Below are 71,453 nucleotides of genomic sequence, written 5' to 3'. Positions count from 1 at the left end.
CCAATAACTCTACTTAGCTCTTGCCAAGCCTGTGTATCAGCAAGGTGATCAATAAATAAAGTAAAGGGTCAAGCAATTACAATCAGTAACATTACACTGTCTTACTCAGACAGGGAAGTTCAATGAGGAGATTTACAAGCAGAGGTCATATACACTAAATAGTTAAATGGAGTTAGCAGTTCACAAGTTGTTTATTGTAGTATGATAGCAATTTCCTAGAAAAACCACAGGATTGGCTTAAGCCAGCCCTGCACGACATATGGCCCGTGGGCCACTTGAGGCCTACCAAAGGATTTCAGGCGGCTGTTACGTGACCTGTGGCAACAACCACCATCAGTCTGTCTCTAGTCTAACCTATCTGCAGCCTGCAGTTTAGCCTATTTTAATTTTGGCCCTTACCTACTACCAAGTTGTACAGGTCTGGTTTAAGCACTTCTAGCCTAGCAGGAGGATCATACCCCAAGTTAGGGTCTGCAGAGTCATCAGAATAGCCAAACTGCAGGAAGGGAGGGACTGTGGAAGTGTCCTCGGAACACTCTGGGAACAGGAGCAGTTAGAAACTGTTGCCAAGCAGAGATTCCCAGGAGTTTACCTTGAGGGTAGGTGATGATCAGAAATTGCTAGTCAGAACAGGGTAGGGGTCCCAGAGTTTCCCGAGGATTGACACTCCCCCCCCTTTTAGTCAGAGGGGACCAAGGGTCCCCCCTAGAACAACATTAGGCTTTGGGTCAGTTCTAAGTGCTAAAGACCATGACAGTGTCAGTAACCCCAATACGAGAAGGGACATATAGGTGATACCTAATTCCCCAAAAGAGAAGTAAGGTACATACAGTTATCCTTTCCACATCATGGGGTTTAGGGGTATAGCACCCTGTAATCTGGAAAATCCACATAAAATTTTTTGGCTCTCCCTTCATACCAGAGAAGAAGTCCAAACTGAGTCAAATTTATAAGAATATAAGTCATTCCCCAATTGATAAATGGTCGAAGGACATGAACAGGCAGTTTTCAGATGAAGAAATCAAAGCTACCTCTAGTCATGTGAAAAAATGCTCTAAATTACTATTGATTAGAGAAATAAAAATTAAAATGACTCTGAGGTATCACTTCACAGCTATCAGATTGGCTAACATGACAGAAAAGGAAAATGATAAATGTTGGAAGAGATGTGAGAAAATTAGGACACTAACGCAGTGTTGGTGGAATTGTGAACTGATCCAATCATTCTAGAGAGCAATTTTGAATTATGCCCAAAGGGCTAGAAAAGTCTGTATACCCTTTGATCCAGCAATACCTCTACTAGGTTTGTATCCCATAGAGATTTTCAAAGTGTGTGTGTGTGTGTGTGTGTGTGTGTGTGTGTGAAGGACCTATTTGCACAAAAATACTTCTAGAGCCTCTTTTTGAGGTGGTAAAGAATTGGAAATTGAGGGAATGCCCATCAATTGGAGAATGACTAAACAAGATGTGGTATATGATTGAAATGGAATACTATTGTGCTACAAGAAATGATGAGCAGGATGATTTCAGAAAAACTTGGGAAGACTTATATGAACTAATGCAAAGTGAAGTGAGTAGAACCAGGAATATGTTGTGCATAACAACAACAACATTATGCAATGATCAACTATGAATCACTTAGTTATTCTCAGCAATATATGATCTAAGACAATTTCAAAGGATTTATGATGAAAAATTCTATCCATTTCCAGAGAAAGAACTGACAGAGTCTGAATGAAGATTAAAGCATAATATTTTTCACTTTTGTGTGTGTTTTTATTTTTTTGGCCTGTGTCTTTCACAACATGGCTAATATGGAAATATGTTTTGCATGATTTTACATTTATAACCTACATCAAATTGCTACCATCTCAGGGAGGAAGAGAAGAAAGGAGGGGGAGAATTTGGAACTCAAAATTTTAAAAAATGAATGTTAAAAATTGCTTTTATATGCAGTTGGGAAAAATAAAATATTTGAACCAAACAAAATAGAAGTTTCTGATTTAGTCTTTTTTTTTTTAAGGCAATCAGGGTCCCACAGGGTCACACAGCTAATATGTGTCTGAGGTCAGATTTGAACTCAGGTCCTCCTGACTCTAGAGCCAGTACTCTATCCACTGTGCCACCTAGCTGTCCCTTTTAGTCTTTTTTTGTTTCTGATTTAGTCTTAATAATTACTAGCATAACAGCTTGGTTCCATAAACTGTTGCATTGATACCCAATTATTTTCATATCTCTTTGAAATATTTAAAGACTTTATTTTATATACAAATATATAACTATAAACAGACAGATGACAAGGCCAAATACTCATCTAGTTAGTTGTTTAGGATATAGAAAGGACCATAATTTCAATTTGAATAGCTTAGATCTTCCACACCTGCATCTTATTATAGTAGCTCAGATGTGTTCCAGTCTTATTCTATGAGATAAACATTTATAACATTGTGTTTGTATCATTTGCTGACCACCTGGCATAATTACAGAAATTTGTCATAAAAGGAAAAGAGAGACATAGCTATAGTAAGAGGAAAATGTTCCCCTAACTTGATGTCAGTTCTAGGTAAGAGCCAGATAGGTAGCTAATGGTATTGAGAATGTCATAGCTAGGGGCAGCTAGGTGGTGCAGTGGATAGAGCACTGGCCCTGAAGTCAGGAGGACCTGAGCTCAGATCTGGCCTCAGACCAAACACTTGACACTTAACTAGCTATATGACCCTGGGCAAGTCACTTAACCCCAATTGCGTTAAAAAAAAAAGAAAAAAGAAAAAAGAGAATGTCATAGCTATACTTAGAGTCAGTTTGGTGGGAAAATGTTCCATTCAAGAAGAAAGTTCATACTGGGGAAATAGAGGCAAAAGAGTCCTACTTCAGCCCATGTCAAAAGTTGCTCTCCTAGCTTTACTTATGAGACAGAATGCAGTTCACAGATGTCAGCCCCATAAGGCTGCTAGCATTATGAATCATTGACTCAATAGTATTTTCTGATGATCATACCTGGAATCAGTCTCAGAATAATGTCACTTATAGTCCCATGAATTCCACCTTAAACAAGTTTCACTAATTATGCTTAGGGCTTGACATAAATTACTCTCTTGTTGTTAAAATAAATCAGCTTATCAACAAAATACCAGGCTTTTAAACTTTCCCAGGCTATAAGCAAATTCCTAATTATTTCTTATTATTCTCCCCTCTCATCAGCAAGTATTTGAAATGGGGGAAGGGACAGGAATTTCATACAGGAAGCTTTTGCACAGGATTGATAGATAAGAGTTTATGGCTCTGCCTAAGCAGATGTTCTCAAGCAAACAAGGAGATATCACAAGGTCCTTTTCTTCATACTTTTTCCCCACACAGTAATTATCAATATTCCCTTTTAAAATATACCATAAATACTTGACAGAATTTATATCATTATAATAATAATGATTAGCAATCTCATAATTTTCATAAATGATAGCCAAATAAAGTTAGCTGAAACTTCCTTTTAATTATAAGCAAATATGGGAGTTTCCAGTTTCTTAAATTTCAGTATTTCAGAATATTAAAAAATATGGCTAGCAGGGCTGATAAAATAGCATAACAGTTTTGAAACAATTTTTCCCACCTTCTTTTAACAGTTCAAATAATCTAATATCTGATCTAATAACTTCCAGATTATAAGAGAAGTTGCTTTCCTAGCAATATTTCTTATACAGTTGTTTTTCAGAATTTACACTACAAGGAAATCTAGAATACATTATCATAGAACAAGAATTATTATAAATCAGATAGCATTAATTTAGACAAATGTGCTTTTTTTTTTAAAGGCAATTGGGGTTAAGTGACTTGCCCAGGGTCACATAGCTAGTAAGTGTCAAGTGCTTGATCTGAGGCCGAATTTGAGCTCAGGTCCTCCTGACTTCAGGGCCAGTGCTCTATCCACTGCGCCACCTAGCTGCTCCAAGACAAATGCATTTTCAAATTACCTTTATATAGAAAAACATTCATACCACTAAATATATTTAATACAGCTAAATATATTTAGGTAGAACTTATTTCCTTAACATAAGCTGAAACTTTTTTATTCTAGGGAGGTGTGAGGATGGCTCTTTCACTTCTAAGTCTCATAGTTCTCAGGTTTTAAGCATTACAGGACCTTATACCGTATCACCTGAAGAGTTGAAGTCACATCAACTAGAAAGTCCTGAGCATCTTACCAAACTGAACAATGAAGTTTTTGAAACTATTGAAATATAATTAATTGTTGTCCTTCATTCTCAAAGACGAACAAAACGACTTCACTGTGTTGGAGTCAGGGTATAGTGTGTCTGACTGTGGCTGATCAGACCAATATGAGCTTGGAATACTTTACCACAGATTGGGCACAAATACTCCATATGAACCGATGGTAAAATGTTATGGGTGATGTCTTTTGATTCATATATAAATTGGACTTCAGTGAGACAGAGCTGCATGAAGTTGATGGCCTGACTTTCTCTTCCAGAGTCATCACAGTCTAGTAGCAAGACAAAGTCAAAGTGACTGGCGATGGCTCAGAATGCAGTGAATGACCTTGGTGTCTTTGATGTCTAACCAAGCTCTAAGCGCTCCACAGCGCCTGCTTTAGCCACCTTCATGACCCACTGGAACAATTGTTCTCATCTGCCCATTCTACCGGGGGAAGTTTTCACACACTTGAGGTAGACACCCCCTAACTCTCTGAACGGCTTGAGACTCCTTGGTTACCCTCAACCTGGTTTAGCCCATCTTCTGGAATGATATATCACGGTGTGGCATGCTCCAGCTTCTTGGAGCCGTAGGTAAGAGTTGAATGTATCAGGTAGGCACCCAAGGTGGAAAGCAGCCCTGAAAAAGGCTCAGCAATCCTCACACCAGAGGCACTAGTCTTTCTGGAATACAACCTATGCCCCAGTGAAATAAAACACACTTAATAAAAATAGCAGCTTTCTGACAACTCTTTATCAACTGAGTTTATAACTATGCTAGTGTTATCAAGTTCCACAATATAAATATGTATTTAATTTTGCATTGGCAGTACTAGCAAATACATATAAAGCTTTAACAAATTAAATTCAAAATTATATTTGTTAGGTTAGCTCTGTTTGGATAGAAATTTACAAAAAAAGAAAAATAAACTGAGGCAGATCTTCTAGATAGACATTCTTTATTATGGTGTAATGGCTCTCCCTCTGGCCAAGAGACCCTGCATTGAAGTACAACACATTTTTATAAGGATGGAACAAAGAATAGAACAGAAATGATCTAGTTGGCCAGCATCACAGAGACAAAAGATCATTAACATCTGCTTCAAGGAAAGCTGGATATAGCTACCATATGCCTTAAGGATGACCTCTCACTATCTCTAAGAAATGCTTTTGTAAGTTTAGGGTTACAGCTACTCTCTGAGGTCCCTTATAGAATCAGACTTACTGGTGATTGATAAATTCATCTTGGTATCTCTCATCAGAGAGAGAGAAATTTGAACTTTGGCACACCTAAGCTTCTCCACCCAAACTTCAGTGAAGTGGCTTCAGGTTCTGTACAAAATCTGTTGTTATAAGCTATTGCTTTTAAAACTTTGAGAACTTCTCACTCTAAGATTCTAGATGACTAATTTTCATGCTGGCAGGGTGTGGCCCACTTTTCCTCAGGCACAAATCTCTGTACAATGATTGTTGATTTATACAATATAAGAACTAAACAGAATGCCAACATTCACAGTAAAAAAAAAATTATAAATATCTCTTGAATTTCTAAATGAATAGCTTCAAATATTTAACATCAGTCTTTTAATAATCGAATCTATAATGCAAAACAATATTAATCTAAAAGGAATTGACCATTTAACCAAGTCTTAATACAATCAATTATTAAATCAATTATCTTTCTCTACATTACAGATTGGTAAACTGAAGTAACTTGTCTTAAGATGACCCAGGTAACAAATTTTCAGAACAGTGCATTTTCCCAATTTGTCTTAATGCCAAATAGTATAATAAATTCTGACTTATCATCTTATTAGGAGAAACACGTTTCACTTAAAATGAGACCAGAATAAATTCAATTACACCTGGATCTATTTTCCAAATGGTATCATACAGAATCTCAGTTTACAATTTTAATTATTTAGTTTTATATTTTACACAAGGGCTATTTATTCTAAGCATTTCATATTATGGAGTCCACTGTTTCTAGCTAATTCACTGCCAAAGATTTTAAAAGTGGTAGTTTGATACTAGGTTTAACTCTACCCCAATTATCACACTTAAGAGCACATTGCAATTTAGTTCAAATCTGGGTTCTATAATCTCAGAAAGAACCCATTGCTTATCAATTTACTCCTTGCCTTCTATAACTTTTTAGAAATTGATTTTCAAATCAAATTGCAATTCTTTATTACTATAGTTTCCAATAAAATAAACACATAAAGGTTCACAAAACCTTTCCATTTAAACAAAACCAAAACTTTCCTCAAACGTCAATATGCTTAAACCTTCTTTTCATTTTTATACATTTATTTTGTGGTTTAAAAACCCAAACCCTCCTTATTACCTTCCATGAACACACACACACACACACACACACATACACATCCCTCCAGTGGCTTTAAAAACCATACTTTTCTTGTTTTTCTCTTTCCAGATCTCCAAAATCCTTTACTCAGAATACACAACTTTCCTTTGCTTGTTCAAATCCTACATTTCAACCATAACCCAGACTATATTCAATCCACTGAATATTCCCTTTATAATTTTAGCACATATTGTTTCTAAACAAACCCACTGGCTTATTAAAAACCTTGCTTTCCTAGTTGTATAGGTAATTTCAATTCAGGTGGCCTTTTTCACTTATTTACCTATCACACTATAATTTTTTTTAGTATTTTTTTTATTTTTCCCCAGTTACATGTAAAAACAATTTTCAACATTCGTTTTTAAAACTTTGGGCTCCAAAATATCTCCCTCCCTCTCCTCCCATGCCACCTCCACTAATCCCCCCATTGAGAAGGCAAGCAGATTGATATAGGTTATACATGTGCAGTTATGCAAAACATATCCATAATAGTCATACTGTGAAAGAAAACACAGACAAAAACAAAACCCTTAAGAAAAATAAAAAGTTAAAAAAAAGAATGCTTCAACCTGTATTCAGCTACCATCAGTTCTTTCTCTAAAGATGGATAGCATTTTTCATCATAAGTCCTTCAGAGCTGTCTTGGATCGTATTGCTGAGAATAGCAGTCATTCACAGCTGATCATCTTGGAATATTGCTGTTACTTTGTACACAGTACATTTCACATTGCATCAGCCCATGCAAGTCTTTCCAGGTTGTTCTGAGAGCAACCTGTTCATCATTTCTTGAAGTGCAGTAGTATTCCATCATAATCACATACCAAAACTTGTTCAGCCATTCCCCAATTAATGGGCACACCCTCAATTTCTAATTCTTTGCCTCCAGAAATTAGCAACTATAAATATCTTTGTAGATATAGGTTGTTGTTTTTTCTTTCTTTTTTTTCTCTCTCATTTTTATCTCTTTGGGGATACACACCTAGGAGTGGTATTGCTAGATCAAATGGTATGCATGATTTTATAGCCCTTTGGGCATAGTTCCAAATTGCTCTACAGAATGGTTGAATCAGTTCACAATTCTACCAACAGTGCATTAATGTCTCATTTTCCCCACATCCTCTCCAACATTTGGCATTTACGTTTTCTGTCCTATTAGCCAGTCTAATACATATGAGGTAGTAACTCAGAATTGTTTTAATTTGCATTTCTCCAATCAATAATGAGTTGGAGCATTCTTTTCATATGGCTTTGATTATTTGATTGATAGCTTTGATTACTTCATCTAAAAACTGATCATATCTTTTGATCATTTGTCAATTGAGGAATGGCTTTTATTTTTATAAATCTGACTCAGTTTTCTATATGTTTGAGAAATGAGGCCTTGATCGGAGAAACTTGCCTCAAAATTTTTTCCATAGTTTCTGCTAACTGTATTTCCTTCCATCCTATCCCTCTTCCCCTGTTTATTCTATTCTCTCTCTCCTTTCACCCTGTCCCTCTTTAAGAGGATTTTGTTTCTGACTGCCCTGTCCCCCAGTCTGCCCTCCCTTCTATCACACATACATCCTTCTCTTATCCCCTTCCCCTCCTACTTTCCTATAGAGTAAGATAGATTTATATACCCAATCAAGTGTGTATGTTATTCCCTCTTTGAGTCAATTGTGGTAAGAGCAAGGTTCACTCACTCCCCTCACATTCCCCCTCTACTCCTCCACTGTAAAAGCTTTTTCTTGCCTCTGTTATGTGAAATAATTTACCCTCTTCTGCCTTTCCCTTTGCCTTTCTCCTACTACATTTCTCTCACCCCTTAACTTTATTTTTTTTAGATAGCATCCCTTCATATTCAACTCATACCTGTGTACCCTCTGTCTACATATGCTCCTAACTACCCTAATAATGAGAAGTCTTATGAGTTACAAATATCATTTTCCCTCATAGGAATGTAAACAGCTTAAGCTTCCTAAGTCCCTTGTGATTTCCCTTTTTATGTTTCTCCTGAGTCTTGTATTTAAAGGTCAAAGTTTCTATTCAGTTCTGGTCTTTTCATCAAGAATACTTGAAAGTCCTCTATCTCATTCCATATCCCTTTTCCCTTTGAAGGGTTACACTCAGTTTTGCTGGGTAGGTGATTCTTGGTTGTAATCCTAGCTCCTTTGCCTTCTGGAATATGATATTCCAAACCCTCTGATCCTTTAATATAGAAGCTGCTAAATCTTGTATTATCCTGACTGTGGCTCCCCCATACTTGAATTGTTTCCTTCTGGCTGCTTGCAATATTTTCTCCTTGACCTGGCAACTCTGAAATTTGGCTATAATATTCCTGGCAGTTTTCATTTGGGGATCTCTTTCAGGAAGTGATCAGTGGATTCTTTTAATTTCTATTTTACCATCTGGTTCTAGAATATCAAGGCAGTTTTCCTTGATAATTTCTTAAAAGATGATGTCTAGGCTCTGTTTTTGATCATGGCTTTCAGGTAGTCCAATAATTTTTAAATGATCTCTCCCAGATCTGTTTTCTGGGTCAGTTGTTTTTCCAATGAGATAGTTCACATTGTCTTCTATTTTTCATTCTTTTGGTTTTGTTTTATTATTTCTTGATTTCTTGCAAAGGCATTAGCTTCCATTTGCTCCATTCTAATTTTTAAGGAATTATTTTTTTCAGTGAGCTTTTGGACCTCCTTTTCCATTTGGCCAATTTTACTTTTTAAGGCATTCTTCTCCTCATTGGCTTTTTGGATCTCTTTTACCAATTGGCCTAGTCTGTTTTTTGAGCTGTTATTTTCTTCAGTATTTTCTTGCATCTCCTTTACCAAGCTGTTGACTCGTTTTTCATGATTTTCTTGCATCACTCTCTTTTCCCTTTCCAATTTTTCCTCTTCCTCTCTTACTTGATTTTCAAAATCTGTTTTGAGCTCTTCCATGGCCTGAGATCAATTCAAATTTTTCTTGGAGGCTTTGGATGTAGGAGCTTTGACTTTGCTGTCTTCTTTTGTGTGTGTGTTTTGATCTTCCTTGTCACCATAATAACTTCTTACAGTCAGAGTTTTTTCCATTGTTTACTAATTTCCCAGCCTATTTCTTGATTTTTAAACTCTTTGTTAAAGTAGGGCTCTGGTTCCAGGGTGGAAGGAACACTGTACCAAGCTTTAGTGATTTTGTGCAGTTGTTTTCAGAGATACTTCTAGGGACCTACAAATTTTCAGTTCTTCCAAGGTGGTATGATCTAAGGAGAGGTGTTTACTACTCTCCTGGTCTGTGCTCTGGTCTGTGAGTGACCATAAGCACTCTTTTCTGTCCTGCACCTGTGAGAAGGGTCCCTGCTTCACTGTGGTCACAAGCTTTGGCAATGCTAGTTCTCCTCCTGACCTTGGGACTGCCACCCAGGACTGGAACCTGGATCAGAGCATGGGAAAAGCAACAGAGTTCTGCCTCAGTGCTAGCAAAACAAACTGTAATCCCCTTCTGACCAGTTGGTCAACCCCCTTACTATCTGTGGGTTGAGAGCTCTAGAAGTAGATGCTGCTGCTGCTGCTAATTCAGTCACTTCTAAGGCCTGCTCCCGGTTTGCTAAGGCTGTGTGCTGTCATGCCCTGCACTGGACTGCCCTCCACTCTCACCCAGGTCTGACAGACCTTTCCTGCCTACCTTTCAAGTTGTTTTTGGTATCTGTGGGCTGAGAGGTCTGGAAAGTGCCGCTGCTGCCAGTGATTCAGTCTTGATGGGGCCTGCTCTGGGTTTGCTGAGGCCCAGTCTGTGCTGGCAGCCTGATCTGAACTGTGCTCCATTCTTACCCAGATGCAATAGACCTTTACTGTAGAACTTCCAAATTGTTTCTGTCTGGGAATTTGTTTCACTCCATCTTTTTGTGGGTTCTGCTACTCTAGAATTTGTTTAGAGGCATTTTTTAAAAGGTATTTGGAGGAGTTTGGGGGAGAGCTCAGGCAAATCTCTGCCTTTACTCTGCCATCTTGGCTCCGCCTCCTACATTATAATTCTTTCTCTTGATTTGTTACAATTCAGGTATTCCTTAAAAGATGGAGCCACCAAAAACCCATTAAGAGGTTCTTAGCAATTATAAAAACTTAAACAGCTTACAAAAATTTGGTCTATTCAAATAACAATTAGGTATATTCTTCACAGAAGTAACACAAAGCATTTTCAAGTTGCTTTCTTAAACAAGCTTCTCTTGTATTAGTGAGAAACAAGACAATTCTTAAGATTCAAATAAATAATCTATTATAAAAATGGGTAGGAGTCATATAATTTACAGGAAAATTTCCAGGTTCAAAACACATACCAATTCAAAAGTTATTACTAAATTGATTCCTACTTCACTTTAATTTGTAAAACTCCCAAGTATCCAATTAGATTTTCTAAAACTTTTTACAAGTCTCTTACTTGTCTCTTAATAAGATTAAGACAAATTCTAAAGAATGTTAATTCAACCCTTACTTCCCAACCTGGCCACAGTTCAGGAAAGTAAAGGGAAAAGAAAGATCTTTTTGAAAACTTAGTGAGCTTTCCAGAGTGTTCAAGACACAGAGAAATAGATTTGCCAGCAAAATTTTTTCTTTCTAAGCTTTGTGCACACAATTGTATTCACACAGATTCTGAGAGATGCACAAATACGGGCACAGAAAAACACACAAACATGCAAACAGCTGTGAGACAATGAACAAACAGGAAACATACAAACATGTGATATTGGCTTCAAGAAAAAGCTAGTTTAATTTTAAACACAGATAATATGACAAAAAAGACACAGAAATACTTACTAGCAAAGTTGTCCTCCTTACCCCTACCTACAGCATTAAGTCTCTAATGGCTGGTCAACTAGGTTTTTAACCTCCATCCTGCCAGGCTCTCTGTTTAAGTATATATTTGTAAGCACATTAGAAGCACATGACAACAAACATAGGGCTGGACAAAAGGCTGCAGCTTTCGTAGGCTGACATAAATTCAGATTCTCACTCGCATTTTTAGATACTAAAGAAAGTGTTCCATTAGGGGTTTTTGATGGAGAGCCTCACTTTGTCTATACATGATCTCACATGCAAGATTTTGTTATTCTGTGCCTTTCTTGCAGCTGCAACCAAATAACCAATGGTACCATATAACGAGTAGTCACCAAAGACCCTTGAATAAATCCTCAGAGAACTCAACCAAGCTCCAAAGATTTTTCCTCTCTAAGTAATGATTTCTCTTTTGGAAGCAGCTAGATGGTATAGTGGATAGAGTTCTGGGCCTGGAGTCAGGAAGACCTGAATTAAAATTCAGCCTCACATACTTACTAGCTGGGAGACACTGGGCGAGTCACTTAGCCTCTGTGTGCCTTAATTTCCTCAAGTGAAAAATGGGAATCAGAGTAGCACCTTCCTCCTAGGCTTGATGTGAGGATCAAATGATATTTGTGTAAAGCATAGTGCCTGGCACATAGTAGATGCCTGATAAATGTTTATTCCCTTCCCTTGTTCTCTTCTCCCCTTTTAATCTTAGCTTTATTGGATTTTTAATTTTATGTCATAAAATTATCTATTTTATCTTCTATGATCCTTTCTATCCCTTGTTTGGACATGAACTTTCTCCTATCCATAAATCTGATAGGCATTTTTTACCTTATTTCTCCAATTTGTTTATTTTGTGACCTTCCACACCTAGGTAACATATCCATTTGGAATTTTAGGTATAAGATTTTGGCCTAAATTTAATTTCTTCCATTTTGCTGACCAATTTTCCTGGAAGTATATATTATCAAATAGGGATTTCTTATCCCAGTAGGCAGGGTCTTTGTATCTATCAAACACTAGGCTACCAGGCTCATTTTGCATTTGTGTGTTGTGTACCTAACCTGTTTCATTCATTGATCTTTCTATTTTTTTAACCAGAACCAAATTGTTTTTAATAATTGCTGCTTTGTAGTAATGATTTGCATTACAATTTGAGGTCTGGAACTGTTAGATCCCCTTCCTTCTCACTATTTTTTTTCATTATTTCCCATAAGATTCTCAACCCTTTTTGTCTCCATATGAATTTCATTACTATTTTTTTCTAGTTCTGTAAAGTAGTGAAGTGACTTACTCATGACTTACTCACATCACTAGTTAATATCAGAGCCGAGATTTAAACTCATATCCACTGTGTCCCTAGTGATAAAGCTTGTCAATGACAACAGTATTTGATTCTATGGCTTTAGATTCTAAGTCTGGTCTTCTTTTCATCCTGCAAAATGACCTCCTCAGTCTCTAGGGGAGAAAAGGAAAAGGAAGATCAGAGACCAGAATTAGGTTCCAGTTATTGTGATGGTGGCAAAAATGAGAGAAAGGTGAATCAATGATAAAACCAACATCTGAACAATTATAAGATGCCATCTGTGTGATTTGGTCCAATCTGGCCAGTCTCTGAATCAATACTGAGAGGATTCAGGACACCCCCAGAGGCCAACTAGGAGTTGGGAGACATATATTTGAGCCACAGGAATCAGGAAAAATTTAAAAGCATGAAAAGAGGAAAACCATGAAGCTACAGATGAAAGTCTTTTGGGTCAAAAAGCGAGCCTGAGAAGCTGATTTTGTTCATCATTTGTTTCCTAGGGGCAAGCTATGTGATGTAGTAGATAGCACACTGCATTCAGAAGTTGTTTTTGAGTTGTATCCTACTCTTCATGACCCTGTGGACCATACTGTGTATGGATTTTCTTGGCAGAAATACTAAAAGGTTTAGGTCAAATGACTTTCCCAGGGTCACACAGCTAGAATGCTGGATTTGACTCCGATAATTTCTATCCAATAAGCCATCTATCTGCCTTCTAAGCAAACAGGGGCTAAGTGACTTGCCCCAAAACAAAAAGAAAATAAGTGTCTGAGGTTAGGTTTTTTACCTCCTGATCTTCCTGATTCCATATCTAGTGCTCTCTCCACTGAGCCATCTAGCTGCCCCATCTAGTTGGAGTTAGGAAGACCTGAGTTCAAATCTTGACAGAGTCACTTACTAGCTGTGTGACCCTGGGAAAGTAACTGAATTAGGCCGCCTCAGTTTTCCTCTTCGTAAAATCAGGACAATAGCACTTACTTCACAAGGTTGCTGTGAAGATCAAATGAGATAATATGGGGAAATTACTTTGAAAACCTTAAAGCCCTATTTAAAAGCTAGCTTTCATTATTATTCACCAAGACTCCTTATACTCCCCTATCCTTGTGAGGCAGTGTGGTTCAGTGGGAAAAGAATTGAATTTGGAGGAAAGGCCCTGAGTTTGAGTTCTGATTTTGATTACAATTTATCTGTTCTTGAGTAATTCACTTAACTCACTGGGTTTTAGTTTCCTTATCTGTCAATTGAGGAGATTGGACTGGATACTAGCTAAGGTTCGTTCCAACTCTAAATTCTATGAACTTTTATAGAACATTTATAGCCATGGGGATCTAGTACTTTGTCCCTCTTTAGTTTGATTACATCCTCTTTGAGAAATTACCAGGATTGAAGATGGCATTCCAGGTATAGAAATGATGAAGATGGGATCTAGACTCCAAAAAGGAAAAACCCTATATTTTCCCACATGTCCAAATCTCTGGCTGTCCCCTGAGGCTATAATGCCATCAACTGGTCTTTCATTGTGAACCTCCCTATGGCCCCAGGCCACTTCCGACCCTTAATCCTATGTAGGCTCCATTGTCCCTTGGCCTTGTGATCCAAGGTCCCTGGAATTCTATTACCTTATAGACTACTTGGCCACTCCTAGATCCCTCCCATGGTCTTAATGTATATAAGAGCCATCTTGTCTCCATTAAGGTGCTTAGATTCTTATAATCTAGCCACTGCTCAGATTCTTACAATCTAGCCAATAGCTCACTAATGTTCAAACTCCTTAAGAGTCTGCCCAGTATGATGGATGTTCTAATAAACCTTGTCTTTGGCTGAAAGAAGGCCTGGGTCAAATTCCTTTAGGCAGGACTCGCATGTTCTGATATTGGGGTCCCAGTAACCCTAAACCTCAATAGAAAGACCACATTGAGAGAAATTATTATTTCTTTCTTGCATTAATAACTAATTATTGTATTAGGACCAATATTTTTCCCCTTTTCTAATTCCTCATCCAGAAATCAACCAGTGTGGGAAATCATTCTAAATTCTTACCTAGCCAGAATGGCTGAGATCTAATCAAAGACAGTAAAAGAAATTCTAAGTTTAGGCTAATGGGTACATTCCTGCTCATTGTGTTTGCTTCCACACTCTGGGAAAATGTGGGTCCTCCCTTTTGTCAGATAGGTAATATGGAAATATGGAAATTGATCAGTCCCTGACCAAGATTTGGGTGATCCAAGTTAAGTACTCCAAGACCTTCATTGTAATATAACCCAGACTCTCATTGTAACTTTTATATTGTAAAATTGTAAAAATTGTAATATGCATTTTCTCATTAATTGTTAACCATCAGAGTTGATTGCCATCCTCAGTTACACTTCTTTTCCAAGGGCATATAAATTGTGAGCCCACTACCATGAGGGGTCTTTGGTCTAAGAAGAGATGACCAAATGACCATCCTGTTATTAATAAACATGCTTGCATTATTAATAAAATAATTAAATTACCCAGAAATTATGTTTCTCAAACCAATTTAAATGCTACAGTACCATAGGATCATCTCTGCTTTGCTTCAAATGTTTCCCACCAGGCTGAACTCCTCTATATGGTATCCCCAGGCACCTCTTTATCCTAGAAAATCACTTGGGTCCTAGAACTCACACTTTGGAAGCACCCTCTGGAGGGCTCCTCCCAGAACCTCCACTTAAGGAGAGTGCCCAGGACAACCATCTCTTCATTTCCCACCATGCTCCTGTGTCAGGTCCTTTCTTTTCCCACTCTCTTTTCAGTTTCTTTTTAGATGCCATCTTCCCAGTTGAGGGCAGGGACTGTTTTTGTTTTTGTGTATATTTGTATCGTAGCTTCTTAGAACAGTGCCTGGAACGTAGTAAGAGGTTAATAAATACTTGTTGACTTGACTTGTCAACCAACCGATCACCTAATATTTATTAAACTTATACCATGTGCCTGTCAAATAGTGCTGGGGGCTGGGAACAAAAAGACAAAAATGAAATAAAGAGCTTTCGTTCTGTTGGGTGTGTGTGTGTGTGTAGGAGAGAGACAGGAACCCACATAAGTATAAACATATGAAATTACTTAAAGGTTATTTCTGGAAGGGGTTGAGGAGAGGCTCCAGTGGCTAGGAGAAACAGGAAAAACCTAATGTAGAAGTTGGTACTTGGGCAGAAATTTGAAAGAAAATAGAGATTCTAAGAAGTGGAGGTGAGGAGGGAATAGGTCAAATCTAGGTCAAGTCAAGGAAATGGGAGATGGAATGTCACGGGTGAAGAAGAGCAAAAATGCGAGTTTGGCTGGATCATAGATTGCATGGAGGGGAGTAATATGTGATAAAACTTGAAAGATAAGTTGGAGCCAGGTTATGAAAGGCTTCTAATGACAAAGGAGTTTTCATATGATCCTAAGGGCAATAAGGGAAGAGAGGGGAAGGAAGATAGATAGATAGATATAGGTACATTTATAAATTACCTACAATGTTCCAGGTGCTGTGCTAAGAGCTTATTGAGTAGTGTAGTGACTTGCTGTCTTGTGCTTTAGGAAAATTACTTTGGCAGTTGTATGGAGGATGGACTGGAGGGGGAAAGACTTCTGGCAGGAAGACCAATACTGTAATAGTCTAAGTAAGAGGTGATGAGGGCCTGAACTGCGCTGGTGGCTGTGTGAATAGAGAAGGTGGGTGGATAAAAATGCTGATGTGCCTAAAGAATCCACAAAGCTTGGAAACTGATTAGAAAAGTGTGGAGGAGCAGCTAGGTGTCACAGTGGATAAAGCACTGGCCCTGAAGTCAGGAGGACCTGAGTTCAAATCCAGCCTCAAGACCAAACACTTGATGCTAGCTGTGTGACCTTGGGCAAGTCATTTAACCCCAATTGCCAAAAAAAGAAAGAAAAAGAAAAGTGTGAAGGAGACTGGGTAATAGAGGATGACTATAAGACTGTGAACCTGGATGACTAGAAGAATGATGGCGCCCTTAACAGAAACAGGAAGATTCAGATGAAATGCAGCTTTCCAAAATCCTTGACAGCACAACACAGAACCATAGAACATCAGAACTGGCAAGGACTTCAGAGAGAAGTTAAGCTAATATTTTACAGATGGTGAAACTGAGGCCTAAAGAGTGGAAAAGATTTCTCCAAGGCCACACTGCTGAATGAAGCCCTTATAGCTAATGTCCAGTACTCTTTTAATTTTCATCACTTTCAAACTTGCCTTTGAGAGTGACTTCTCCCTCAAAAAATCATCTCTGAAAGACACTTTCCTGTCTCCCTCTCTTGGGCTCTCCTTCCCGCACTAGACCATTGTCTTGTTCCCTCTATAGACTCCATAGTAACAGTCACATTGGCACCCTTCCTTTCTGGTAGCTACGGACACAGGACAGTGGAAAGAGGACCAGATAGATACAAGTCTCATCCTTTTATCCCCTTTTCCAACCTGCTTAGCTCTGGCTAGAGAACCAGGAATGAAACAGCCTGACTGTTCATTGCAATTGGATTTAAAAATAAAAATCTTCTTGCCTGAAAGGGGACAAGAACTCTTTGTACAAAAATAGTTTTTGTGGAGGCAAAGAACTGGAAATTGAGGGGATGTCCATCAATTAGGAAATGACTGAACATACAGTAGTTATATGATTGTGGTGGAATTACTATCATGCTATGAGAAATGCCTGAGGGAATGGTTTCAGAAAACCTGGGAAGACTTATATGAACTGATGCAAAGTGAAGTGAGCAGAACCAGAACATTGCACACAGTAATAGCAATATTGTAACGATGATCAACTGTGAATAACTTATCTATTCTCAGCAATACAATGATCCAAGATGATCTGAAGGATTCATGACGAAAAATGCTATACGCCTCCAGAAAGAAAACTAATGAACTCTGAGGGCAGATTCAAGCTTATTTTTTTCACGTTATTCTTGAGTGTGTGTGTATGTGTGTGCGTGAGTGTTTTCTTTTGCAATGTGACTGATGTAGGAATGTTTTGCATTACTTCATATGTAAAAAAAATTCTTCTTGCCTGGCACACTTAAGTGGCATCCACACAATTTGCTGTGCACTCCCTCCTCCAGACCATTAAAAAATTCACCAACTCCTGGGGAGTCTGGGTTCTTGGCACTCTGTCATCTATCTAAGTGCCAGCTTAAACCTGCTACCCTCTATTTCATTGCATTCAATTTAACAAATATTGTTTTAAGCACCTATTATATGTTTGATGCTGGGGAAACAGAGATAGCCATGACAAAGACCCTTTCAGTGATGGTATCTGGACAGTGCTTAGCACATTGCCTGGCACACAGTAGGCAATTAATAAATGTTTATTCCCCTCCCCTTTCTTTATCCTTCCTCTGTTTCATAGGATCATAGATTAAGAGCTGGAAGAGGCTTCAGAAGCATCTTGTCCAATCCCTCCATTTTGTAGTTGAGGAAGCTGAGGCCCAGAGAACTTAAGTCATTTACCGTAAGTCACACAGATAATTAGTAGCAGAGATAGCATTTGAACCCAGGTCCTCTGTCTCCAGAGCCAGGGCTCTTCCCATTCTACAGGCCCTACTCTGAAAGAGCTTACAGAGGTAGTGGAGTGGAAGGACAAATATGCAAATAACTGTATGATATCAAGGATAAAGTGATATATGTAAAGAAGCTATCCAGGAAAAGTATTATGAGAAACCTAAGGAGGTTGTCCACTCCAGGATGGGAGTGAGGATCAAGGAATGCTTCATGGAGGAAGCAGCTTGAATCCAGCCTCAAAGAAAGGGATTTGGCTTTAATAGATGGAGATGGGGAAGCTGTCCCTTCCTGGCAAAAGCATTGAGATGGGAAAGAGGGGGGAGAAAGAGAGAGATAGAGAACTCCAGTTGGGCTCTACCACAGACTATGTGAATTGGAGTAGTGTGAGATAATACCTGGAAAAGCAGGTTGGAGCTACATTGCCAAGAAGCTTGTACATTAGGTTAAGGTGTTTATACTGTATAAAATAGGTTATAGGTGTGTAAAGCTTTTGAGCAAAGGAATGACATCAGACCTGTCCATTAAAAGGATTATTTTAGCAGTTTTATGGAGGGTTTGTTAGAGAGGACAGTGAGTGGGAAACCAGTTAGGAAACTATCACAATAGACTAGCTTAGAGACAATGAGGGCCTGAAGCACTGTGGCAGCCAGTCACAGAATCTGAGAGGTATTCTAGCATAATCCACAAACAAAAGGAATACTTCATTATAACATACATATGTTGTCATCCAATCTCTGTATAAAGATGTCCAAGGAATGGAAACCAACTACCTCTCTAGGCAGCCCATTCCACTTTGGGGCAGCTCTAATTGGTTGGAAGTTTTTCTTGACATCAGACCTAAATTAGCTTCTTTTCCACTTCAACCCATTGTTTCTGGTTCTAACCTCTGGGGTCAAACAGCAAGTTCAATTCCTCCTCTGTGTGAATATTGGGAAGAGAACCATCATGCCCCATCTGAGGTCTCTCTTCTCTAGGCTGAACATGCCCAGTTTCTTCAACCAATCCTCATATGACATGGATTCAAGACCATTCACCACTCTGGTTGCCCTGCTCTGGATATACTCCAGATAATCAATATTGTTTTTAACCCTGGCACCCAGAACTGAATACAGATGAGGTCTGATGAAGGCAGAGTACAGTGGGACCATCATCTCCCTATTCCTCTCTTAATGCAACACAAGATCACATTAGATTTTTTTGTCTGCTACATCACACTGCTGACTCATGCTGAACTTGCAGTCCACTGAAACCCCCAGATCCTTTTCAGAAGTGCTTTCTAACCATACCTTCCCCATCTTGTACTCATGAAGTCAATTTTTTGGTAACCAAATGTAAGACTCTACATCTTTGCCTGGTTGAAATTGACAGCCTTAAATGACAAGGTGGATCAGATGTCTGTGTGCAGACAATTAACCAGAGAATTAGAGAAAAAGTCGAAATCAACTTCAAATTAGCCGAAAAGATCATGGAATCACAGAATTTGAGATTTGGAAGCAATCTTAACAGATATCTATTCTGACACACAAATAAAAAGAATCACCACCATAACAGAAACAACAAATGGCAAAATAAAAACTTAAAGAAAGCATTACTTGGATAAGAGGCAGCTATATAGCATAACTAGATAGAATCCTGGACTTGGAGTCAGGAAGAACTGAATTCAAATTTGGCTTCAGTTACTCACTAGCTATGTGACTTTGGGCAAGTAGTTACTTAAACCTCTGTTAACCTCAGTCTCCCCATCTGTGAAATATGGACAATATTAGCATTTCTAGGAGTTTTTGTGAAATATTTGTAAAGCACTTTGCAAACCTCAAAGTGCTATATGAATGTTAGCTAGTATTATTATTAATTACAATAGTACAAATTATTAATTACAACAGTTTCTATTCAAACAAGCTACTAATAATGAAAAATAGGAAATGGATAAAAATAAGTATTGATTATAATGTTGCAAAGGGGTAGCCTCAGGAGATAGGAATCATATCTTACTTTAGGGAATTACATTCCCTGAAAACCTGTGTGCTAGCTGAGCAGCTCTAGTAGGCCTAGTTATCAAAAGTTAATAGAAATCTCACTGGGAAGAGTGAAATATGGATGAAGCAATTGGAAACCGAGACAAGAATGATAAACCAGAAATGTGGATCAGTGAGACCTGACACAGTGATAGGAGGGGAAGCCACTGAAGGACTAAGAGAGAGCCAAGTACCCAATGGGAAGTGTGCACATGGGGTGACCTGGCTAGACTTGCCAATACTGACTTTCAAGCATTATCACCCTCCAGCTGTGCTGAGGAGACTGGAGAGCTAATTGTGAGTATGATTATTGATCCCTTAAGAGATACTTATGGAGGAATGGACCACAGCCATTTGGGAATGACTGCTGAGGAGTTTAATATCTGATTTAATTCCATGCTGTTGCTGTTTCATTAAATGCCTTTGCTTTGAATCTGCAGTCATAAGATTTGGTTTAGTTAAAAAATAAACTATCACTGGGGGCCTTTTAGCTTTGGGTTTAAATAGACTATAACCTTAACAAGGCTTGTTATGATTACAAAAATTATATCATAGGACTGGGGAGTGGGTGGAGGGAAGTGGAGAAGGGGCCACACTAAGAAAAAAGATCCCAGGGATTTGAATTTATGGGGGATGATCTCATATAGATTTGAGGTGCTGTACCATTATAAGGATAAACTAAAGATTTTCCTTTTTTTGTAATTCCTTTCCTCCTTCCCCATGCTGTGAATGGACAACAGTGTTTTTCTGATGTGACTTTTCTAAGCCAAATCATCGATTTAAAATAATATTATATTGCTATATCAAAATTGTGATTTGCTGGAGGAATGTTATTGAATTGTTATTGTTGGAAGAAATTAGGTTTAGACCAATGCATTACACCATATACTGTAATAAGCTCAAAATGGATGTATGACATGAATATTAAAGGTTGCAACACAAAAAAAATAGAAGAGAATGAGATCAGATACCTTTTATAGCTATGACTGGGAAAGAGCTCTTAACTAAACAAAAAGATAAAATACATAATTTTAATTACATGAAGTTGAAAAGCTCTTTATGAGCAAAATCAACATAACTAGGACAAAGATTGAGGCTGTCAATTGAGGAAAAGTCTTTGCATCAAATATCTAATGCAGATTTGATATCCAAAATATGTACAGAACTAATATGTAAAGCCAAGAGTCATTCCTCAATGGATATGTAATCAGAGGATTTTAACAAACAATTCTCAGGAGAATTGCAGAATATTAACAACTATATGAAAGATTGCTCTGAATCACCTGTAGTAACTGAAATGCAAATCAAAACAATTGAGGCTTTATCCAGAGTTTGCTGGATTTACACTGACCAAATTAGCCAAAGTGACAAAAAAAATGTGAATATCTAATGTGAGAAGGACTATGGAAAGGCAAGCACACTGATACATTGTTGGAGCTGTGAATTGGTTCAACTACTCTGGAAAGCAGTTGGGAATTATAATAATAAAATAATAATGATGATAATGATAAATAGCTAACATTTCTATAGCATTTACTATATATGTCAGGTACTATGCTAAGTACTTTACAATTATTATCTCATTTGAACCTCACAACAACCCTGGAGGTAGGTGCTATTATTATCCCCATTTTACAAATGAGGAAACTAAGACAAACAGACGTTAAGTGACTTGCCCAGGGCCACACAGTTTGTTAAATATCTGAGGCTTCCTGACTCCAGGTCCAGTGGTCTATCCACTTCTCCATTCAGCTACTCCAACTAGGGGCAATTATGCAAGAAAAAAAAAAAGTGACTAGAATGTCTTTTGACCCAGAGATCTTCTGCTAGGTGTATACCCTAAGGAGGTCAAGTATTGACAGAAAGGTACCACATACACCAAAATATTGAGAGCAGCATTGTGTGTGTGTGTGTGTGTGTGTGTGTGTGTGTGTGTGTGTGTGTAGCAAAGGACTAGAACAAAATGGATAGCCATCCATTAAGGAACAGCTGAACATACTGTGGTACATAAATGTCATGGAATAATCCTATGCTAAAAGAAATAATAATATGAAGAATTCAGAAAAGCAAGGGAAGATATCAATTGATGCAAAGTGAAATAAGCAGATCCAGGAAGACAATATGCCAATGAACATAAACACGGAAATGGAAATAATTGTTATATTGTGCCTTGCACATCAGGGCATTGGGCTAAGTCGGCATCGTGGCTAATTGGTTTATTGGAAAATTGATGTACAATAGCAGCTCTGGACCTTGAATGGAGACTGTTGATTGGAGGAAGCACTTCCTAACTGTGACAATAATGCAAATGATGTGGCTTTACACATGCTATGGGCACTTGGGAGGAAGCTCAGGGAAAACCAGATATGCGACAAAGGAGCTGTAGCAGCATTATATAAACTGCTTGATATCATCAATCATCCCAGTATCCCAAAAGACATAACTATGATGGGGCTGTTCAGAAACTACTATTACATTTATTTACTGCTGACCATAAGCTAATGATTACTCAAAGCTTCCTGGTGAGAGACCAAGAGAGACTATGAGTGGATATGAGAGGATGACTGGCAGAAGCAACACCATCCTCAGCAGTTCATGATTCCAAGGCACCGCTTTCCTCAGCAGTCAGTCAACTAGAATTTCTTAAACATCTACTGTGTGTCAGGCAGTGTGCTGCCCACACTTCTACCAGGAACTTTCATCTTTGGTTTAATGTATACAGAAGACACCTGCTGATGAAGTATATGTCACATGCAATTTGTATATAGCCTTACTATTTGATATTATATGCTACGGGAGGTACAACGCATTATGTTTCTGCATGTAAATTATATGGCTAGACCACGCTATGCAATTCCAAAATGGATGCTGCATACTATGTACCCACATACATCCTGTATATTTGGGATGATTACCTGTGGCTGTGTTATTTACCAATTAATTAATACTTATGATATATACTCAGATGGACCCATGTATCTGGTGTGATTTTTTTTGAGAGGGGGGCTAGGAAAGGAATGTAAAGGATTGGGCCCATGGGATAGATGCCTTGCTTTACTTTTGGGAACCGTATCTCCCAGAAGCCTATGTGCTATCTGGGTGGCTTTTAGCAAGCCTCGTTTGTAATGGAAGATGTAAAACTCTGGATAGGGAAAGACAGTGGATTGACTTGAGACCAGGCCAAGACTCAGTCAGCGACTGGAGACCAGGAAAAGAGTCACCCGAGGCTTGGCTAGGAGCGAATGATGAGCATCCAAGGGAGGTATGACTTGAGACTTGGCCAGGAATAGCAAAACTAAAAACGCAGAGCAATGTGATTGGAAACCAGGGGCAGGAATGGATGCCATGAGAGGTAGCACCTGAGAATGGCTTAATAATCTACGTTGGCAAAATGAAAACGAGATGAATGAATGAACCAATTAACAAGTATTGAAATACACGCACACGCATACACACACACACACACACACACACACACACACACACACACAGTAGGTTAATACATGGCAGTTTGAGAGAAAGGACACTAGGAGTTGGGAGGATCCAGAAAGACTTCATTTAGAAGATAGTGCCTGACCTGCATCTTAAAGGAAGAAAGAGACCCTGTGAGACAGAGATAAAGGAGAAGTGGATATTGAGGAATGCCCGTTCTCCAGATTATGACATATAATTGAATGAGAAATCCATTGAGTTAGTCCATAAGTACCTATATCTTTTATAGACATTGTAAATGAATGAAGTCAGTCCAGAATTGAATAGGAGGAAGAGAGCAGGCTGGATTATATTTGGATAGAATAGTATGTTCAGTGATCCCAAGCTGATCCTTGACACAGCAGAAAAGACACCTACTTTGTAGTCAGGGCCTCTTAATGCTTACTACCTGTGTGACCTTCAGTGAGTTCCTTAACCATTCTAGGTCTCAATTTACCCATTTAGAAAATGGGAGGGTTGGATTAGATGACCTCTTGAGATCCCTTTCAGTTCTAATTTAATGATCCTATGAAGCTGAGGACCCCCACCCCCCTTTTTTAGCATTAATATTCTCTAGGCAGAGGAAATATGGCAAGTGGATAGAGAGAAGATCTGGGGTTCAATCCTGGTTCTGATACATGCAGACCACGTGACTAGTCACTCAGCTTCTCAGTGTCCCTAAGTAACACTCTAAGACTAAAAGTTTCAGAGAAAATGTTGATCACATTGTACAGGAAGTTCCTCATGGAGAGGTCCATATACCTGTATAGTTATAGACCCATTAAAAAAAATTCCCACAGGAGCAGCTAGGTGGCACAGTGGATAGAGCACTGGCCCTGAAGTCAGGAGGACCTGAGTTCAAATCCAGCCTCAGACCAAACACTTGACACTTACTAGCTGTGTGACCCTGGGCAAGTCACTTAACCCCAATTGCCTTAAAAAACCCCAAAAAACCAAAAAATTCCCCAGTTAATGCTAAATGGCTATGAAGCTTAGAATTCCACAATCCCTAACAAATCTAAATTATGGGTGATTTAATGGACAATGGAGAGATATAATAGATTAATAGGTTATGATATTTTACTATTGATGACATATGTGTAGGAAGTGGCATACAGAAAAGGATAGGCATAGGGACTGATTTCATTGGCATAAGGAACTTCCAGATAAGGAAACTGCCAGTCCCAGTTTAGGTTGGCACTTTCTCTTGAAAGTCTTAGAGAGCTGCCTATAGTATTGAAAGGCTTAATGGCTTGCCTGAGGGTAAAAACTAGTATTTGTCAGAGGCAGGATTTAAATCCCAGTCTTCAGGGCTCCAAATCCAGCTGTCTATGCACTATATTATACTATATAGAGAATATCATTTGGGAAATATATGATTTCAAAGGAGGTGGGCAATTTATAGAGGCAGCATAGTATAGTGGAAAGCACCCTGAATTTGGTGCTTCAGAAGACCTGAATTCAAATGTTAGCTGTCACTTATTATTCCCTGTAAGTCACTTGACTTCATGGACTTCAGTTTCCTTGACTGGAAAATGAACAGGTTAGATTAAATGGTCTCTTAGGTCCCTTCTAGAGTCCCTAGCCTGAGTGCTGGACTGTTCAGGTAGTTAATTAGCCTTTATTAAGCACCCAAGAAATGTTAAAGTACCAGGAGGTAGGCCCTGCACAGACTGAGTCTTCAATGGAGGATCTATGGGAGGTATGATCAGGATGAGGCCAACATGTGTTACTTTACTGCTGGAGAGAGTACTCACATGGATCCACTGAAGACATTTTTAAGAAAAATTGGAGGACATATACCTCTAGAGTTCGAAACATTATAAAGTGGTCCTTATAAAAACTGTCTAGTACTGGAAGGAAAAAGATGGTAGATCAGACAGCACATGCAACCTAATATCACCCCAGCAGCATTCTCCACCGTCTTCCTTTGCCCCAGTCTGAGGATAAAGTAGTCTTTTCCCTTGTCAATTCCAATCTCTTCATTTGTGTTTCTGATCCCATGGTCTAGCCCCTCCTCAGGGAGCTTACCCCTTCCATCAATCTGTCTCTTTCCTTAACTTTTAACCTCTCCTTTTCCTATGGTTTTTTCCCTGTTTTCTTCAAACATTCCCAGAATTCTCCTTTCCTTCGGGGAAAAAAACCAAACAACCTTCACTTGACTTTATCATCTCATCATGTTATCTTCCTAATATGTTTCCTTCCTCTTACATCCAAATTCCTAGAAAAAGCTTTCTTCACTCATTTTTCTTCATATTTCTTCATACACTTCTTCACTCCCATGTACTTCTCAACGTCTTACAGCTTGGCTACCATGCTTACCATTTGGCTGACAGTCTTCCTGTAAGGTCCCCAGTGATCTTTTTATTGCTCAATTCATTGGTCTTTCATCAGTTCTCATCCTTCTAGACCTCTCTGCAGGGTTTCATACTTGTTCACTTCCTCTTTCTCCTCTCTTGCTGGGTTTTCATGTCACCTTTTTCTCTTTGGTTATCTTCTTACCTGGTGGACTAACCCTTTTAACTCACCTTTGTGGGATATGGAAGCATATTAAAAGCCTCTTGTTCAGTAAAAACTAAACATATTAAGAAATATTTTCCCCTAAATTCCTTTCTAGATTCCTGAGAAAAAACCCTTGGAAAAGTGGGTGACAAGTCAATGATAAAAAGGCAAATGGATTAAGTTACTTAAATCTTGTCTGGTTTTAGTTATTGCCTCCCTGCCTACCTGAAGTGATTGGTTCTAGACTTGTCCTCCATTCTGAAAGGATTAAGATATCTTGGAAGATAAAAAATCCTTTTATTTAAGTCTAAGAGAAGGGAGTGGTCTCAGAGGGAATGGAATGTCAGTTTGGTTACTTTACAATTCTTGAATATTAAACTAAACTATATTTTTACATGTATCTTTTCCTTGCTTGTGATCTTGGGGCATGTTGCAAGGCATGAGGAAATGCCAGTTTGAACATCTCTTTCCAAGTTAGAAATGCTTGAATATTAGATTAATGCTAACTTAAATTAAATTATTTCTGGAAGGCTTGAGCCTAAATTTTCTTTCACAAGAGTCATCATGTACCATTGATCTGTATATGGGTGTATCACAAAGCTCTGTCCTGAGGCCTTTCTCTCTCTCTGTCTTTCTCTCTCTCATCATAATCATCCTTGTCATCAATAGCAACAGCTGCTGAAGCAACAGCAGCTCCCTTGGATTCAACTTTCATCTTGATGCAGGTGACTCTAAAAATATATCCTGCCGTTACTTCTCTCCTGAGCTCCAGTCCTGTAACTCCAGCTGCCTATGGACATTTTTCCCTGGATGATCCATAGGCAACATGTCCAAAATGGAACTTATCTTTCCCCTAGAGTCCTTATCTCCCCCTTACCCTTTTCCTCCTCCTCCTCTTCCTCTCTTCTCTATTTTTGTTCAAGGAACCACCATTCTTCAATTCATCCAGGTTTAGAACTAGGGAGTCATCCCTGATTTTTTATTTTTGCTTACATCCCTTAACCCAGGGATGGGGAACCTGAGGCCTTCAGGCCACATATGGCCCTCTAGGTCTTCAACTATAGCCCTTTGACTGAGTCCAAAGGATTTGTTCTGTGAAACTTTTTTTTTGCACATTCGTATACTGGAATGTTAAAATGCAACCAAGATTTGTAAGAAATAAGGACGGCCCTTCATGAAACAATGGAAAGCAAGGCGGTGGGGGTGGAAGGGAAAGAGGAGACCAGGAAGAAAAGAGTACACACTAAACATGCCCACATTAAAGCAGAAGTAATGAACAGATAAAGAAAATCGATGGAAATTTACAGGGACTTTACTGGAAACGTATGACATTACATATTCAGATTCCTTTGTTTAAATATAAATAAGTGCAAAGAAGCACGACTGATTGTATTGACACAAAATGCTCTGTTTGGCATTCAAAGTCCTTCATAACCTAGCCCCCTCCTACCTTTCCAATCTTCTTACACCTTATTCCTGACACCTTACACCTTACTCTTTGATCCAGTGCTACTGATCTCCTGGCTGTTCCACAAACAAGACGCTCCATCTCTAGGCCCCTGGCATTTTCTCTGCTTGTCCTTCATGCCTGGAATGCTCTCCCTCCTCAATTTCACATTCTAACTTCCCTTACTTATTTTAAATCCCAACTAAAATCCCATCTTTTACAGGAAGCCTTCTCAACCTAACTTAATTCTAATACCTTCCCTTTGTTTTTCCCCCCATTTATTCTGTATGTAACCTCAGTCCCAAAGACCATTGCTTCTCCTCATTGATAGAGATGAATGCCCTACTGTGAGTGAGGGGTGAGATGGAGTCAACAAGAGAGAGAAAGAGAAGAATTTCTCTAGGCTTTTTGAGTTCTCTTCAAACTTTGAGTCTCTTCTGGCCCTGCATTTCCTTCAAGCACTTCTGGCTTCTAGCTACCAGAGGGAAGATGGATGAGACTGAGCTCTCTTTAGGTTCCTGAAGGAAAAGACACTGGGAATGATGGGGGCGGGGCCCAAGCCAAGATCTTCGCCCTTTGTCCCAAAGGGAATCTGACTCACAGGCCCCAGACCCTCATCTCCCTTCGAAAGACTTAGGCTCCCTTTTGTCTATAGGCCCCAGAAAGGCCTTCTCTGGTCTCAAACTGTTCCTTATTGACTTCCTTTATCTCCTTTTGAAAGTCCTAGCCCCACCTTGATTTTGTGCAGATGCCTTTCAAACTTCTGCCTTCCTGTTCCCTCCATCATCTATTCCCATTGTCTATTCAATCTCTCTGACCTCCCCAATTGGAATTCTTACCTAGACCCATTTCCCAACCCCCTTCTCTGGCCACCCAAAGTTACTTTAGTATTTATTTAAGATCCACCTTGGCCCTCATTCAGATGCCGAGAATCTCAGGCCCACAAGGCTGAGAACCTCTCATGCCCGCTGGTCTTTACAGGCGTCACCTGGTCAATGTGATTTATCACTAATAAACTTTTCCTCTGGCTGAAGAAGATTTGAGTTGATTCATTCAGCAGGGCCCGGTACTGTGATCTTGGGGTCCCAGAACCCCAAAACCCCTAGACCTCTTCAGGAAGACACAAGAGGAGCTGACAGTCTCCATTATGTCCCCATCCCCAACTACATTAGAGACTAAGGAACTTCCCCTTTATGTGAGATCTGGGACTCTGTCTCTTGGCTGAGTTGAGTTACCTTGTACCCAATGGGCAAGTATTGTCTATTACCTATTCTCCTGTATATAACTTATCTGATTCCTATTTTGCTATGATTGGGATAAATGGGTTTCTTTACTATTTGCTGTGTTTCTTCATTGCGGAACTGATATTTGGGGGAGAAGTAGTCAAGCCTTGTATATAAAGCTTGAGGTCTCACTTCCCCCAATAATGAAAACATCAATCAGAAGTTAGATTGAACTGAAAAATCACATCCCCTAGATCTACAATATTTAAGGAAGCAAATAAATATAATTCTTGCCTGATGTCCCCTCTCTCTGAGGAGAGTAGAGTGGCCAGTCTTTTGTTCCAAACTTCTTGCTTCCTTGGCAGAAATCAGTCTCCCTTAGTGAAGAGTGGGGTGAGAAGAGGCTAGAGAGGCTGCTCTGCCTCCCTTTGAGCTACCCCTCCCCCATGTTACATACACATGGGGCCTCTCCACAAGTACATACCAAAAAATATAGAGTAATGGAGCTCTCCCCAAACTCTGCAACTTTGTAATCTTTATAGAGTTGTCCAGAGCAGAGAGACTTGTCTAGTCACATAGCAGCATTATGTCAGAAGCAGACTCCAACATAGGCTTTCCTGACTCTGTCGCTGACTTTCTACTATACTATGTGTATACTATATCATGTGTACCATCTCTGCTCTCTCAAGTTTAGTTAAATCATTTTAAAATGAAACATCAACAATAAAAACAAATCTTAAAAAACAAACAAAAGAATACTTGTTTCACTTTTTTGGAGAAGGAAATGGGAAACCACTCCACTATCCTTGCCAAGAAAATCCTAAATGGGGTCACAAAGAGTTAGACACGACTGGAAAACAACTGAAGAGCAAAATACTTGTATATCACGAGAGACTTTAAAAAATTTGTTGCCGAAATGTGTGTGTATGTGCACGTATATGTGTATCTGCGTGTGTATATGCCATGTCTATGACACTCTCCTGGTCTTAGCAGCCCTATCAGAACTGGCAGTCAAGTAGGTCTGGTATAACTTTTTCTTGATGACTATATTGGCATGTTAATGTTATACAGGAACCATTCCTTTAATATGTTCAAATTTTATCAGGAGGCTTCTTGTTTGCTTAAAAAGGAGACAATGAATGTAAAATGGGAGAGTTAGCTTGATCCATCGTAGAGTACCAAAAAACGATTTGGGTATGTTTGGGGGCAAGGAAAACCTAGGGTTTGGCTTAAGAGCTTAGGTAGTTTAGGATCTAGTCTGGGACTGGGAAGATTTCTTTGTTACAGACTTGTAATTACCTTTCCATACAGTATTATTGGTTTTTTTTTTCCCATGAAGAAAGCTTTTTTCAAAAGTAGCTGGTCATGGCGACTGGAAAGAAGAGGAAAAAAGAAAAATCAGTGATCAGATTGGTCATTGGAAGATGGTGATAGTGGCAGAGAAAGGGAGTATTTATTAGAGAACTTAATGCTTCCAGTCTCTGAGCCCAGAAAGACAGCCCAGAGACCAGGAAGATCTACAATTCCTGTGGGTTGCATTTAAGTAACTATTTAGACATTAGGGAGATTTAGAAGCCAGTGAAAAGTGAGAGCCCTGGAGCCAAAGACAAAGGTTTTCAAGGGATCTTCTGAAGTGTTTCAGCAAGATGTAAGTAAAGCCAGATGTTTCACTATGGATAGATATGGGTGAGGTCTTGGGTGCAGGGCACTGAGTTCCAAGGTGTCAGGATCTCAGAGCCTGGGCGTTGGAGGGGTGATTTTGATGTTGGGGTTTTATAGGGTTTGGAAAAATATGGTGTTGAAAGATGGGGGTTCGAGGGAAGGAGGGCTCAGATAGTAAGCGCTATGGATTCCAGAGTAATAGCAGGTAAAGAATGTGGAGAGAGCTGAGAGAATGACCTAGTGGTTGGAATAAAAAGGGTGATTAGAAACTAATGTGTGTGTGTGTGTGTGTGTGTGTGTGTGTGGTGTGTGTGTGTGTGTGTGTGTGTGTGTGTGTGTGTGTGTTTGAAGGGGGGAAGGGGTGAGGTCCTTGGTGATAGGGGTTAGAGAATGTAGAATAATGCAGGTATACAGAAAGCCATGTTGGGATGTATGAGTAGAAAGGGTCCTGTGTGAGGGAATGGAGGAGGGCCCTGGTGTGGGGGATGAAAGTCATGACCAGAAGGCCTGGATACAGGCGGATTGGAATTCAGATGTTGGGGGTATAGAACCTTAAGTATTGGGGTGTGGAGAACTGGATGTTGGGGGTGGGGTGTCCGATTGTGAGGAACATAGGCTCACAATTGTTGGGGTGTGAGGGAATAGTGCACAGGTGTTGGGTTATGGAGATCTGGATATTGGGGGTATGGATTGTCTGGGTGTGGGGGGGGATAGGATTACAGGTGTAAGGAACTGGAGACCAAATGTTAGGGGACAGGGGTCGGGGTGTGGGGGAATGGAAGATCGGAGGAATCCAGGAGGTGGGAGCCCTGATTAGTTTCACCGTCCCTGCCCCACCCCTACAGCCCCCTGCGGGGGACAATCCACATGCTCGCGCACGGCCCAAAATGGCGCCGCGGAATCCCCCCTCCCCCCTCCAGGCGCGCCCCCGCGGGTCTAGGCGCGGTCCCGCTTCGGGCACGCGCGCTCCTGCGCTGGGGGATGTTGTGATGGAGAAGCGGCCGCTGAGCCCGACCCAGAGTCCGATCTCCAGCCCCGCTGCTGCCGCCGCCGCCGCAGCCGCCTCTGCGTAGAACCACCCCGCAGCCCAAACCCGACCCTGAGCCCGAGCTTTCCGAGCGCCCGCAGCCCAGGCGCCCCTCGCGCTGCAGGTATAGCGGGCTGGGGGCCCTGCCCTCCTCTCCCCCTTCCCATCCCCCTCCATCGCCCTTCCCATCCCCCGCTTCTGCACCGCCCTCCCCTTCCCTCACCCTATCATACGGCCCTCCCCATTCCTGTGCCCCAAACCCCCTTTATACTGCAACGCCCTCCCATCACATTGACTAGATTATCTCTACCTTTGCTTCTAGCTAAAAGTATTGATTGCCCTCCATCTCCTCCCTTGACTGATACCCACCGCTTCCCATTTCCTTCCCCATCTCTCTTGTTTTCCCTACTCCACTCTCTACCCCACCCACAGCCTTCCTCATCCATCCACAGCCTTCCCCATCCATCCACCTTGGCCTGCCCTACTAGATGCACAGTCCTCCGCTTTCTAGTCTAATTTCTGTTTGCTTTCCCTTCCCCCACTTCCCTCCTTGGGGATCTGCCTTTCCTCCTGGGCTCGAACTAGCACTCCATCCTCTGCCGTCCCTTTTTGTTTCTTTAATCTAGTCTTCCCAGGCCCCACTACTCGGCACTCCACCCCCACCCCATTTTTCCTGAATCTTGGCTTGAGGATGGTGAAAGCCAGAGGACGGTGATAGAAGAGGGAGGTATGGGAAGGGGGAGAGGATGGTTGGTAAGGAGAGTGGGAAGATGGATAAGGAGGAAGGTGGGAAGGAAGGGGACTTCAGGAGTACAGGGAAGAAAAGTCAAGGGATGAAAGGATGGGAATTGAGGACAGTTCAGAAGGAGACACTGAACACAGGCTAATGGGTAGGTGAGGGGAGAGGATACCGGATAAGGTGAGGTAGGAGGAGTTCAAGCGAGTGGTTCTGATAAACAGAGGTCAAGGGGAAAAGGGGGGTGTGTGTGTACACATGAGATTTGCTGTGGTGGGTCAGACCTATGAACGTATTGTCTACATTTTGTTGACCTTTTGGGGATATAGCAGGACACTGGGCCTGCATCCTCAGGGATCCATCTTGGGTTGTAACTGACAGATCTGAGGCCTTCAGGTGATTTATGTACTCTGGATAGAGCATATGTAACTCTAAATGTATTTCCCCTTTTAAAACTTAGCTGCCACCCTTTTACAGCCTCTTGTTCAGACCTGTAAGACCTATGGATATAGTCTGTCTATGCATCCCTGGCTTTCCAATAATCAGGAGAGTTTGATGTCATCAGAAAACTTGGAGTTTCACTATGCCCTTCTTCATGATTCTAAGTATGAGATGTAGTCTCATTTCAGTCATTTTTAAGTAGCCCTACTCTTTGTACTCCATAGTAGCTTGCACATAAAAGGCCCTTAATAAATTGAATGAATGGACGAATGATGAAGAATTAATTCATATACACCTGCTTATCCCTATCTTGGCCCTCCCTTGTTTCTTTTCTCTAAACTAGTTCTCTATCCTCAATCTAGCCTTTTAACTTTCTTACCTTTTTTTTTTTAATAGAACCTTGTTAAAGTTTAGGAAATGGTTGATTTAGCTTTTTCATTTTTGTACTCAGTGACCCCTCTTCCCCTTCATTTTGCCTTCCCAGGGGCCATTTTGTCAGTTCCCTTCCTCCCTTCCCTTTGTTTATCTTCCTAAAGGAGTGGTGGTAGAGTGGGCGGGGAGGATAAGTTTCCTTGTATCTAGATGTCTTCATAATTCACGTCCGGGTAACCCAAGTCTCTTACTCCTACTCCTTCCAAATCCATCTCTGTGTCTTCTCATTTCTGTACCCCATCAATGACTTCTCAGAAGGGACAGAAATAAACACAGATACATTCAACCAATATTGGGCGTTCCCAAATTCTTAGTACAGTTTCAAGCTCTAATAGTTATTAATTAATAGTTGGATTTAGTAAGCTCTTACTAAGTGCTAAGCTTTATATAGGAATAGAAAGAAGTTCGGAGGCTGTTAAGTGTCTTGATGACAGGGTTGCTAGTAATGAAATATCTTTAAGTTATTATTGAAATTGAAAATCAGGGGGAAAGTCATCTTATTTGATATTTGTATCTCCTCAGGCCCTAGATCAATGTCTGGATTTGGAGAATCGGATTAAGTTGAGATACGTTCCTGTCCCCAAGGTACTATACTTCCTATACTTTTGTTGGAGAAACTACATAAGAAGAGAGAGCATAATGAAAGGCACAGGATTTGGACTTAGGAATCCTGGTTTCAGGTCCTGACTCTGACACTCTTGACCCTGAACAAATTGCTTACCTCTCTAGGCCTCACTTTTCTCATCTGTAAAATGGAATAGTTGAACTACATGGTCTCCAAGATCCCTTCCATCACTGTCTTAGGTCCTTGATCTTCTGAAGCTAAGTGTCAGATGAATGGAATAAATAATAAACAATGAAATAAGCAAAACTCCTTTTTAGAGAAGGGAGAGGTTTTTGGGTAGATTGGGGTTAGGTGGAGATGGCTTCATGGACTGGGTCTTGAAGGATAAATAGGATTTAGGTAAGTAGAAAAGAAGGGTGTAAGAATGGCATTCTAGGCTAGGGAGAAATGTATCAGTGGCCAAAGGTAGGGAGGTGGTTAGGGAAGAGAAGAGACTCTCCTGGTGGGAGTGGGATGGAGTACCTTAGTAAATGGCAGCAGGAAAAACAAACAACAGACGGGTAGGCTCGAGGCAGATGATGGAAGGGCCTTGAATGCTAGGTTAAGGAGTTTGGACTTTCTCTTGTCGGTAGTTACCAGAAGTTCTTGAGACAAAGTATAACATGATGAAAGTAGGTACCCACTTTAGGAAAATCAGAATGTCAGCCCTTTGGTAGGAAAGATTGGAGGCAGGGAGTGACCAAAAGTAAAGAGACTTTTGCAAGAGGTGCTTGCAAAATGATGTATGAGGTAAGAGTTGGTGAGGATTTGGACAAGGCTGGTGGTAGTAGGGATGGAGAAGAGGGGCCAGAGATGTTAGGATCATGGAATTTAAGACCTTAAGGGGCCTTAGTAATCTCCCAATTTGAGCTCCTCGTTTTGCAATGAGAAAAATGAGACCCAGAGAGGTTAAATAATTTCTCCAAGGTCACATGGGTCAAAGGGGGCATAGTTAGGATTTAGACCTAGGTCCTCTGACTCCAAACCCAGAGCTCTTTCCATTACCACATGATAGCCCTCATTTGAAGGAAACGTTCAGAGGATTTTTGATTGTCCGTGATTGGATGTGAAGGCTGTGGATGGAGCCAGAGCACACACATGCCCATATCCAGTTCCACCTTTTTCAGTGGAAGCTGCCCTGACTTCCCCAGCTCACACTGATTTCTCCTCTGAATTCCTATAACACTTCTTTTCTTTAAGGGATGGCTTAAGTGACTTCCAAAGGTCCCTCCCAACCATCTTAAGTCATTTGGCTTCTAATACATAGTGCCCTGTATTGGTATTTCTCATTTCACATGAATGTCAGAAGATATAAATGTCTGCTTGCTTGCTCCTTGAAATCAGAAACAAGTATAATTCACTTGTACGTCCCCAGCCCAAGGTCAGGGCCCTGCATAGGTTAAGTGATCAGTAAGTATCTGGTGTTGATCCTAGGGAGTCAGACAGATACATACAGACTAATAGATGATCAAAACCTAGGAATGGATGAAGGGGAGAAGCTCTTAGGTCCACAAAAAGGAAGAGGAAGAGGCTAGGAGAAAGGAAACATTTAGGATAGACTATAGGGAGGAGGGCAAGATCCAAGGAAGTGGGGGGCTGGGAATTGAGGGGAAAGCTAGGAGTCTAAGAGAAACTTGGTGGCTTAGTAGATAGGGTCTGGAGTCAGGAAGGCTCATCTTCCTGAGCTCAAATCTGGCCTCAGACACTTACTAGCTGTGTGACCCTAGGCAAGTCACTTAATCCTGTTTGCCTCAGTTTCCTCATCTGTAAAATGAGTGAGAGAAGGAAATGGCAAACCACTCCAGTATCTTTGCCAAGAAAATCCCAAAGGTTCATGAAGAGTTGGACATGACTGAAACAACTGAACAATAACTAAGGGGTGAAGAGATGGTGTTGGGCCCCACAGTCAGGAGGGATTACGTGTAGAAATGATCAGGGCCTTGCTCAGTGCTGGGGGTGGTGGTGGGGAGCCATACTACCTTCCTACCACATTCCCTAAAATGTACATCAAAGTTTTCATGCGTGTTCGCCTCTCCTGCACCCCTAGCACCATCCCTTGTACATTGAGTTCAAGCTGGACAAGGGCTGAGGGTTGATTGTGAAGGATTTGTTAGAGTAACCCAGGCTGTGACAGAGAGGTCATTGTGTGGGTGCTCAGCTGCCTGAAGCTGTGGGTAGGGGATGGGGGGGGGTGCTTCTCCAGAGAAGTCTGTGTCTTAAGAAGGAAATGTCTCTGAGCCTAGGTCTTCCAGAGGGAGCAGCAGCAAGTGTAGGGGTCGGGGACCCGATTTAGGGTGGGTTGATCCAGTGACTCTGTGCCAAGGGGGTAGTGGAGGTGAAGTCCCCTGGAAGGAGGAGACTAGATCTTTAAGGAGATTAAGGGAGGGGGATGAAGACTATTATAACCTTCCCCTCAACCCTCAGAGATGCCCTTTTCCTTTGACACTCGATGGGCTCCTGTAGACAAGTTGCCACAAGTCACCAAGTCTACTGTAGCTCTCTGGTGAGGCCCAGAGAAACCCAGTGTCCTATCTAGAAGGGTGGGGGAGGAGCTTCATCTTCATCATCCTCATTATCATCTTCATGCCCATTTCTAGAAAGCTTAAGGTTTACAGAATATTTTCCTCATAGAAAGCAAGTAAGTGGGCACTTCAAGTATTGTACCCATTTAATGGAAAAAAGTGGAAGCTCAAAGAGAAACTGAGCTTCTCACAGTTACTCAGCTAGTTAATGAGAGGCAAAATGGTGTAAGTGAGGGTAGGCCGGACCTGAGTGTTAGGAAGGAAGGAGCAAGGTGTGTTGGAAGGAGGGCTGGGTTTGGAATTATAGGACCTGGATTCAAATCCACGTTCCATGACCTACTTCCTTTGTGACTCTGAACAGATCATTTAACCTCTCTTGAGCTCAGTTTCCTCATCTGTAAAATGAGAAGGAGGGTTGGACTTAGTGATCTCTAAGGTCCCTTCCAGCTCTTCGTCTGTGTTCTATGATCAAGACTGGGTTCAAGTCTCAGTTCCAAAATTAGCTTTGTGATACGGAGGAGGCTTATAACCCCTCCAAGCTTCAGTTTTCTCCTCTAATTTCACAGAAGTGTTTATGGCATAATAATATTATAATTTTATAGGCTCATTTTAGGGCAGAATACTTGTACTACTTCCCTCATAGGTTTGTTGTTAGAAAAGTGTTATGTAAATAAATATTAAAGTGCAGCGACAGTGCCAGTTATTATTGTTATTATTATTAATGAAGTTATCAGAGCCAGGATTCAGTCTTGGGTTTCTCCTGACTTCAAGCCCATGTTATTTCTATTCTTTTCTACTGTCCCTCAGTTAATGGTGGTCCCTTTCCCCATCTCCTTGCCAGGAAGACCTACCGTGGGCCATGTCTGCATCATTGAGTCCTCAGCCCGATGTGGTGAATGACAACAACCGTGTGGGCCCAGTGCTGAGCCTGGCGCTGCCCCTGCAGGCTGCCCATAATCAGCTCCTGAACGCCAAGCTACAAAGTGTGGCAGCAGCACCCAAGGGCCTCCGCAGCGCCATGGGAGAAGGTGGTGGGGCTGAATCAGGCCCAGCCAATGCGAAGTGGGTGAAGGAGGGTCAGAACCAGCTGCGACGGGCAGCCACAGCCCACCAAGACCAGAACCGGAACATGACCCTGGGTGGAGAACCGGCACCCACTGTAGCCTCCAGCGCCAAAGGCTTACTGCATCTTTACTCAGAATTAGAGATCTCTGCCCGAAATGCTGCCAACTGTGGGCACTTAGGTTCAGGCCTCCTTATTGACCTTGGCCCACCTGAGCCCCAGGCCCTGCCCTGTAGCCAAGAGGAAGAGGAAGGAGAAGAGAAGGCAGCTGGGGAAGAGGAGGAGGAAGAAGAAGAGGAGGAGGAGGAGGAGGAGGAAGAAGACTTGTCCTCCCCCCCTGGGCCTTGTGAACCTCTGGAGTGCAGTGAGGGCAACCCTGCTCAGCGGACCCAACCAGATGGTCCTCGGGATCATAGCAAGAGTGCTAGTCTCCTCTTTGGCATGAGGAACAGTGCAGCCAGTGATGAAGACTCGAGCTGGGCCACCCTATCACAGGGCAGCCCCTCCTATGGCTCCCCAGAGGAAACAGGTAATTCCTGGGCATGGGGAGGGGCAGGGCGATAAGGATCTAAGCAAGAGTGGCCAAGCAGAGATGGCGGGAGAGGTAGTCAGTTATGAGCACTACCTCCTTTGGCCTCATCCAGGCTACCGCCTGGGCTGGGTTCATTTATTACCCAGGGTGGCCAAAACTCTCAAATGGATTCAAGGAGGAAAAAGCAATAAAGAAAGCTTTGGGTAGAGGGCACAGATCCCTAATCTTGGGAGGTCAGTATCAGGAAGAGTCATAGTTGAGAGTGGCTTAGAGACAGAAAACAGAGGTAGTGATAAATGGGTACTTCTTTGAATAGAGAATCATAAGTATTGGGATACCCAGGCATCATCTGTTAATATTCTTATAAGTGATTCAGAAGGCATGCCCACTGACATCTTCTCCAGAGCTGCAGAGCATGCTAACCTCTTGAGGTTAATGAGATACCAAGCCAGTGGGGATACCTAGAAGTAGATCTGCCAAGACTCTGGAGATAGGGAGAAGAGTGGCAGCTAAGTTTGAATGTTGGAAGAGTACAAGGAAATGTATTTCAGTGTGAATTACACAGACCAGTCAGCCAGCCAGCCAGTCAACAAGCGTTAAGCTCACAAACTTATGTGGGGATATAAAGAAAGGGCAAAGTAGCCCCTGCCCTCAAGGAGCTTATATTCTAGTGGAAGGGCCAGTCAATCATCATAAACTACTTAGAAGCCCACTATGTGCTAGCATTGTGGGGGATACAAGAAAAGAAAACCATAAGGTACCTGAGGATCACCTGGGGTCTAGTACAACAGGGTGCTAAATTGTATGGCTATGGCCATAAATGTTCAGAAGTCCAGAGATGGCAGAGCTCAGTGTGGCCCATGTTGGTCAAGAAAAGCCTATTGGGCAAAGTGGCTCATGAGTTGGACCCAAGAAAACAACAGATAAAATCTGGTTAATAATAATAATGATAGTAGTAGTAATAATAGCCAACATTTATATAACCCTTACCACGTGCCAGGCACTGTGCTAAGCACTTGTAATTATTATCTCCCTTAGTGCTCACATCAATGTGTTATTGTCCTCATTTTACAGATGAGGAAACTGAGGCAGACAGAGGTTAAGTGACTTGCCTAGGGTCACACAGCTACAAAGTATCTGAGGCTGGATTTGAATTCAGATCTTACTGACTCTAGGCCTAATGCTGTATTCACTGATCCACTGTAAGGTCACCTAGTTGCCTTACATAAGAAAAAATGGAAGAAAAAGAATACAAACAGGAGGAATAGTATGGCTAATGGTGCAGAGATAGAAGACGGGCATCATATATTGGTGAATTATTAAGAAAGACAGTGAGAAGATATCCCTTGCTATAGGATCTTGGTTGGGGAGTTTTGTGAAGTAAAGCTAAAGAGATATACCAGAAAAAAGCCCAAGGGACATGGTTGGCCATGTTCCCCAAAGACATGGGCCCAGTGTCTTGCTTCAGCCAAAACAAAGCAAAACAAAGCACAGCCCAGGAGGTCAGACATTGTCAGGAAGGAGATTTGAAACAGCAGAAAATATTTTCTTATTTTTCATGCAAATGCTCCTCTTGCCTCGGCCAAAAGTGTGCTGGTTTCAGGACATAGTTCAAGGGTGAGGAAATGGGATTGAAGAAGGTAGAGTTGGACAGCTCTAAAAATGGAGATGGTTAAGAAGATTCAGCAGAAGCCTAGGAACCAAAAAGTCAGTGGGAAGGTGGGGGGATATGGATGTGGTCCCAGATCCCATGTAGCCCTGCTGCCTTCCTCTCAAAAATATGTGTGTGTGTGTGTGTGTGTGTGTGTGTGTGTATGTATGTGTGTGTGTGTTTGTGTTTGTGTGACAGCTTGCTTCATATTTCTAGGACTCATCTTTGGCCACTGGTAATACAGGTTCCAGAAAAGAGTGGGATAGTAGATTCCTTTTGGGGTCTGTCAGTGAACATTGGCAATAAATGGGAGGGTGGGTCTGACTGATGGTCCTTCTTTGCTACTTAAGAATGGGAGGAGGCTTCATGAGCAGCCTTCAGGCTGCACTACTCTTCCTTAGGGAGAGTAGACAGTTGTCACTTCCCTAGCAATGTGACCCAAGCTCAGGGTCTTGGCTTTCTGCTTCCTCCTTATCCCCATCCCATCTCCATCCTGGGTCTGCATGCCCATTGGACAGATATATCTCTCTCCTCCCCAAGGAAATAGTGAAGAGCACAGAGAAGTCTGGAGGGCTGAGTGCCTACCCTAAGGTGACAGCCTTAGGGGAATCTGACAGTAAAAGAGCCCTGGTTCCCCATCCTTAAGCCCTAGACCTCATCTCTCTGTCCTTGCTGTTGTAGGGGAGGGCAAGGTTTGGAGAGTCTCCAGGCCTTGCTCACCTCCTTCCCTCCTTGGGCACACAGCACTGTGTGGTTGCCTAGGAGCCTTGGCTCAGCTCTGGGACCATGCTTGCCCCTCAGCAGTGACTCTCTTGCCTCAGTACCTGCCAGGATTCCCGGTTTCCCCAGCAACCAGAGCTTACGTCACTGGCCTGGGTGTGCCCAGTTGGTCCTGGAGCTCCTGTTGCTGGGGAAACGCAGCAGCCCATCTGGGCTCTGGCAGGTGAGTGTGAGAGGTGGGTGCTTTTGGTGCAGCCTAGACAAATGAGGGGTGAATGATACCCCTTTCTTCTTGGCTTGAACCTTCAGGACAGGCAATGCTCATATGCTAACCCCCTCCCTTCCCCACTTCCCACCCCAAGGGTAAGCTGCGAAGTATTGGGATGGGGAGGGTGTCTCCTGGCTCATGTGTGAGGGAGGGGCCCTGAAATCCTCGTGGTTAATGGGAGCCGTGGAGTCCCTTGAGACTGTAAAGCCATGTCCCATTGCATGCTGGGAGCTGTAGTTTCAGCAGGGCCCCTGAATGGGGAGCGGGGGAGGTGATTTAGGGTATCCTGTCTCCTTGGCTGGGCTTTGAGTGTGTGTGGGGAGCTGTGAATGCTTGACGCAGGGAAATGATGGAAATAGCTCAGGCTAGGGATGGGGAGGGGGGATTCTGGGTGGAGGTGTGAGCCATGAAGGGCTGGAACTGCACTGTAGTGAAAGCAGGGTCCCCACTGCTGCCAGCTAGGCTGCCCCTCCAGCACCAAGTGTTAACCTCTGCTGCCTCCAGCCCCTAGAGGTGAGTGGGGGTGGGATGGGGGAGGTGTGCTGGGTTCCTCCTCCTCTTGGCTTAGAGGGGAGGAAGAAGCCTGGCAGATGGCTCTGCCCTGGTGGGGAGTGGAAAAGGGAGCTGGAGTGGGAGAGGGAGGGGGAGGGGGAGGGGAGCAGCTGTTCTTCGGAGCCCAGTACCAGCACGTAGCACTGTGCTGAAGCCTGGCGGGGCAAGGGAGGAGGACAGTGGGGGCCCCAGGCTGGAGCTGGGGCCTGAGGGTGGGAGGGGCCCCAGCCAAGCAGCATGTTTTCTCAAGACTTCTTCCTGGCCATCATCCTACAGGACAGCAGCCCAGGTGAGGCCAAGGATTGAGCCTGGGAGAGTTCCTAGGCAGACTGGTTAGGGTGGGAGCAGTAGGAGGGGAACTAGGGGTGGGGGAGGCGGGGTAAGTAGGGGCTAAGAGTATCACTTACCTTGTGACATCTGGGTCAGAGGGAATAAAAGGGCGAAGGATATTGTGTGCATTTGCAGTATGTATACATGCATGTATGTGCTTGTGAGCAGTGTATGTGCATGACATATGTGTGCACTGATAGCTGTTGTGGGGGGATTACTTGGTGTGTGGTGGATTTAGAATATGTGTCTGGTGTGTGCACAGCATGGATGAGATGTGTTTGTAATATGTGGGGGGGGTATGGGACATGTAACACTATATGAGGTTTTTTTGGGTGTGTTTGTATATGTGTGGTATTTGCACAATGCACATTGACGTGAGTGTGTACATAGTACAAGTGTTGTCTTGGACACATTTACATGGAGGGTGTTAGTGGGTATGTGGTATGTATAAATGGATATTTGTGTACATATGTGGGTCATGTGTATACATGTGTGTGTATAAGGAAATTTAAGATAGTCATTCCTGAGTTCGATGTGGTACCTGGCTCCCTATCTACTTCATGCCCTATACCTGGGCCCCTTTTTTTTTTTAACATGATTCATTCTTAGTGTGTAGCATATGTGTGTATGTATATATGTGTGTGGTTTAAGCACAAATGATGGTATGAATGTGCGTGTTTAGTAGTGTGGTCTGTGCATGTTCTTATGATTGGAACACTAGTGTACATGCACACATATATGCACACACACATATAGACACATGCTCCCAGAACAGCCCCAAAAGAGTGCTGAGAATATGACCTGGGCACGGTGGAGAATGAGCAGTATAATCCTAGCCTCTCTACGTGCTGTTGCCTAATGCTGTTGGAGAACCTGTTCACTTCAGTATCCCTGTCTCCAAATGAGAGGAAAGGCTAGGCTGCCAGCCTGACTCCCATCTCCTAGCCCATCACCTGTCACTATAGGCTCAGACCTGAAGCCCTAATAGCCCAGATTGGTGCTCCCCCTGGGGACAGGTAGACTAGCTGTGAGGTCTAGGATAGGAATGGATGGGACCACCCTGGCAAGAGGTGGGAGGGCAGCAGTTATCCTGACTGTGGAAGGGGAACTTCTTAATCAGCCCATCTCATGACAGACTCCTTCTGGAACCGGAATTCATTCGAGACGGATTCAGACCTGCCTTCCGGATGGATGAGGGTACAGGACACCTCAGGAACCTATTATTGGCACATCCCAACTGGAACTACCCAGTGGGAGCCCCCTGGCCGGGCCCCACCCTCACAAGGGAGCAGCCCCACTGAAGAGCCTCAGGTGAAGCATCTCTCCCCACTTAGAGCCACCTGCCAGTTTCCTGATGCAAAGGGGAGAACAGCCCCTAAACCTGCTCTCCCATCCCTACATCTTCATAATAACTGGCATTTATATACAAAGCTTTAAGGTTTGCAGAGTTTTTTCCACACATTATTTCAATTTGAACCTCCAAAACCTGTAAGACAGGTATAGTAGTTATTATCCTCATTTTACAGATGAGGAACTAGAAAGGTTAAGTGACTTGTCCATGGTCATGCAAGTGCTATTAAGTATCAGAGATAAGATTTGAATCCAGGTCTTCCTAACTCCAAATCTAGCACTGTCTTCTCCCTCTATCCCTGGGCTAGAGCAGTACCTAACCTGAGCAGCTTTTATAACTCTCTTTGGGTCCAGTTGAGTAGGTGGCTGGGAGCTGGGCCCTTGAATGCATGTTTTAGGACTGGGGTGTCAAGTTAGAGGTATTTACTGTACCCAAGCCCTCTGTGTCTCCTTCCCTCAGCTCACCTGGACCGGTTTTGGCCATGGGGAGACCTTTGAGGATGGCGAGTTCTGGAAGGTGGGTGATAAGACTCCTGCTTGTGGACAGCATGAGCCTCTGGGATGATAGGCAGGGAATCCTGGGAGTACGAGGAGTTAACGTTGGCTCCTTTCCTATCATTGCCATTTCTACATAGGATGTGGCCAGTGAAGAGCCCCCCATGGAGCCAGAAAGGAAGGACTCGGAAGATGGGGCCCTGCCCTTCCAAGCTCTGAACATTGGGTGAGGGGAGGAAAAGGGAAAGAGTCAGAGACTTGAGAGAGTAGGGAATAACTCACTGAAGATGAAGTATGGGGTTTGGGGCCCTTCTGGTGCTGGTGGGGTGAAGCCCTAGGCCCAGCTAAAGTCTAGCTGGGCCTAGGACAGTGGGTTTGTCTCCAGGGGTAGGGGTGGGAGGGGCATCTTCTTTGTCACAGATGGTTGATTCTCTGCTCTGCACCCCTAGCACTGGCTTGACCCAAGAGCAGGAGAAGTTACCTCTTCTGAACACCAACCTGGGGGCCAAGGTTTGTTGGCTGAGTTGACTGGGGATGATCCTATGTGACCGGAGAGAATAGGGAGAAGTCCTTGGGTAGGGGGTGGCTGGAAGCTGGGACCCTGCCCTGGATCCAGTCAGGGTCCTCTTGGTCCTCCACATACTCTGGGGCAGGCCAAAATTGCTCCCATCTCTGAGGGCTGCATCCTGCCTCACGCTACACTACCCAGGGCTCCCATATACATGCACCTTCCGCTTGTTCCTCCCCCCTCCCCCCTCGTTGCAGTGCTTTGCTGTGCGCTCTCTGGGCTGGGTGGAGATGACTGAAGAGGAGCTAGCCCCTGGACGCAGCAGTGTGGCTGTCAACAACTGCATCCGCCAGCTCTCCTACCACAAACACAACCTGCACGACCCAGCCCAGGGAGGCTGGGGGGAGGTGAGCAGGGGCAGAAATCAGCTCCCGAACCCACGAATGGGGGACGCTGCATGTGAGTGAGCCTGCCTAGGGGCCTGGGCCTGCAGGGTGGAGAGCAATCAAGAGTCTGCCAGAGCTAGGGGAGAACCAGAAATCTGTGCGATGAGCCTTCCCCAGCTGCTGCTCCACCTCCACCAGGCCTGCTGTGACAGTTGTCTTGTGTGCCCCGCCCCCCCCACGCAAGGCAACTGTGGCAGGTGTTATCCCCCTTCCCCCAAGGCCTGCTCTGACAGGTGCCTAAGGCTGCCTGCTCCTCTCCCTGGGCCTGCTTGACAGGTGCTCTGTGCTTCTCCCCACCCCCACCCCCAGGGAAAGGACATGCTGCTGCAGCTGGAGGATGAAACACTGAAGCTGGTGGAGCCCCATGGACAGACAGTGTTGCATTCACAGCCCATCATCAGTATCCGTGTGTGGGGCGTCGGGCGGGACAGTGGAAGGTGTGGGCTCAGGGGCTCCTTGGGGGGGGTAGGATGGGGTCTTCCTGGGGCAAGGGGCTCACCCGACTCCCAGGGTAGGGCTACTCTTCCCTAATCGTGCTCTTTGCCTCACTTCTGCTGCCGGATCCAGAGAGAGGTATTGTGCCCCTCTATGCCCTAGCCTGCTCCTAGGCCCCAGCAGTGCCCACTAAGCTCCTACCATTTTTCCCTGTTCCCCCCTCCTGCCTGCTGTTCCTCTCCTTCCTCTGCAGCATGCCCATTACCTATAAGCTAGAGGTTAGTGCCCTTAGCCCCAAAAACACTAGGTTTGCATAATCCTGCTCTGCCAGCTCTTGCCCCACTGACGATTTGGAGTCTGGCAGAGTGGGGAGATGCTGAGTGACCCACCTTCCCCACAGGGACTTTGCCTACGTGGCCCGGGACAAGCTGACCCAGATGCTCAAGTGCCACGTGTTTCGCTGTGAAGCACCTGCCAAGAACATAGCCACCAGTCTGCATGAGATCTGCTCTAAGGCATGCCCCCTGCCCTGGTCCCTGCTCCCCAGTGGGGGCGAGGCGGGGGGGGGGTGGAACTGCATGGGATATGGGTTCTCCTGCTGGGGAATCACTGGGAGTCCACCTGTGGGATGAGGGCTCATGAGCATGGGGGAACAAAAGGCCAGATAACAAGGTTTCACTCCCACAGATCATGGCCGAGCGCCGAAGTGCCCGCTGCTTAGTGAACGGCCTGTCCTTGGATCACTCCAAAATGGTGGATGTTCCCTTCCAAGGTCAGGGCCTCCTCCAAAACCAGTGCTAATCCAAGCAGGCAAATGGCCCCCTGTCCCGGGCCTCTTGGTGTGAGGAGTCCTTGTTGGGTCACATGAGAGACTCCAAGGAAGGAAGAGCTCCAATTGTGATGGGACAGACAGGGCATTCATGTATTTTCTTTAGAAAACATAGGTCAGAAACATAACACACACAGCTAGCTCCAGCTGTGCACAAATCACTTGGAAAGATTGAGAATCAAAATCAACCAATCATATCGTTGAAGGGATTTAGATTTGGAGGGAGATGATCTGGGGAAAGCAGAGGATGAGAAGGCCTAGGCCCTGGGATTGTCAGCTGAGATCTTGTCATTGGGTTGGAAACTATTTCCTATCTGATAGAGTGGGCTGAGGGCCAAAATTAACATGTCAGACCCATACTTTTCTTCCCTTCCCCCAGTGGAGTTCCCAGCCCCGAAGAACGAGCTGGTACAGAAGTTCCAAGTCTATTACCTAGGGAATGTGCCTGTTGCTAAGCCAGTGGGTATGTATGTTGTTGTCTGCCCCTAGCCCAGTTGCCCCCTCTTTCCTTACAGAGAGGTCCTTGCCATGCCCCACCCCCATCCACTGACCTCAGTTCAGCAAACCTTTGCCCCTTCTTTAAGTGAGGAGAGAGATTTTTTTGAGGCCCCCTCATCTTCCTGGATGCCATTCTCTGGGCACACAATGCAGCCCACCACTAGGACCTTCCACCACCCACATTCAGCCACTGGAAGGTTGCCCTGGCATGATCTCTACAATTCTTCCATTATATCCTCTCTCTGCCCTTCTCACTTGTGTGTTGGGGGGGAAGGGTGGGGGTGGGGGTGGGGAAGGAGGAGCAGAGATCAAATCAGTAAGCTTTCTTTGAATGTCTCCAGCCTGGATCTCAATATCATGACAGACAACGCCTAGTTAAAGGGATCGGGAAAGTTTGGTCTGAGGAAGAGGCTTAGAAGTCAGGGAACAGACTAGCTGTCATCCAGTGTCTGAGGGGCTGTCACACATTGCTGTATCCCTGGGGTCCCAGAGGGCAGAACCAGAAGCAATGAGGGAAAGCTGCTAGGAGGCAGATTTAGGCTTGAGGTAGATCTCAGAGAGACAGGAATGAGCACAGAGGAGAGACTGCTAGCCTGAGCCCTCTATCAGTGTGCATTTTTCACTACTACCTGCTAAGGGTCTCACTCACAGTTAACCCTCCCTCTACCCCACCCTCCCAGCCCCCATGCCTACTCTGCCTTCAAATACACAGGCTTCCCCATCTTTCAATTTTGCTTCCAGCTTCTGATCCCTACAACCTACCATTCTATTTCCCTCCTCCCTTAGACAGCCAACATCAGCTTCTCTTAGAGGTCTCCTTTTATTAGAACTTATTCTCATGATTCTCAAATCTCTGTCTCCAGGACTGCCTATCTCATGCATCTTGAGAATTTCAATAACGTCCTACTGCCTATGAAGTAAAGTCTAGGTAGTCCTCTCTGTCCGGCTTACCAAGTGCCCCCATAAACTGATCCCCTCTATTTTCTTAACTGTGGCCCCTTTGCTCCCCAGCACATAGGACTGTCTCCAGCCAGGCTGATTGAACTTGGTTCAAGTTCACAAACATACCTTACCAGTTCTTTCTTCTGCTTTCCCTCCTTTTGTACCACCCAAACCCCCCCCCCCCAATCCTTGCCATCTTTCAAGGCTTAGATCAAATTCCGCTTCTCCCATTGCCCAACTATACTGTTAAAAACAGAACTCTCACTCCTTTGACTTCCTTTCTATAGCACTCCTCATCAATACTGCTTCTTAATCTAGACATGAGAATGAGGGCTGAGATGTGGGTGGTGGCAGTGGGAGATGATGAGAAGGCTACAGGTAGGACATTGTGTGGTAGAATTAACGGGATTTGGTGACAGAGCCGTCTTCTTCCTTCCCCTTTAACTGAAAGAGATCTGAAAGTTTGGAACCTGGGAGAGTGATGAGGTCATGTGAGCATAAGATCACAGACGTGGAGCTAGAGGAGACCTTGGATGGCATTTAGTCTAAACTTTTATGGATGAGGAAACTGAGGCACAGAGAGATTGTGACTTGCCCAGATTAAGTCACACAGCTAGTAAATGGGTTTGAGTCAGGATTTGAACTTATGTTTTCCTGATCCCAAGTCCAGAATCTATGCACTGTATCAAATAGTGGTGGGGACGGAAAAGCATTTGTATAGCACCAACTGTTTGTCAAGCTCTGTTCTGAGCGCTTTGCAAATGTCATCTCATTTGATCCTCATGACAACATGGGACATAGGTGCTGTTATTATCCTCCTTTTACAGTTGAGGAAACTGAGGCAGACAAAGGTTAAGTGACTTGCCAAGGGTCATACTGCTAGAAAGTTTCTGAGGCTGAATTTGGACTCCAGTCTTTTTGAATCCAAACACAGCACTCTGTATTCATTGTGCCACCTAGCTCTTAGAGATCCCTTGTCTAATATACCCTCACTTTACAAAAAAATAATACGGACCCAGAGAGCTTAAGTACAAGATGGTGAGTGTAGCAGGAACCATTCTGACATGGCTGGGGTCCACTGATCCTTGCTGTGTAGACTTGGGGGATCTAGATTCCAATATGGATCTGCAGACAACTCACTATGAGACCTCGGCCAATTCAACCTTGACATTCAGCATACATTTACTAATTCTCTACTATGTGCAGGACAGTGAGCCTAGGGGCCACAAAGGGGCTACAAAGATGAAAAATAAAGTCCCTTCTGTTAAGGAGCTGACAACCTAATAGATCATAAAATGAAGTCACTTCCTCTCGAGGCCTGAGTTTCCTTCTGTGAACAAGGAAGAACATGAACTGATGCTTCTGAGTTCCCTTCCATCTCCAGGTTTCTGTGATTCTAGATGCCTTCTCTTAGATCACATAGCAAGGCCCCAGCAGAGCTGGAGCTAGAACCCAGGGCTCGTCTTCTTATCTGACAGGCTAGATATAGATTTGGGAGTCATCTGCTGAGAGATGAGAAAGGGAGCTAGGACAGCCAGTGGATGAGTTCTCTTGGGGAGAGAATACTGGACAAGGAGCAGATTCTCAGACCTGAGGGGCAGTCACAGTGAGGGGACATGAGGGAGAGGAGGAGCCTGGGAAGGATACAGGAGAGGTCAGAGATGAAAGATGACAGAGGAGTGATCAAGGAAGGACAGTGATAGAGCAGTGTTATGTGTCAGAGAAGGTTGGGGCAGCAGTGAGGAGGGAGAAAAGATCCTGTGGTCTGGTAAGGAGTTTCTTGAGAAGGCAAATTGTGTGTGTCTGTCCCTGCAGTAGTGTGTATATATTGAGGGAGCATTGAGAATGTTGGATTTGGAATCAGGTAGACCTAGGTTTAGATCTTGCTTCTGACACTAATTGGCAGTGACCAGTGACTGACCCTGGGCAAAGTTCTTCACTTCTTGGACCTTGGTGTCTTCATAAATAAAAGCTGTAGTACCTATCTCTCAAAAGTTAGCTGTGAAGATAATGTATGTGAAGTGCTCGACAAGATTTAAAGCACTAGGGGCAGCTAGGTGGGTCAGTGGATAGAAAACCAGCCCTGGATTCAGGAGAACCTGAGTTCAAATTTGACCTCAGACACATAACACTTACTGGCTGTGTGACCCTAGGCAAGTCACTTAACCCCATTGCCTAACCAAATTAAAAAAAAAAGATTTAAAGCACTATATAAATTGGGATAGGAACTTAGTCCTTTATTGTTATAGGGAACTCCCTCTCCCCAAATAGATTGGTCTGTTCTCAGCAACTTCTTAAGCTTTTCCTAGAGCACTGAGAATGTGAGTGATTTATCCAGGGTCACATAGACAAGGATGTATCAGAAGCAGGACCTGAATCCAGGGCTTCCTGACTCTGAGACCAGTTCACCCCACTGCCTCTTACTACAGAGGATATAACTGACTTGCATGGCACAAATATGTTATTATTACTAACCGTGGTGGATACTGACTCCTCACAGTGTATTGGGTGGGTGGGTGGGTGCTGTCTCTGGGTCTTTAGGTGTGGATGTGATTAATGGGGCCTTGGAGTCAGTTCTGGCCACCAGCAGCAGGGAGCAGTGGACCCCCAGTCATGTTAGCGTGGCTCCTGCTACACTCACCATCTTGCACCAGCAGGTGAGGCCATGACTGGAAGGGAAGGAGGGAGATGGCTGATGATGCCGGACTGTGGTCTCATCTGCTGATTGCCATGGCGGGAGGGGAAGGGTGATTGACTGGGTAACAACTATGGGTGAATTAGTAACATTTTAAAAACAGATGCTTGTAGCACCTTTCCATATGAAGAACATGCTGCACACAGTAGGTACTTAGTGAATGTAGCTTAGAAATGGCCTCCTCCCATTTCCCTTTAAGATGCAGTGCTAGATCACTGTAGGTATGAAATGAGTCTGCCTCACTCTCCCCAAATTTGAATCACAGAATGTCAGATCTACAGAAGGGAGTTCAAAGACCATCTATAGTTCAATCCCTGTTAGCATAGTGAATCCTTTTATACCATCCTTAACAAGTGGTCATCTAGTCTCTGCTTAAGGATCTGTGAAGATGGGGGTGGGGAGGGAAACATTTATTGAGCACCTACTATGTGTTAGACACTATGCCAAGTAAGCAATTTACAAAGATTATCTTATTTGATCTTCACAGCCTTCCGTATTTCTAAGACAGGTGCTATTATTATTCTCATTTTACAGTTGAGGAAACTGAGGTAAATGGATCGAGTGATTTGTGAAGGGCCACACATCTAAAAAGTGTTTGAAGTTGGACTTGAACTCGAATCTTCCTGACTCCAGAGCCAGTGCTCTTACTAACGTGCCACCACCCTGATAGGGAGCCCATTAATACACCCAGTGCAGCCCCTCCTCCTCTTGGACAGCTCATATTGTTAGAAACTTTTTCCTTGTATTGAGCTGAAATCCTCCTCTTGCTCTGGATTTTCCTATCTGGGGCCAAGAGGAGCCAAGTTCTTTTTCTTCTTCTGCATGACAACTCTTCAGATTGTGAAAGATCAGTATCACAAGGCATTGTGGTGTAGTGGAAAGAGTCCAGGCTTTGGAGTCAGAAGACCCGAGTTCACATCCTAACTCTACCCCTCACTTTGTGTCATTTTGGCACGTTGTTTAACCCATGTGGGCCTTGGATTCCTCATCTATAAAATGAGAGGGTTGGACAAATGATGTCTTAAGCCCATGATCCCTTTTCCTCCCCCTCCCCCCTCCTAACATTCTCCAGACCAAACATCCTCGGTTCCAACAGTTGAGCCTAATGTGATGAGATTTTGAGTCCTCTCACTAACCTGGTCTTCTTTCTTAGAAATCCGTGGATTTGTCAGGGTCCTTCCTAAAACATGGTGCCCAGAATGGGACATTATTTCAAATGTAGTCTGACTAGGGAAGTGGATGGTGAGACTACTCCTCCCTTACTTGGGACACTATACTTCTGTTAATGTAAACTGAAATGTGTTGTCCTGTTGAGCCTGTAGTCCACTAAAACCTCTGGGGGTTTTTGTGCTAAAAAAAGTACAGGGGGGGCCTCCTTATTCCTTCTAGGAGTTCTTCACCCTTTTTGTGTCATGACCTCAGAATATTTTTAAATGAATAAAATATGTGGGATTACCAAGGAAAGCAATTACATTGACTATGATTGTCAAATATAATGACTATTAAAATAATTTTTAAAAACACCCCACACAACCCTATATGTTCATAGATCCCAGATTAAGAACCCCTGCTTCAGAGAGCAGTGACAGGGCCATTGAGATCTATGTAGGGGCCTCTTGTCCTCTCTAGAGGTGGTCCAGATTTGTAATAATTGCCCTTCCTAATTATCCTCCAGACGGAGGCAGTTCTGGGAGAATGCAGGGTACGGTTCCTGTCTTTCCTGGCAGTGGGCAGAGATGTCCACACTTTCGCTTTCATTATGGCTGCTGGTCCTTCCACTTTCTGCTGCCACATGTTCTGGTGTGAGCCCAATGCAGCCAGCCTCTCTGAGGCTGTACAGGCTGCCTGCATGGTAAGTTGGGGGCTGGGGAGAAAGGAAGGGGTTGCCTGCTAGGATGGGGTAGGAGGGAAGATGGGGCTTTACAAGGAACAGGGTAGGGAATGGGGGTCCCTGGACTGAATAGGCAGGCTGAAAACTGTACCTGATTGTCCATCTCCTTTCCCCCCAGCTTCGGTACCAGAAATGCCTGGATGCCCGTCCCCAGGCCACCAGCTCTTGTCTCCCAGCACCCCCTGCGGATTCGGTTGCTCGCCGTGTGGGCTGTACTGTCCGAAAGGGGGTCCAGTCTCTTCTGGGCACACTCAAACCTAAAAGGCTAGGAACGCATACACCCTGAACAGCCTCGCAGGGTCAACTGGGCTCAGACCATTCCCCAAACTGCCCTGGGGCCCTGGGGAACTCTAAGATATGGGGTGGGGAGGGGCCCAGGGCAGCCTGTCAGGCCCTTCCTGATGCTGCTTTGGGCCAGGGCCATCTGGCACTGCCTCCCCCACCAGTGGCAGTGGCTCCCTGCCTGGGGGATGGGGAGGAAGGTGGGACTGCAGGCCCACAGGGAAGGAGAAGACTGAAGCATGAAGGTAGAACAAATGGGCCTCATGGTCAGACTCCACAACTGGGCCCCTGTCCTGGGACCCTGATGCTGTCCCAGCCCAAGGGTTCCTGTGTCTCTTTGCCACGTGTATCAGTCAGTCTGGGTAGAAAAGATAGGCCTTTGGTCTGGCTTTCCCTTTGCTGGCTGGGCCTGTAGCCCAGGGGCAGTGAGGGTGGGAGTAGGGGAACACCCCTCCTCCTGTTCTGTGGGCACTGGCTGTTTGTGTTCACTAATAAAGCCTGTCTGTGCGCCCATCCTGATGCCTGCCTAACTGTGGCTCCTGTTCCTTCTCTCGGCCCTGCAGCCACCCCCTCAGGAAGGAAAGAGTTGGACACTTCGTAGTAAAGCCATGATGTTGTTCCCCTAGGCTGGATGCTGTTTCTGGCCACACACTCCACCTCATCTGCCCTCTGCCTTCAGTTGAAGCAATCCTAGGCTGACAATGACTTCATCCCAGAATTTCTGTGAGGAAGCTCTAAACCTCCCTTGTCTCTTGAGTGAAAGCTGTCAGAGTGACCCATTTGGTGCCCCTTTGTGGTCCCTTGGCGCAAGGCCTTCCTAAGTCTGTTTGTAGTAGAGAGTGTGGAGCCGTTAATTAGAGACGGTGATGAAGGGCTTGCTGGGTTTGTGTTTTGTGGCAGGAAGGGCGGTGCAATGAGGCAAGGAGGCTACTGAGTCATATGTGTTTATTGTAACAGTCCCAGGGGATTAGGTGACCTTGGATGGGGAACTTCTGTCCAGCAGGCAGAGGGAAGTACTAGCCCTTTCAGTTTTGATATCTTTGAGGCAACCAACTTGAGGGCAAGGGAAGGGGCTCCTGTTTCCTACCCATGTATAGTATTGAGGGAAGTAGGAGCAGTAGTCTTAGTGGGTGTTGCTTACGTAGAGGCTTCATTTTCCTGCCCTCAGCTGTGTCCTAAGAGCTAGCTGCTTCCTCCTTCCTGTGCAACCAGACACGTCTCTCAGGTGCTGAGATGCCTCCAGGGAAATAGAAATCACCTATCCTTGCTCACCTGATCTAAGGCACGTCCAGATATGTAACCCTCCTCCTCCTGCATAGTGCTTGATGGAGATAGAGATCAGGTGTTCCTTTCCTCTGCCATGCACTGGGCCTCCTTCCTGATCCCTGCTGGCTGGCTGGCTGAGCTTCCCTTCGCTAGCAAAAGGCGAGCCTCTGCCAAAGACTTCCAGTGTGGGGTAAGGGCAGGTCTGGTATGAGGTGGCGGCAGAGAGCAGGGCTGTCTGAACGGGCAGAAAGCAAGGCACAGAGGGCAGCAAGGCGGCAGGCACCCTCACAGGGTTCTATGGGAGGGTGACCCTTGTGGTACAGGTACCAGAAGGTCTGAAAAAGTCCTTCGTTCCCCCGCATGCGGTACACAAGGTCGTGCCAGGCGTTTGGCAGAGCATTAGGAAGCCCATAGGTTTCTTGGGCCCGATAGAGGAGCTCCCAGCGGGGGGTGGCCCCAGGAGCATTGGCCAGTGTCAAGTTCAGAATGTAGGTTTCATGGTCCAAGACCACATGGGAACTCTCTGAGTAGTTGCCATCAATTAGGTAGACTCGATAACCTGCAAGGGAGGACAGGAAAGGCACTGATCAGGGGTTAAAGGTACAATCCGGAGGGAGGAACAGCCCACAAGGGTTGAGGGAGGTACAGATGGCTATACAGCCCACCCCTTACCCAGTCAGACTTCCGTCTATCACACTCACCAGGGTTAAGATTCACATAGGTGGTAGCACTTGGGGCCAAGAAGGCCACAGCCAAGGGCCGGCTCAGGGTCTCTTCATCATAGAAAATCTCAAATTCATCCACATGGGTGTGACCAAAGAACTGAGCAGCTATGGTGTTTTCATACCTAGTAAAGGGGAAGACATTCGTTGATTCATTCTACGGAGAAAAGAGGACAGCACATCCTGGTAGTTCATAGGATTGTTGCTTTATAGCTAGAAGACATCTTAGGGATCAAAGCCTAACTCGTATATTTTTATAGAAGAGCAAGCTAATTCAAAGAAAGGTGAGTCAACCTGCCATCGGTCATGTAGGGAAGAAGTGGCAGAACCACACTTCACACAGATCCTCTTTCAACCCAGTGCTCTTAATTCACAACTCTCTTCTATATTATTGTAATAACTCATTTCTATAAGTCTGTGGGTGAATGTGGGGAAAATCACTTGGCCTCTCAGCTCATCAGTTTCTTCTTCTAGGAAGTGAAGAGAAGAGGTCTAGGTACCTATTATACCTCGCAGGGTTGTTGGTGGAGTAGATAGGAAAAATTGCAGAAAACCCTTCATAAAGCTTTGTTGCTATTGTTCAGTTGTTTCAGTCTCATCCAACTGTCTATGACCCCATTTGGGATTTTCTTGGCAGAGATACTCCTCCAGCTGATCTTATCGATGAGGAACAGGCAAACAGAGGGAAGTGACTTGCCCAGGGTCACGCAATTAGTAAGTATCTGAGGCCAGATTTGAGCTCAGGAAGATGGGTCTTTCTGACTTCAGTTCCAGCACTCTAGCCACTGCACCACTTATCTGCCCTTCTTGTAAGCTTAAGTGCTATAAATTAGCCATAACACTTTCCTCAGATCCCAAATCATGCTCCGCTTCTCTCCTTAGATCCAACCTCCCCCATATACTTGTATATGTCTGGGGAACTGCCTGTGTAGAAACTCCTTCCACAGATGTAGATCAGCAGTTTATGTGTAACTTATAGTCTTGGAGAGTAGTGTGGGTTCACTGAGAGGTTTAGTGATTTGCCCTTGATCACTGATATGTGTCAGAAGCAGGATTTGAACTGGGCCAAGTAGACCAGCCCTATACCTACCACCCCACAATGCTTCCTCTCCTCTTACCTGCCCACGATTCGGTAGTAATTCCAGCTCCAGCTCTTCAGACAGTGCCCAGGGGGAATGTGACCAATGATATGTACCTGAGGGGGATAGGAGTGGCATCACATTGGCTGCAGGGAATTGGGGCTACCTGGCCCTCCAAAAGAAGAAAGCACCCTCTGACTTGGGGTGTAAATGTCCTCTGGGTAAAGGAGACATGGTGTGACATGTTGGGTATGGAGCTCCATCTTTATTCAGAAACCCAGAACTTTGGGACAGAAGTGGGATTATGTAATATATTCCCAGTTGACTACTGAAAGGCCAGAAGCTTTGAAAACACAGCATCTTCAACTATAGTGAGAGTGATGAAACAAAGAAGACTGCACCTTTGCACGGTGGGCCAGGAAGGTGGCCTGCCTTCCATCGCTACCAGTGCTCACCTTTGCTATCCCTGCTCCCAGAAGACCTCCCCTTCTCTTTTCTCCCAGCCCCATGTCCTCCTCACCTTTTCTCCTCGGTCCTCAGCAGCCTGCAGTTCTCCCACCAGCCACTGCAGCTGCCCTGCAGGGTCTGTGGAATTGATCAGCAGCCAGAAGTTTTCCCGTGCACAAAAGTTCATGTTGAGAGAGATCAGGCGGAGGCCTGGCCTTGGCGAAAGGGCATAGAACCCCCCAATCCTGAAACATTTGAGGGAAGGGCTGGGTCAATTCAATGCAAACACCATCTATTGAAGGTTACCAAGTGAGCAGCAGTAGGTCTGCCTGTGGGGGATACTAAAGCAGTATAAAGATAGGGTAGACCCTGCCCCTCCTGAGTTTACAGTTTTAGTAGAGAATACTCACTCAGCTGGGACAATCAGATAATGAGAAGTCAAACAAACCAACAAAACACCACCTAAGGTCAAAAGGGGCCAATGCCATAGAAGCCTGGAGAAGGTTGGGATCAGTGTAAGGTGGAGTGCCTAGGAAAGGCTTGAGTGAAGCCTTGAAGGATGGGCAAGATTTGAATTGTTGCAGAGAACAAGGAGGGCATTATAGACAGGGGACCCGGGTGAGTCAAGGTGAGCTGCCTGAATCAGACCATCTGTTTAGGGTAGGAGTGGGAGACAAGACATGTAAAAATAAACTGCAATTAGATTGGGAGGGCCTTGAAAGCCAGACTGAGCAGTTTAGACTTTATACTACTGTAGGTTATATGGAATATTTATGAGCAGGGGAGTAATACCCTGAAAGTGGTACTTTTTGTCTGCATTTATTAACTGTGTGAAGAGGGACTGAATAGAAGCAGGAAGGTCAACCAGGAGGCTATTACAATAGGCTACTCGAGAAGTGATTGAGGGGCAACTTGGTGGTGCACTGGCTAGAGCACTGGCCCTGGAGTCAGGAGGATGAGTACCTGAGTTCAAATCCAGCCTCAGATACATAACACTTACTAGCTGTGTGACCCTAGGCAAGTCACTTAACTTAGCCCCCCCTCCAAAAAAAAAAGTGATCAAGACCTGACTCAGGATGAGGATCAATCAAGCAACTTTTTTTTAAAGTACCTACTATGTGTCAAGCACTGAATTAGGTGCTGGAGATGGGAAGGAAAACAATTCAAAGGAAGAAAGGTTCAGCCTAGATGACTAAAGAGCAAAGTGACTAGAGTCCCCCTCACCCCCACCCTCATCCTATACAGCAGCAGTTCTCAAACTGGGAGGTCTCAGGACTTCCTTAAAATTATAGACCTTTTTGTTAAGGTGGGTTATACCTATCAATATAGATTGCATTAGAACTTAAAACATAATAGTATGATTGTAAAAATAACTTTGCCATTGAGGAAAGGGTTTGGGGGACCACCGGTGCTCCCCAGACCACTCTTTGAAAACTGTTTGCGGTGCACAATGATACCAGGAATGTTTTCCCAAGCTACCATTTCTCATCATCTCTTCCCACCCAGTTCTCTCCCCTGTTCCACCTCCTGCCCACCCTTGGGTGCCTCCAGTTACCTGAGAGTGTGGAGGGCATCTTGAGGGAGCCAAGATTCCCAGGCTGTGGCCATAGCTTCATAAAGCCACCTGGACGAGTGGTTCCCATGCACATAGGGGGGAGGGAAGCTGTTGACTGGGGCACTCTCATGATTGCCCACAGCTGGATAGACAGGCACAGGCCCCAGGTACTTCTTCACAAGCGTAGTGATGGTAGTCAGTGCTCGTAATTGGTCACGGCGGGTCTGACTCCAGACATCATGGGCAGGGATGTCTCCTGTCCAGTAGACCATGTCAAAGGGGCCGGCAGGGCCTACCCCTGCTAGCAGGCTCTCTAAGGTCCTTAGCGGCAGGTCACACTTGCTGTATTCACCCCAGTAGCCAGCACCAGGTCTGGAGGAAGGTGGCAAACCTGAGCCTTTTCGGCAACACAGGGGGTCAGGACAGGCAGGATCTGCACCCTCCATGTAGTCATGGTCCCAGTGTAGGTCCGTGAGAAAGAGCACACGGCTGATGGGGGCACCAGGTGCTGGGGGAGCAGGAGGATGGTATGGGGGTTTGGGCACAGCAGGCAAGGAAATATTCCAGGCCGAGAAGATATCCCAGTGTCCACAGGAAGAACCTAGAAGTAGCCCACAGGCTTCAGAGGGGCTCAGCACTGAATGTGTCCATATCTCCACCATATCGTTCTCATAAAGTTTGATAATGGACTGGCACACATCGGGTGGTGCCAAGTTCAGCTGTTTACACACAGCGGTGGCCACTAATCCCACTCGGGCCACACTGGGTTCCAACTGCAATGAGAGGGATACAGATCAGTGATAGACTGGAGATGCAAGACAGCTATCCTCAGATTTACATAATGGTACCCACCCAGGCATAGGCACATGGCTTCATCTCACCCTAGGACCAGGAGACTATACATGGTAAAGTCAAATAAAGAGCTAATGACTAATTCCACCTTTACCCTGACTATAAAGGTTTCTAGGACTCTCCCAATTGAAGTCCACTCCACGCTTTAACCCTGGCATACATCCTATGGAAAATGCCCTCACTTTCTTAGCCTACCTGTTGTGGTCAGTGTAGTACCTCCTCCAGAGGGCAGAAGCCATAACTGAGCTGGTTACTTGGCTCAGGACCACTCCAACTTAATGGTGTGGGATAGAAACAACACCCTCACTCAACACTACTAATTAAACCTCCACCCCATCCCCATGGCCAATAGAAGCTTTGATTTAATATCTGCCAGTGAGTGAGGGGACACAGTGATCTGAATGTGCATATCTCCTATGTTCCCATCCACCATGAGGATTTTCCCTATTAGCATTGCTTTCCAAATTTTTCTCATTTGGGATTTTCCATCCTAAAAGATGCCTCTCACTAAAGTATCTCTGGTCTTGCTCCTCTGTGCACCTGCCTCATCTCATTGAGGTCTTGGAGTCAGGAAGACCTGAAACATTTACTAGTTGTGTGACTCTGGGCAAATCACTTAACTCCTGCCTCAGTTTCCTCATCTGTAAAATGGGGATAATAATAGCACCAACTTCCCAGGATGGTTATGGAGATCAAATGAGATAATATTTGTAAAACACTTAGCACGGTACCTGACGCATAGTAAGTGCTTAATTAATGCCTGTCCCCTTCTCCCCTCCTTTCTCTCTGTACCACCATACCACAGACCCTCACTGTACAAAATTTCTACTTCAGTTCTTTAGGGAACCCTCTTATGGCCTCTCAGTCTTCCTAAATCCTTGTGTTTTCCCCTATTATTAAGGAGGCTTAACTCCACCCTTGGAGGACCCTTTTCGGAGCTCACCTTCAGCCCAATATCGATGGCAGTGAACAGGGCTTTGCAGACAGAGCAGCTGATGTTCTGCAACCCAAATTCAACACCAAGCCCAGGGAGGATTTGCTGTAGCCATTGGGGGTCCCCTCTGCCAGGCTCTGGTCCGGCCTCAGCCAACCAGCAGAGAGCCAGGAAGCTACCCAGGGCCAATCCAATCCAAATGCTCCCCAGAGGTCTCCGACCTCGGGCCTGCCCCCCTGAGGGATCCCACAAGGTCCAGCCACAAAAGCCCCAGTGTGGCTGCATTTCTTTATGTCCTAGGCAGGGTGGTGGCCAAGTTCCTGGCCCAGTTGGGCTCCCTGTGGCCCAAGTCCCTCCAGTTCAGCAGGCTGGCTTGCTTCTCTTCTTTCCTGAGTCTAGGTCCCTCAGGTCCCCAGGGCTCTGTCCCAGGCTTAAATGTCCTCTTCTTGCACTGTCTGCAGCCTCCTGGGCTTCTCAGCTGACAAGCCGGCCAGGCAGCTCCACCTCTTCCTCCTCTTCCCCCAAAGTCAGCTGACTGGGCTGGGCCAGCTCTGCGGGATCGGGTGGAGTCCCTGGGATCTCTGCCCCAGGGCTGCTAGGTGAGGAAAAGGGATCTAAGTCTTCTTTTCATCTACCTCCATCTCCCCCTCAACCTACTTCCCCTTTCTTGGGACTCTGTCAAAAATGGGGAACTAAGATGGGAAATGACCTAAAGTATAAAGGAGTGGCACTGTTTAGTTGAGGGTGGCATTGCAGAGGATTGTGGGAGTTGTAGTTCAGTAGCAACCTAAATTCTCATGTGGCTGAAATGGGTATAAGCCTTTGAGTTTTAATTAGTTTTTGCTGCTTTCACTGGCTGCTTTGAGAGTTCAGTCCTACCAACCTGTTTTGTATGAGAAGGGCAAGTGTGTGGTGGAAGAGTGCAGCCTTTGCTCGTGCTGATGCTGGGAAAGGAGCTAGAGAATGAACCCATTTCCAAAGCCCTCCTCTCCCCCACCCCCTCAGTGAACTTGAACCAAGCTCTGGAAGGAGATGCTGCAGACATAGTACTAAGATCTAGGAGGCCGGAAGGGAGATATTATCATCCTCTTCCCTGATGATCAGGGACAAGAGTCTCTAAGCTTGTGCCTCTGAGCAAGACTGGCTCCCTCTGGAAATTTTCCTCACTATACCATTCGTCCTGTTTTGATCTGTCAAGGTTGTTTTTGACTCAGAGTGTCAAGAATTGAAAAGGAACTCTTGTTCAGTTGTGTCTGACTCTTCATGACCCTGTTTGGGTTTTCTTGGCAAAGATATTGGAGAGGTTTGCCATTTCCTTCTCTAGCTCATTTTACAGATGAGGAAATTGAGGAAAACAGGTTATTTGCCCAGGGTGTTTGAGGTTCAGATTTGAACTCAGGTCTTCATGATTTCAGTCCCAGCATTCAATCTACTGTGCCACCTACCTACCCCAAAATGGAGTTCAGAGACCATATAACCCAATGTTCTATTAAAGATGAAGAAATAAAAGCCCAGAAAGGTGGTCACTTACCAAAGTCATGCAGCTAGAGCCAGAATTTAACAATCTTGGTTTCTATTCCAGTACTTTCCCTAAACTATACCATGTAGTCTGGCTTTAACTATCTACCACCCTCCCCCATTTGAAATACCACACAGCTTTCCTAATCATCCCATTTCCCTGATCCCCACCCTAGTTCAGTTTCACAACATCTCAGGACAAGACTAATGTCTCCTAATTGGTGTCCCTGACTCAGGACTCCCTCTTCCTCTAATCTACCTATGTAGCAAGGTTAACTAATCTTTCTAAATTACTGATTTTCTTCTTCGAAATGTCAGTAGTTCCCAGTGATTCCTGCTCTCAATGAGTAGCAGGTAATCATGTCAGAGTTCGGGGAAATTTTTAAGCAAAACATAGAAAATTAAAGCTGATTCACATAGCAAAAAAAAAAATACTACATGTGATAAATATTTTGAATAAATACATAGAAGGTGTATCAAGAAGGGTCTTATCTTGGAATGCCGAGGTTATGGGATAAGGCATTTCTTTGTTTGAACTTTAAAGACTTCCCTTTAGGAAAGATTGGTCCCATTCCCTTCAACAGAACATTGTGTCTGTTGCCTGTTGACTGAAGTTCACTTGATGACTGAGTACCCTAGGCCTCAGAACTTGGTGACTACCACCATTTAGTCACCATTCAGGGAAGATAATTGATTGAATACTTCGGGGATGATTTGGTTGGATCTGGATTGCTGTAGAGGCTGTCTCTTAAGAACTGAAGTATACATCAGTGCCTTTTTAATATTTTAAAGGAGGAAACATTGTGAATATTGACTTTTTTTCCCCTGGGATCCTTAAAGGGGTGTTCTGGTTAGCTCTTAAAGTTTTCAGTGTATTTATACTTTGGAAGTCAGCAAATGCTAGAAATCAAGCCTTGATTTATTGTTTTATTAATTGTCTAAGCTTAAGAAAATGGTGGGAAAATTATAATAATGTAGATTGAACTGAAAAATTGTTGTGTTTTTGGAGGGCTGGTTATTAAAATTTTACCAGCACACTTCTTGTAAATCATTCTAAGTTTAAGCATCAGTGCTTGCTCTTTCCTCTGAGCTCCTGTCACTGATTGGCTCTGCTCCTTCTTTATAGTTGAGCCTTATTCCTCACCTGTCTTTGAGTGATGAAAGGTCCCTCCTCTCTCTATCTTGGTTACTTGTATTTCAAAGGTGTCTTAGGCAACCACATAAATGTAACGGTGTGTTCTGTATAGAGCTTTATATATAAGTAGCTGTTTCTGTTGGGGAAGTACGGGCAGCTAGGGGGCCCAGTGGATAGAGTGCCAGGCCTGAGTCAGGAAGATTTATCTTTCTGAGTTCAAATCTGGCCTCGGAAATTTACTAGCTGGGTGACCCTAGGCAATTCACTTAACCCTGTTTGTCTCAATTTTTCCATCTGTAAAATGAGCTGGAGAGGGAAATGGCAAACCGTTTCAGTATCTTTGCCAGTAAAACCCCAAATGAGGTCACATGACTGAAAAACAACTGAACAAAAGCTGTTCCTCAAAGCAACTGTGGAGGGGGGCGAGGGAAGGGAAGGGAGAAGGAGAAGGAAATGGCAAACCACTCCAGTATCTGTGGACATTGTGAAGATAAAGGCCAAGGCCTGATTCTATTGCCCCAAGGCAGAACTTTTCCAGGGAGCTGGAGCAGGGCCAGTGCATCTGGAGGCAGAAGTAAACAATTTTCAAAGATGGTTAAGTAGGTAGGTAGACATAGGCACATAGATAGATAGAATCAGAATCCTGCTTAGAAGCCAGAACAATCTGGCTAGACACCACTGAGAGGAATGTGCTATGTTGTATCAAGTAACCTAAGTCATTATAGATACTTTGTAATTAATAATGTTGCCTATCTCCTAAAGCTTACTCTAAATGCAGCAAGAGGAAATAGAAACAAAAGAGAGGCAAATATCAAAGAGATAAGAAGACTTTTGTTACAATATCCCTCCCACTTGGCCCCAAGAATTTCTGGCTGATGAGGTAGAATAGGAGTCAAAGCTGTCTTCAAGAGGCCCATCACAAAACAAACTTACTATTACTTTTGGTAGCTAGTGAAATGGAAAAATTAATTAGACTTATACTTCTCAATGCTAGCAATCAAATTTATTAATCAAACGCATGTAAACATTGGTTTATGTTATCTATTAGACAATGCTAATGTCAGTCTCACTAGGAACACACCACCAACCTGATTACCTAGAATTTCTCAATAAGCATGTCTCTTACTGACACTCAAGGACAAGTCTCCCTCTCCCGCCCAGCTGGAAGCCATGTGTCACCCTCCAAGGTGGTTGCCCAGGATGTCAACAAAGTTAGTCAATCAGCTCTGCCCTTAAGTGAACATGCAGGATAATTGTGTAGCAAGATGTATAACGTGTATATAATGTGTGTCTGACAGGTAAGACTAGATATCTCTAGTGTCTTCTCCCCTACCCTTCTTCAAGAGGAGACTTTAATTCCTTCTGGGAGGGGAAGCAGGAGGTTGGGGACAGAAGCTGGCCATTCTCCTCTCCTCTGAGTGAGGAGATACCAGGTAAGAATGATAATTTCCAGTTCTTTAAATATTATTAACCTAGGAGATGTAATTTTGAGGTTCAAACTGAACTCCTGATCACTATTTCTTAGTGGGGGAAAGGGAGCCCCATGCTTTATACCCAAGGCTTGATTCTATTCCCACCAAATACTAGTTCCAAAATGACCCTACCTAGTAAGTAGACAAGAAACACATTTATCCAAGTTGGTATCAGAACAGAAATCAGAAAAAGCACACATATGAGAACACGTACCAGACAACACAGAGTGAAGGAACACACCCATCGGGAATGAGATATCTCAGCTCAACCGAAAGGGAGAGTCCCAGATCTTACTCATAGGGGAAAATTTCCTGAAGTCTCTAATGTAGTAAGGTATGAATGGGCATATGATTGAAATTCTACATGTTGACTTCTTCCTAGAATCATTATCTCCCTAAAGTAATCTGAAGAGAGATTGGAATGTCCATCATCTCTCTCAAAGTTAGAATCTCCTGGTCTTGCTGACTCTACCCTACCCCTCACACAGGCAAAGGGCCTTTATTTCCACCAGTGAAGAAAGAATCCCATACCAATGGGCTTTGGGATTTGGGTTTCAATTGAGACTCAAATGGAACATATAGGAATGCAGGAGCCAAACCTAGTCACAACCTAAGATCAGCCTGAAGGCTGTGGATAGGGGTGTGTGTATGTGTGGGGCTGAGTTTCTTATAGTTCTAGTTATAGATGTTAGCTGGTTATACCCAAATTCTGATTGGTGGTTGGCAATCTAGGTTCCCCCCCCACCAACAAATTAATTTGATTGGTTCCTGACAACATGAAATAATGATGAGGTTATTTATCAAATTTTCCCTTTGGCAATCTGTCCTATCTAGGAGTCTCATGTTTTAACTTGCAAGTTATTTATGAACATGCATGTTATTTACAAACCTATAATGCTTATCTTAATATTGAAAAACAAGTTATGAACAACAAACATCAGAGCACTTCATCACAAAATGGAGTCAGTTGTATCAAGACAACAAACTTATAACTCACTATTTGATGAAAACTGCTGGGAAAACTGGAAAAGAGTATGGCAGAAACTAGGCATAGATCAAAATCTCATACCATATAGCAAAATAAAGCCAAAATGGATTCATGACTTAGATAAAAAGGCTGATACTATAAGCAAACTGGGAGAGCAAGGAATAGTTTACCTGTCAGATTTATGGAGAACAGAAGAATTCATGACCAAACAGGAGACAGAAAACATTATATGAAATGCAAAATGGATAATATTGGTCACATTAAATTGAAAAGTTGTTGCACAAACAAAGCCAATGCAATCAAGGTTAGGAGGAAGTAGAAAACTGGGAAAGAATTTTTACAGCCAGTCTCTCTGACAAGGGCCTCATTTCTAAAACGTATAGAGAACTAAGTCAAATTTTACAAGAATACAAGTCATTCCCCAGTTGATAAGTGGTCAAAGGATATGAACAGGCAGTTCTCAGATAAATAAATTAAAGCCATCTATAGTCATATGAAAAAATGCTCTAAATCACTATTGATTACAGGAATGCAAATCAAAACAACTCTGAGGCACCATATCACACCAACATGATAAAACAGGGAAATGATAAATGTTGGAGAAGATATGGAAAAATTAGAACACTAATGCATTGTTGGTGGAGTTGTGAAGTGATCCAACCATTTTGGAGAGCAATTTGGCACTATGCCCAAAGGGCTACAAAAATGTTCATATCCTTTGACCCAGCAATAGCATTTCTAGGGCTGTATCCCAAAGAGATCATACAAACGGGAAAAGGACCCACATGTACAAAAATAATTATAGCAGCTCTTTTTATGGTGGCCAAGAACTGGAAATTGAGGGGATGCCCATCAACTGGGGAATGGCTGAACAAGTTGTGGTACATGAATGTAATGGAATACTGTTGTGCTGTAAGAAATGATGAACAAGTGGACATCAGAAAAACCTGGAGAAAGTTGTGCAGAGTGATGCTGAGGGAAGTGAGCAGAATCAGGAGACTGTTATACACAGTAACAGCCACATTGCGCAATGACTAACTTTGATAGACTTAGCCCTTCTCAGCAATGCAAGGATCTAAGACATCTCCAAAACTCTCATGATGGAAAATGCTATTCACATCCAAAGAAAGAACTATGGAGTTCTTCTTTCATGAATGAAGATCGAAGCATACTATTTGCTCTTTTTTTTTTTACTTCTGTTTTGTTTTGTTTCCTCTTCCTTGTGGTTCCTCCTATTGGTTCTAATTCTTCCTTACAACATGACTAATGTGAAAATATGTTTAATAGGAATGTATATGTGCAGCCTATATCAGATTGCACATCATCTTGGGGAGAGAGGTGAGAAAGGAGGAGAAAAACTTAAAACTCAAAGCTTATGGAAGTGACTGCTGATAAATCAAAATAAATTAATTTTAAAAAAAAGGACAACAAACTTACTCTCAGTATAACTCCCAAATGCTAGCCTTGTAAATTCCATTTTGAATTTTGGAGCAGATAAACTCTGTAAGCTCCACCCCCCCCCTTTTTTTCAAGGACTGCTGACAGAACATGCCACTGTGGTTTAGTTTCAGTGGTAAAAATGTCGCATATCTAGTAATCCAATGTCATACCTTTGTTATGTAACTGATACCTGTTCCATAGTGACCACTGCATGTCCTTTTATCAGTTCTGGGTTTTCATTTATACAAGGACTGTTCAGAAACAGAGGAAGGGATGGTGGCACATTTCTGGGGATTGTAGGGGGCCAGGAACCAGCCACCTGTGCTAACAATGAAACAGTACGATTGTAAAGGTAGATTCCCCCATCCTTCTTTGGAAACAATATGTTCTGATAACCTTATCACCCCTTCCTTGACCTTTGGAAAGCCCTTACTTCCTTTTCTTGGAGTATAATTACTGCTAGTATTGCCCTCAATAAACGAGACTTGATCAGAAAGCCTGTCTTGTCTCCATTCTTGGCGTCTCTTGTCCCCGTCCCCTTTTTTCTCCCTTCAGGCCCTCGTGGTGTCCCGCAGGCCGGGACAGATGGCGCCCAACGTGGGGCTCGAAGGTTTGTGGATTTTGGGAATGGTCTTTTGTCAGATGTACCTCTGAGAATTAAGCTGCAGCCTAGACAATAGTGACGGTGGTCGCCGCGGGAGTGCCCGCCCCGAGGAATTGAGACCTGAGGTAAGTGAGGCGTCTGTACAATGGGACAAGACATTAGTATTCATGAGAAGTTTGTGACGGGTCTTAAAGACTCTTTAAAGGCGCGAGGAGTAAGGGTTAAAAAGAAAGATTTGATTCAGTTTTTTTGTTTCCTCAAGGACGTTTGTCCCTGGTTCCCACAGGAAGGAACAATTGATGAGAAACGATGGAAAAGGGTTGGAGATTGTCTTAATGACTATTATAAGACATTTGGCCCAGAAAAGGTCCCCGTTACTGCCTTCAATTATTGGAATTGTATTAATGATTTACTGAGTATCTATCATCAGGACAGAGATGTTTCAAAAATTATTAAGGAGGAAGTGTTATCTTTAAAAGAGAAAATAGTGAGAGGGTCCTAAGCCCTCCCATAGACCCCAGTAACCATGGAGCCGTAAATATAGAGTCTCAAACGAAACTTGAACCTAAAGGAAAAAATGATGACTCAGTTTCTATCGATATGCCCTTAAAAGAAGATCCCTCTTTGCGTTCTCCCCTTAACCCCCAGCCTTCTGCACGTGCGAATCTCTCTACCCCTGCCTTGCTAATCTCTCCATAGGTGACAGCCCCCTCGACCCCACTGGTACTGCCACGCTTGAGGAAAAGACCGCACGTTATAGCAATGATCTTTCCCTTTTTCCTGTGTCTTCTGCCCCGAGCTCTGCCCCTCCTTTGTCTGGTGCCCCTCCGCCTTACCGCTCCTTGCCCCCTTTTCCTAAGAGGAAAAGAAAAGGAGGAAAAAAAAAAAGAGAGAGAAACCTCAGAACCTATTCAAAGGGGACCCTAGGTCAAAATGAGTTTGTTTTGACCGGTCAAGGTTAGAAATAGGATTGCGCGCACCCTGTGTGTCTGTCTGTCTATGGATGTTTTGTGTCTACCAGAAAAATTTGGGGGTAACTTTTGAGGTCTGAGATTGGAAAAGGAACAGTGGGAAAGACCTCCTGCCTCAGGCTTTCTGGGGGAGATTGAGATTAGAATAAAAAAGGAGAGAATCTCTCAGAAGTTAGTGGAAGGCCAGCAAGCAGCCTTTAACTGATAAGGAGCTTGCAGCCCAAGATGGCTAGGGCCAAGAGAAGAAAAAGGGCCCAGGATTAGAATTCAGGTTTAATGGGATCCCAAGGCTAAGAGTTTGAATGGCTGTCTTTATCCCTCCCACCAATGTGTCTGGTGTAGGGGTAATGTGTTTAACATTACAAAAATAAGGGTTTTTAACATTATAAAAGCTATTTGGGGAAAGGCTGGGAGAGTGTTTTTCTCTGGGTTTGCAATTCTTATGTCCCTTCTGAGTCCAAAGCTGTCCCAGCCTTGATGAGTGGGTATTTGTTTTGAGGTAAGCCACCCTTGGATATTGATTCTGGCTGCCTTCAAGGTGTTTTAAAAATGTGAGGAAGTTTGACTCTGCTTTGGGTAGAATTGAAGTGAAATTTTGCAGATCATTGTGATTGGAGATTGTTACATAAACTGGGCTGTTCAATTACTTATTGGAACTCTGGAAGCTTTCTGCCTAAGGGGAGAAAATTGATTAGGCCTAGTTAACATTGAAGTAGGAAAGAAAAAAAGGAAGATAATTGTTTAAAGCAGGACTTATTTACACGTGTCTGTTTAAGGGAATATACAAACATGTGGAGAATATTTCCTTTTAAAGGGCCAAGAGTATTGGATTTAAAACAAAAATGTTTTTAAATGGTTATCATATATAGCCATTATAAATTAGGATCTGATTGGATTTAAGTTTACTGTTCTATGAAGGAAAAACCTAGTGGTTATTATGGAAAAGAAAATGAATGATGATTGTAGAGTGCTTAATACAATGGCATATGTTGGAAGTGGCACTATTTATTATTTATTGTAATTCTTAAAAGTACTAAGAGTAATAAGAGTGATAATTTTTATATGTGATAATCTAGAAATTCAATTGATGTTATCTGAAGTTTATTGTTTAGGTTATTACTGTATTTCTAAAATGTATTTCTAAAACTCTTAGACTGTAAAATTTGAGGGACCATTGTGAGGTAGAAATGGTGTTAAAGTAACTCTTGGCCTAGAATGGGTCTTCAGTGATAAAGAGTGGAGATGTCTCTTTATCTTTAGTGATGAAATTGAGATAATTTGAAACTGTTAAATACCTAGTGAGGTATATTGGGTTTTAAGACTATGATAGTAAATTTTCATTTAAAATCTTGACTATTATAAAAATATATGGTGGTTTAAAGTTATAGTCTCAACATATCAATGATGAGATGAATGATTTTCTGTACAAAGTGACTTAGAAGAACATCCATCTAAACTGATGATGGGTCGTTTCAAAGTTTATTACAATTGTGGAAATAATTTTATAATGTATGCCCTGTGGTACAAACATATTTTATTGTGGAAAAGCTTATTGATATGTATTTGGAATTAATGAGGTATTCTCTCATATCAGGGCCTGAATTAGAAATTAGAAAAATAGGAAAATATATATGTACATATATGTTTTTCAAACCAGTCCTTCTTTAGGATAATTATTGGGTTTGTTGGGGGATGGGCCATTGAAGTTGAATCTGGTTGTGGCCCGAGGCTATCAGACCCCATAGATAATAAAGAAAAGCCAGTCTAGTGGGATGGGAGTGGCCCCAGGAGACTGTTGAACCTGGTGAAGGGGTTCAGAAAGAGAGAAAAGGTTTTTATAATAATTAATTGGGTCTGGTCCAAGTTTTTAATATACTGCTTACATATTTCTGAATTTTCTTATGTGATGTAATCTGGTAAGCAATTGTATTAGTTATGTTGTTGGAAGAGCAATTCATTTTATAACTTAGAATGCTAAATTAAGAATTGTGCCTTCAGAAAAAAAAAAAAAAGGAATGGGTAAAGGCTGTTGGGGTATTCAATATGACCCGTTCTGTAACATTTCCTTTTTAAGTACTATAATTTGAGAAATGAGAACTTAAAAGTTTTCTCTGTTTAAAGGAAAGTTTTAGCTGGGATTATTTGGCTCTCACTTATGAAGTTTAAAATTGTTAACTAAGCTATTTGGAGTTACTGTTTAAGTGAATTACTGGTAGAAGTATTTTTGTGTGTGTGTGTAAAGAAACTATGTAATTATGCAAAGAAAGATTTTGTAAAATCTCGTAATTCTTATCAATCCTGTGCAGGAGTTTTGTGAGGTGGAACTCTTACTGATTAAGTGGCCCATTGCAGACACCTTTGGACTACAGAAATTAGGTAACTAGGAATTTTATGGTGATAATTATTTAAGATCGAGCCCCAATAAGGGCCAAAATAACCTCAACTGATCTTTTCTTCCTGAGTGAGCTAAGAATGCTGATCAAGAGCATTCTTATGTTTATGACCACTGAGGCGCCTTTAACCCAGACACTACCTTGATGGTGGTAAAGGACACCCAGATGTCCTGGATCTGACATTTGCCTATCTTATTTAAATTTCCTTTCTCATGCTTAGGTTAAACATTTGGAGACCATGAAACTGAGTAACCCAGACATCCTGAGTCTGGGTGGAATATCACTTATCACTAGCTTGTGGTCTCTTTAACCAATGTTCAGGTTGACAATGGTAATTAGGAAATTGTAAGCTGTTTTTAAGAAAAGGAGATACTTTTATGAAGAAGATGTTTTGATGAAGTCTTTGATATTCTTTTAGAGGGTACACTAAATTTCTATTTGCAAGCTAATTTGTTGCAGTAATAATTTATTGTTGATGAAAATTATGTTCAAATCTCTTACGAACTTAAGAGTTTCATTTCTGGGTTTGTTGTGTCCTTGGATTGGACTTAACTGGGTGCTTTTAGAGAAACAGTCTCAATGGGAGCAGTGTCAGAGATCTAAGGCTAGTGATTAATACTAAAGCATATAAGCTGTAAGTAGGAAAGATCTTACTGTTTTGATCTGAATTCATTCCATGGCCTAGAAAGAGCTAAAATTACTATTTAAACTTATATGTATAAGATTCGAGTCCTGAAAGTGTCTCATTCTTTCAGATTAAGGATGGTTAGGGATAGATAAGCTTGAGAAACAGAAAGGCAAATCTATTTGGAGTAGCAACTTATGATCTTAATGGAAATTTGATTTTACTTAGGATGTTATTAGGAACCACAACATGTGTAGGAAGTTACGCAAGCTACTCACTTTGGAGATGTTCCCTAATTAATGTGACACTATAGTCACACCTGAAACTCTGATGAGGGGAATTTGCTATCTAAGACCTTGGAATCTGTTAATGAAATATTATTTTGAGTCTAAATCCAGGTATGGTTAACAACAAACTGATTGAGCTACTGACCCATGACGTCAGCAACCTGCAAAGAGGTTTGTGAGCTGCACCTATGAGCTGCAAGAAGGTGTTCTCATGGGAAGGTCGGGAGAACGACTTTTCTGCATGGCTGAGGTAGGATTCTCCTGACTCAATTTCCCCACTGACACCTGGCAGACTTTAAACCTGGCTCAATGCAGTTGGTCATTATATAACTTCTGCCTAGAGTTGACATGAATCTGGGGAAGCGTTGTTCCCTTACTTTAGTTATGTTCTTTCACGGCAAATTCCTATATTCATAAGTTTGTAAGCATAAATATTGAATCTATTAAGCAATAGATTGATGCGGGAGCATCTGAGGTTATTATAGTAAGATGAAAAAGATTGAGTTATTTGGCCTAGAATTTCAGAATTAAGTATTCCTGTATAAGTCAGGATCCTTTAATTTCTCATAATGGTTATGATGAAGTCTGGAGGTTTGGGGTGCTGGGACTCTAAGGTCACAGCACAACGGTACCTCCTGAAGAACTTCAGCCCAGGTCTTTCAGCCAGGGGAGAAGTTTGTTGGAGATAAACCATATGGGCCAGATGACCCCCATAAGGAGGAGCAGCATGAGAAAGTCTGCATTTTATATAGGGATCAGGGTGGATCTTACATTCACTAAAGTAACTTTGAGTGACCAGAGGAAGGGCTGGGAAAAGGGTCTAGGAGAAATTCTGATTGGAATGTCTGAGAGATTGAATAGACAATAGGAACAGATAATGAAGGGAACTGGAGGGAGGAGGTTAGAAAGGCATCTGAATAAGATCAAAAAGTGGGGCCAGGGCTTTCAAAGGAAGATGGGGAGCTGGGGCCCTTAGACAAATAAGAGCCACATTCTTTCTGGGGTAAGAGGCAGGGGTCGACTTGGACCCTTACCCCATCATTAGGGGATAATTAGGCCAGGAGATTGTGGAACAAGGATATTATTCTGTTATTAGTTAATACTTAGTTAATGTTAAAGTATCTCAGTTTGTTACAATTAATGTTAAAAGAGGAATAGCTTATGGCTTATCTTGTAAATGCCTTGAAAGAAGCATCTACTTTAATTAAGGATTATTTATTTGTACATGACTAGAAGTTGGGATTGTTTTGTTATTTGATATGTACTGGTTTTAAATTAACTACTTTGTATTGGAGTGTGTTATTAATTCCTTAGTGGAATATCATCCTCCTGATGAGGAATATGAATAGGAATGAATAATGAACTAATGCAAGGTATAAAACTAGAAGTAATGCAGAATGTAAGGCTAGGTTCTA

The 71,453-nt window shown here is 43.2% G+C and overlaps 2 protein-coding genes across 5 annotated transcripts; one reads left to right on the top strand and one right to left on the bottom strand.

The window, feature by feature from the left end:
- The first annotated feature begins 31,452 nt into the window (after positions 1–31,452).
- Positions 31,453–52,269, top strand: APBB1 (amyloid beta precursor protein binding family B member 1). Of its 4 annotated transcripts, XM_020975846.2 has the most exons (15): positions 31,453–31,652; positions 33,660–33,722; positions 37,105–37,855; positions 42,515–42,690; positions 43,190–43,246; positions 43,365–43,450; positions 43,674–43,734; positions 43,990–44,139; positions 44,488–44,615; positions 45,014–45,128; positions 45,301–45,385; positions 45,822–45,905; positions 49,424–49,539; positions 51,253–51,429; positions 51,587–52,269. In XM_020975846.2, the coding sequence occupies exons 3-15, from the start codon at positions 37,123–37,125 to the stop codon at positions 51,752–51,754; spliced, it is 2,136 nt and encodes a 711-aa protein (XP_020831505.1). In that variant the 5' UTR covers positions 31,453–31,652; positions 33,660–33,722; positions 37,105–37,122; the 3' UTR covers positions 51,755–52,269. The 4 variants fall into 4 exon arrangements, with proteins under 4 accessions (XP_020831505.1, XP_078013131.1, XP_078013132.1 ...); XM_078157005.1 differs by lacking the exon at positions 33,660–33,722; XM_078157006.1 differs by lacking the exons at positions 31,453–31,652; positions 33,660–33,722; positions 37,105–37,855 and adding an exon at positions 40,906–41,010.
- A 409-nt stretch (positions 52,270–52,678) lies between these two features.
- SMPD1 (sphingomyelin phosphodiesterase 1) lies at positions 52,679–59,298 on the bottom strand. The gene is made up of 6 exons (XM_020975851.2): positions 58,615–59,298; positions 56,820–57,592; positions 55,338–55,509; positions 54,857–54,933; positions 53,718–53,863; positions 52,679–53,575 (listed from the first exon to the last, which is right to left on the bottom strand). Exons 1-6 carry the CDS (start codon positions 58,888–58,890, stop codon positions 53,166–53,168), a joined length of 1,854 nt encoding a protein of 617 aa, XP_020831510.1. The 5' UTR covers positions 58,891–59,298; the 3' UTR covers positions 52,679–53,165.
- Between the last annotated feature and the right edge of the window lie 12,155 nt (positions 59,299–71,453).

This window comes from Phascolarctos cinereus, unplaced genomic scaffold, assembly GCF_003287225.1.
Source record: "Phascolarctos cinereus isolate Bilbo 61053 unplaced genomic scaffold, phaCin_HiC Scaffold_726;HRSCAF=1367, whole genome shotgun sequence".
NCBI classification, from domain to species: Eukaryota; Metazoa; Chordata; class Mammalia; order Diprotodontia; family Phascolarctidae; genus Phascolarctos; species Phascolarctos cinereus.
This window is presented reverse-complemented; position numbering and strand designations above follow the sequence as displayed.

Bases quoted from the DNA above. Each gene is read 5' to 3' on its own strand.
- APBB1 (XM_078157005.1), top strand. From the start codon at position 37,123: ATGTCTGCATCATTGAGTCCTCAGCCCGATGTGGTGAATGACAACAAC. The intron at 42,691-43,189 runs GTGAAGCATCTC...TCCTTCCCTCAG, and splicing joins GCCCCACTGAAGAGCCTCAG to CTCACCTGGACCGGTTTTGG. The intron at 49,540-51,252 runs GTGAGGCCATGA...ATTATCCTCCAG, and splicing joins TCACCATCTTGCACCAGCAG to ACGGAGGCAGTTCTGGGAGA.
- SMPD1 (XM_020975851.2), bottom strand. From the start codon at position 58,890: ATGCAGCCACACTGGGGCTTTTGTGGCTGGACCTTGTGGGATCCCTCA. The intron at 57,593-58,614 runs GTGAGCTCCGAA...CTCTCATTGCAG, and splicing joins CCATCGATATTGGGCTGAAG to TTGGAACCCAGTGTGGCCCG. The intron at 54,934-55,337 runs GTGAGGAGGACA...TATCCCCCTCAG, and splicing joins CTGAGGACCGAGGAGAAAAG to GTACATATCATTGGTCACAT.